General features: G+C 36.5%; 1 protein-coding gene across 1 annotated transcript; it reads right to left on the reverse strand.

The window, feature by feature from the left end:
• Positions 1-23609: 23609 nt before the first annotated feature.
• On the reverse strand, positions 23610-24530 carry LOC131857588 (uncharacterized). The gene is made up of 3 exons (XM_059210273.1): positions 24192-24530; positions 24039-24107; positions 23610-23927 (listed from the first exon to the last, which is right to left on the reverse strand). The coding sequence occupies exons 1-3, from the start codon at positions 24528-24530 to the stop codon at positions 23610-23612; spliced, it is 726 nt and encodes a 241-aa protein (XP_059066256.1).
• Positions 24531-72089: the final 47559 nt, after the last annotated feature.

The following is a 72089-nucleotide window of genomic DNA, read 5'->3' on the forward strand; positions in this document are numbered from 1 at the left end:
CATCGTTTGAGTAGCTCAAAATGTTGTTTTGTGTCTTTTGTGATGTGTATGTACAAGGAATAATATACTTCACAATGTTTTTGATTGATGTTGATGTTTTTGTCATGTTTTTGGATTTTTTGAATGTTGTAAATGTTTTTGGTATTATCTCAAGACATTTTTGTAAATGCTTTTGGGATTTTTGAAGATTTTATGAATGTTTTTGGTATTATTTCAAGACGTTTTTGAATGACGAACTCAATGGATCACAAGCAATGGAGAATCCACTCCCATCAGTAGGTTAAGAACATTGCCCCTAGTTAGATGTTTCTATGAAAGCGTGATGCGAGACACATGAAGTAATAATCCTAATTACAAATCAATAACAAGCCATGGTATAAATGATGGATGAATGGATGCGATGGATGTGATCGCAACAAGTCTAAAAGACAATGGAGCCATAGCTTTTACGAATGGCGCATGTTTGCCAGGTTTTCACCACCGTAGGTACCCAAGGCACCATCGGAGTGGTTTTCACCATTTGGATGAATGATTTTTCTTTACTATTTTCTTGATTTTTTAGAATTTTTGTATTTTGTTCAAGACTGTTTTTTGAATATTTTTGGCATTTTCTAATGTTGGATGAGCTTGATTATTTGCATAGCTTACGTGTGAAACCTTTTAAGATGCATGTTGTTGACTGAATTTGCTAATGGTTCTCCTTCTGAAGTTGCTAACTGATATGCCCCAGACTCAAAGACGACAATGATGACATATGGACCCAATCAATTGGATTCAAATTTGCCCCGGTGTTCTCTGTTCGGTTTGTTGTGAGGATTCTCTTTAAGAACAAGATCTCGTACTTCAAATGTGTGAGGTTTGACTCTATGATTGTAGCTTCTACTCATGTGCTGCTGATAGGCATTTAGGTGATTGTTGCCAGCTTGTCGCTTTTCATCAAGTAGTTCCAAGTCCTTAAGATGTTAGACTCGGTATTCTTCATCATCTATTGGATTGTGCAAGGAGACCCGTAGAGATGGTAATTCAACCTCAACAGTCAAGATGGCTTCTGCTCCATAAACCAGTGAGTAAGGGCTTGCGCCTGTAGGGGTTCGAATGCTAGTTCGATATGCCCATACTGTTGGAATCAAATGAATGTGCTAATCACAACCAGCATCATTGACTATCTTTTTGAGGATCCTCAATATATTCTTGTTGGATGCTTCTACTTGACCATTGCCTTGTGGGTAATATGGGGTGGAAAAATGGTGTTGGATATGAAACTTCTCACAGAGTTCACGGACATCTTGATTTTTGAAAGGGAGTCCATTATCTGTGATGATGGACATGGGTACACCATACAGACAGATGATGCAATTGAGGACAAATGAGGCGATTTGCTTGTCTGTGACTTGGGTGAGTGGAACGACTTCAATCCACTTGGTGAAGTACTATGTGGTAGTAATGATAAATTTATGATCGTTGGATGAAGATGGATGGATTTTACCCACAAGGTCAAGTCCCCATTGACAAAAGGGCCATGGTGTTGTGATAGGTTGTATTTTCTATGCTAGGGCATGCATCAGATCTCCATGAACTTGGCACTTCTTGCACTTTATGACAAAGTAGTAGTAGTCTTTTTCCATGGAGGGCCAATAGTATCCGACTCACATGATTTTCTTTGCCAATGAAGGACCGCTTGAGTGAGCCCCACAAATTCATTCATGTACCTCTTCCAAGGCTTTTGTTATCTCATCTTGTTCCAAACATTGAAGGAGAGTACTATCAAGACTTCGTTTGTATAGGGTTTCGACAATGATGATGTATTGAGCAGTTTGGCGGATAAAGGTTTTTTGTTGGTTGTTTGATTGGTTAGGGGGAAGTGTGTGGTCACGTAGGTAAGTGAAAAACTCACCATACCATGGGGAGTCGGAACCGATAAGGCGACATATCATTTCAGATTCAGGGATATCATAAGCGGGGATTTAAAGTTGTTCTACCAAGAACTCATAGCGTGTCGAATTTTTTGGAAGATCTAAGAGAGATGCAATTGTAGCCATTGCATCGGCAACTTGATTTTGATCTCTTGGTACTTGCTCAAATGTGATAGTTGTAAATGATTCTTTGAAACTATCCACCATCCTTTTGTACGACATGAGCTTATCATCCTTTGTTTGGTATTCATCAGTGATAGTTGTAAATGACTCTTTGAAACTATCCACCATCCTTTTGTATGACATGAACTTATCATCCTTTGTTTGGTATTCATCAGTGACTTGTCGGGTGAGTAACTGGGAATCTCCATGTACTTTTAGCTCTTTTAGATTCCATTGTACGACCAATCTGAGTCCTATGATCAAGGCCTTATATTCTGTTAATATTATTTGTTCATGGGAAAGTGAGTCTGTATGACTTCGGGATACTGTCACCTTGAGGTGTAATAAAAAGAATACCTGCCCTCGAGCCATGTTTGGTGTATGAGCCATCAAAATATAGCTTCTAGGGTTGTGTAGCTATGATCACAAAAATTTCTCCATCCGGAAAGTTGGAAATAAGAGGATGGTCGTATTTGAGTGGTGCATCAACCAACTAGTCTGCAATAACTTGTCCCTTGATAGCTTTGTGGTCCACATACTCAATATCAAATTCACTCAAGATCATAACCCATTTGGTCAAGTGGCCTATCAATGCTGCCTTGTTGAGTACTTACTTGAGTGGATCTATCTTGGCTATAAGTTGTACCTTGTGCGTTAACATGTAGTGCCTTAATTTGGTGGCTGCCAAGATAACTTCTAGGCAAGCTCGCTCAATAGGTGTGTAATTGAGTTCATAGCCTACCAGTGTTTGAGAGATGTAGTAGACAACACATTCTTTTCCTTCCACATTATGTTGTGCAAGCAATACTACTAATGTTGTGTTTGTAGCTAAAATGTATAACAATAGAGGTCTGCTTGGATCTGGTGGAATCAACAATGGTGTATTCATTAGGTAGTCTTTAAGCATTTGGAATGATTGCTGGCATTTTGCATCCCATTGAAAGCAGATATTTTTATGTAATAGATGGGTGAAGGGATGACATTTATTAGCCAATTGTGCAATGAACCACTGAATGGATTGTATCCACCCTTGTAATGTCCTCAATTGACTGATATTCTTTGGAGGTGGCATGTCCATGATTGCCTTGACTTTTGCAGGATCTACCTCAATGCCTTTACTTGACATAATGTATCCTAAGAGCTTCCCAGAAGTTACTCCAAGGAGGATGTCAAACCTTTCATCCTCAGGCACCTCAGAGAGGTTTTCACCTTTGGATACACTCTTTGTTTTTACTCTTTTGGGATCAAAAAGTGCCACCATGTGGTTTTCACTAGAAGATCCATGCTTTATTGTAATATTTTTGCAGCTGAAAGGTTTGACATCTACCCCAAAGTATGCTACGATGTTAAGTTCAATGGAAAAACCAACTTTATGATCCCCACTTGGTATGTTATCCCATAATTCTAGAAAGTCTACTAGTGCCTCATCATTTTGGAAATGGTGAAGGCATGGGGGATTTGGCTGGTTCCATTCAATGAGTTCAGGATGAATGATAGACATTACTTCATTGATTAAGTTGAGTTCGTAGGAGGCATCAGTGAGGGTTAATATGGAGGCGTGAAGTTCGTCGATGGTACTCTCCTTGTAAGATTCGGGTGCAGGATTTGATGTAGGGATAATGGAAGTTTCTTCTATATCAAGAACCCAAAAAGTTTTAATCCATGCTTCTCCATAAAATGATATATCCTTACGAGGTGGAGGAGGTGATGTTTCCTCCTCGTCTGAAGTATTTAAATGCACTAAATCCCATTCCCACTCATGTGAGTCTTTTTCAGAATCACTCTCTAGCATCCGATTACTGTACCAAACTGGGGTATCATTTGAATTGAATAGTTCATTAGTTACTGGCTTATGTAACTTTGGAGGTGGGATTACTAGTGCTGCTGGGGTTTCAGATATATTCAAGGATTGCATCCTTGGAGTAATTGACCGATACACGGGTTTGGTGGGTTTTCCTTTGAATCGAAGCTTAGGAACAGATTCTCTTTGAAAACCTCCTCCATTTTTATCTCTTGGTTTCAACTTAGGTTGTAAGGGATCTTGTCGTCCTTGCTTGCAAGGTCCCAAAGCACTATGGCCATCATAGCCCATTCTTTGAATTATAGTGAAGCCTTTGCCATATTTGTCAGTGGGGAGCTTAGGTTTTAGGCTTTCTTTGTTGAGAGGGTTTGTGTATATCCATTCTGCTAGGTCGTCATCCATGGTTTCCTCCTCTTGACTTTTACCAGGGGTGAATTGTGCCAAACTGCAAGTTCTTTTGACCGGCGGTGATTGAAGTAAACCTTGGGGTTTGCCACGAGTTCTAGGGGATGTGAGCAATTGTCCAACACAAAAGAGTTGGCTAAGATTATATTCACCAGGACCTTCCTCAGCCATTTTCATTTTTAATTTCTCCTGTTTTGGTGTAGGGGTTGTTAAGCTGGAAAGAGAGGTTGGATTAACATACGATGAGGAAGGGATAGCTTCCCTGTTGTTCAGTATGGTGATGTTTGGTTGATGGTGTATTATTACAATATGCAAATGGATTATCATCATCGAGGATTGTAATTTCTACCCCATTATGTGGAAACTTGATACATTGGTGATATGTGGATGGAATGACTTGTATGGCATGTATCCAAGGTCTCCCTAACAAGAGATTGTATGGAAAAGGAAGGTCTAGAACTTGGCAAACTATATGCTTCACCACTAGCCCAACCCTAATGGGTAATATAACAGCTCCTCTAGAAGAACGTTCTACATCATCATATGCCTTGATGGTTATCTTCTTGTTGGCATTCACTGTTTCTGTTGCATAACCCAATACTGTGACTAATTGCAAGGTGCATATGTTTAAGTTGGCTCCATTGTCAATCAAGACTTGCTTGATTCTATTTTGGTTTACGAACCCTTCAATTTGGAGGGAGGCATTATGGGGTTGTTGGAAGGATGTTTTGTCACTTTCGATAAAAGTGAGACATGGTGATGACTTTAGACTACCAACAATGACTTGAAACTGATCTGTGTTGATATTGGTAGGGATGGACACTTCTTAGAGAGCTTGGTCCAAGATTTTTTTATGTGAGAGGGATAAATGTAAAAGCTCTAATATGGAGATGAGGGTTGGCGTCTTATCCAATTGCTCTACAAGATTATATTGTTTGGGGAGGGGTGTCATTCTTGGTGGTGCCCCTTGAATAGTAATCTTGCTACAATGTGTAACAACATTGCATGTAGGATTTTGATCTTTTATGGTAAGAGTTGCAACTTGTTCATCCATGTCATAAAGGCAACTCACAGTATAATTGTATGCGGCTTGTGTGTAATTGGTTGTGGTATTTGTGTTTCTCCCTGAGGTGGAAGGACCCCTTTGATCATGTGAGGGAAGTAGATTCTTGAACATTAAGTGATCATCATTAGATATTTTTGGGTCATGTCCCTCAATTTTGATTTCTCCTTTATCGATAAGATCCTGAACAAGATCTTTTAGTCGATGACAATTGCTTGTTTTATGCCCTCTTCCTTGGTGAAATTCACAATGTTTGCGATCTTGCCACCATGGAGGCTTGACTTGAGGCTCATAATTGGATGTTTTTGGTAAGGTTACAAGATTGGAGGATATTAATTGGCGTAAGATCATTTCAATAGGTTCCCCTAAGGGTATATATGTGCATTTTGGCTTGTAGTTTTGTTGCTTTTGTTTTGGTTCCTCTTGTTGTGTATTGTGACCTTGATTTTGTTGATTATTGATAGTGTTGTTGTTAGGAGGGGGATTTTGCCACTATCCTATCATTGACAATGTTCTTATTTTTGTTCTAAAATTTTGGTTTGTCGCTATTATAGTGTGGGTAAGGACCATCTTTGTTTTCATTATAAATTTTGATAAGTCCCTTTTTAATGAGTTCTCTTTCACATTTGAGCCCTTGAGTTATCATTTCTTCAAAGGATTTTGTGCCCTTCATGTCCAAATGAAATTCCATTTCATCATTTGTTGGAAATGAAAATTTCCACTAATTTTTGCTCAGGTAGGTGAAGGGAGCATCTGCTAGATAGTTGTCTCCATCGTTGTAGGAAAGTTGAGAACAACTCCCCTGGTTTTTGTTTTGTGTTGCACAAATCTATCATGGTGATGTCATGTTCTATGTTGTGTGCGTAATGAGCAACAAATTTTTGGACCAGTTCTTCAAATGTTTTAATACCATCTCGTAGTAGTGAAAACCATTATGTGGTTGTGCCTCCCAAACTTTGAGGAAAGAGGCGCATCAGATATGTGTCCTCATAAGCCACCTCTAAGCGAGCTGAGTGAAATTATTGCACATGGTCCCTAGGATCTCCTTTGCCTCTATATTTTTCAAATTTGGGTGTTTCAAACCCTTGTGGAAAAGGTGGCATAAGCATGTTCCTATCAAATGGATAGGGACAAATGTCATTAAGTGAGAATCAATTGGTCTTCACACCACTGTTCAATTGTTGGATGAGATTTTCTACTTGTTGCCTCAACATGTCCATTTTTGAAGGAGGAGGAGGTGGAGGATTCCCTTGATGATTAGGGTCATAGAGGAAGTAGTCTCTACCTCCTCCACCATCATGATGGCTATGTTGCTCAGATGTTTGTCGTAATTGTGTTGTATCAAAATTGGAGGGAAGTTTGGCACCCTCTTGAACGAGTTTCAAGAAATGAGCATTGGCATTGTTTCTAAGAATTTCATCAAAGAGTCTGTTGAATTTTGGACTATGTTGTGCTCTTTCTATATCTTCTGGAGTGGGAGTGCTAGGATCTTCCTCATTAGTACCTCCTCCAAAGGCCTCATCAAAATCATTGAGGTTTCTTCCTTCTCTGCAATTTCTGGTTGTCGATTTCTCATTGATCCTGTTTGAGCCATGTTTTAAAAGTTGATGTTGTGAAAAATGACTATGAGGTGGTGATGAAATGGTTGATGGAAGACAAGTTTTTTTTTTTTTTTTTTAAATGTTTGGTGGAAGATAGATCTCTAATACTGAAGGTTGGATGTCAACAAAGTTCTTTGTGAATTGCTTTTGTGTTTTTCAAATTTTTTGATGTGATGAGGTATAGCAAGGTCTGAGATGTGTTACAATCCAAGCTACCTAGTAATGAGAGGATGCACTCATAAACTAGTTTTAACCTATCTAGATGTGTATAAATGCCTCTTAGGATGATTGACCCTAGATGTAGAAACACCCTAAAAATGATTTGTTGGTTTGTTTAAGCAATATCTAAAAGGACTAAGGACAATACCTCTTTGTGTTGAGAGTTGAGTGAATTTGTGATGTTTGGATGTGAAAGTGGATAGAATATGTGTCTCAATAAAATTCTTCCATTATGAAGGGGGTTTCTACTTCTTCCTCTCTTATAGGGGTTGGTGGTTCCTCTCTTACCATGGCCTCAATAGCTTCAACATTGTTGATTGCAACCACTAATTCTTTAACATATTTAGAAAGAGGCTTCTCGCCTATTGTAGCATTTTTTATAACATTGATATCATTCTTCAGGTTGCTGATATCTTTCACAATTTTGCTGATAGTATCACAAAATCCCTTAATACTATCATTATCCCCATGACAGTCACTAGGATTTCCCCTTTTATTCTCTTGGCCCTCATTTTTCAATCCTTGTGTACTCATATCCTCACCACAACCCACATTCGAAATCTCATCCTCCTCCTTACCCTTCATATTGTCATTTTTTCCTCCTCTACATCCTCATCAGAAGCTATCAAAATCTATTTTTTAGCCTTGTTAGCTCCCCTACTGGTATTCTTGTTCCTCTAGGTTTGTTTTCCCATTCCCTTTCCTTTCTTTCTTTTGATGAATTTCTCCTCAAAGGACTCATCCTCAGAGTTTGAGAGATCAGAATCAACCGCAATCCTCTTTCTTTTCCCCTTATTCCTCCCCTTTTTGCTAAGATCCTCTGACTCACCTTCAGTTTCTGAGTCAAAGTTGAAACCACTATACTCACTTTCCATGCCATAATACCTGGTATTTTTACCTCTAATTGGTTTCTCTATGGATTTCCCTTTCAAAAATTTGTAAACTAAAACCATAAGACCCTGATGAAGAGCATGGTCCCCTTGAGGGTCTTTCTACATTTCTTTAATGGTGTGATCCATGGAATGAGCTAGATAATAGGGCAGGCTTACCTTTTCACCAAGGCGGAAGTGGTTGAGAAGCACGAAGTAGTGCTCGTAAGCCCTCGTGAATCTTCCATCCAGAGTAATGTAGGTTATGGTAGCAAACAACATGAACCTCCAAGGCCTATAGATGCGCTTGGGGGAGTGGTAGGAGTTGTACACCTTCACCATTTTCTTCTTTTCACCATCCGTGATGTAGATTTGTTTCAATTGTTCATGTAGATTTGTTGGATGGATACTTTATTTCAATTGTTTTAAATCCTTTGACAAGAAAACATGGCAAGCACACAAGGACATAATCTTGCCCCTTTTCAAAAAAAAAGGCACAATAGGTGTGGGTCGAAATCAACCCAATCATGAAATTTTTGACCCATATAAATGTATGTATGTTCCCAAGGCCTAAGCAGCCTAAATATTTGCTGGTCTGAAACAAGACAAAGACAACTCAAACACTTTTTTATCCCTAAGGTCATGGCCAGTTGTGATATTTTTAGCCCACATTTTGATATTTATTTGACTTTGGTACTACATACCTTATGTATCTCGTCATGGCAGGTAATGATGTGATACACAAGTCTTGCATGAGCATAACAGATAGATGATCCCTATGATGGGGGAGTCACCACTTTCATCAAGCTACAAGTAGCTTTTAAAAAAGGCTTGTTTCTACTCAAGGAAATATGTATGGTGAGTATCTTGGGAGAAAAACCATCTATGCTCTTGCACTGAACTTTTCACAAATATCCTCAATCAATAGAATGGGTTGGATTCTAAAATAAGAGGTGTCTAGTAATGTTCAATGTCTTTGGACGTAAGTTCATTCTGTAGTGACTCACTTAAGAGCCTTGTAACTCACGGTGGGGCCCATATGTCCTTTTGGCAAGTTACACTGTAGGAATAGCTACACCCAAGACTACAACTTTCGCTCTCACCTGATTTCTATAGCAACTCAAAGGATTTACCACACAAGGTCATCCCAAGAGTGATGTGTCTCTTGACAGGCCTCTCTTAAAAATAGAAAATTTAGAGCGTTATTAACACTTTTGTCTTGCAACTAGGACCACAAGAGCCAAGGGAGAGGATATTGTGTTTTAGAATTGGGACCAATCTACATATTTGCACAACCATGCCAGACACAAAAGACACTTGTTCTTTTTAACCTTTTATTGCAATGGGATCTATTTTCTACTTGAATATGTTGCTCCAACAGACATGGTGTTCTTTTTATCCCACAAAGCAATTTGTTTTCTAACTAGGAAAGTGAAATCTTGGTCAACAAAATGAAAGCACATTTGCTTGAAAGTAAATCGCTTTTGTAAGTAAATGGACAAGTTGTTTGTTCTTTTTATAGCCCAAATTTGAAGTGTGAATTTGCAAAAAGAAATGTTAAAGTTGTAAATTTTGTTAGGTCCCAGAGACAACTGAGTGGGGGGGCGGGGGGGGTGGCGGGGGGGTGAATCAGTTGTCAAATAAATTCAAACCAAAAACAAATTAACCAACTTAATGCATAATACCAGTAAACCAGTTAAGTATGCTGGTAGACAGTTTTAACAGTTAATTGCTATACCGATAAAGATTAATGCATGAAACATAAACACAAAGTCATCCACAACACATAACACCAAAATTTGTATGTGGAAACCCTGTAAGGGGAAAAACCACGGTGGGAAACCTTACCCACAATCAGATGATACTACTATAGATAGTAAGTGTACATAAATGGGGTCTGCACATGCAGAAAGGCCAATAGCCTAGAGCTCAATGCTCAATCACAAAATGGGAGTCACACTGACAACAGCTGGATGGTTAAATCCAATAAGAATGTATTGCACAAAATAGCATCTTCATATGCTGAATTGATATGCTTCCACAAAAACCCTCCTTCAATCTTCAAATGATGTCTGCGTGTATAGCTCTGCTTATTTTTGCATATACCTTCACACAATCCTTTTTCGCATTGCACATTTGATCTTACAAATAAGATCTTACATTTATACCATAACCTAAGACCAATTTTAGTAGGTCGGCTCTACAAGATATTACAATTAAAATGTTTTACATACAATATAATATCCGATGCAATAACCAATTGAACATGTCGGCTTAATGCATTTACAATAATAATTAATCATCTCCATAGTGTGCCATGTTGATCTGGAAAAGATAAACCTGTCGGTGTAACCCTAGACCTATTTGCCGGTAACAACAAATATGCAACTGTGAATATACCAATGAACAAAACTCTAGGACAAGATGTCCAAATGATGTCTTCGACATTACCAAGTGTTTTCCATATCATTCCAAGTGCCGGTGAACCATATACCAGTAACTGTGCAATAGTTACCTGCTTGCCGGTGAATGTTGTTGGATCTCCAAAGTGCTAGTGTTTTAGTAGGTGTTGACATCGATGACAAAACCATATGAAAATACCAACAATCTCCCCCTTTGGCATTGATGGCTACACAAGATGGAAAAACCATCAAAGTGCCAAAACAGAAATGCCAAGTATCAAAAACCAACAATCTCCAAAAAGATCATAACCATAAAATAATTTCTTCTAAATAACAATCTCTCCCCCTGGGAGCAACATGTATTTTCCAAAGCTTTTCAATACCAATCTCTCCAAAAGATAATGTGCTTTCCATATATATCTCTCCCCCTTTGAGATCAAATGCCAAAGTTATAATAAAACCAAGTTCATATACAAAATACCAATCAATTCAATATACCAACTACTCCCCCTTAGAAGTAGCTTCCTCATCAAAGACCGGAATAAAAGATTTCTCTGTTAATTCTGCCGGTTGATGACAATCATCAACTGTCTAAGTCTCTACCGGCGATGGTATGACTCCAAGCTGATCTCTTAGATATTCAAAAGTCTCCTTAGGCAAAGGTTTTGTGAAAATATCTGCAATCTGCTCTTTAGTATTCACATAAACCAGTTTTATCTCCTTAGCTTCAACTTTTTCCCTTAGAAAATTTAGTTTGATGGAAACATGTTTGGTTTTAGAATGTAATACCAAATTCTTAGATATATCAATTGCTGTAGTGTTATCACAATAGATAGTAATAGGTTCCTTGCATTTTACCTTTATGTCTTTCAACATTTGCTTAAGCCATAGTACCTGTGTACAGTTAGTTGCTGCTGCAACATATTTTGATTCTGCTATTGATAAAGATGTACAACTTTTTTTCTTACTCAACCAAGAAACTAGTCTATTTCCAAGAAAGAATGCTCCACCAGTGGTGCTTTTCCTATCATCCACATCTCCTGCCCAATTTGCATCTGTGTATGCACATAGATCAAAATTTTCATCTCTAGGATACCATAATCCAAGATTTATAGTGCCTTGTAAGTACCGAAAAATCCTTTTTACTGCTGATTCATGATTTTCTCTAGGATTACTTTGAAATCTTGAAAAAATACATACTGCATTCATAATATCAGGTCTGGTTTGTGTCAAGTACAGTAAACCTCCTATCATAGATTTGTATCTAGTTGGATTAACAGGTGTAGATTCATCCCTTTGTGATAATTTGTCATTTGTTGTCATAGGCGTGCTTACCGGTTTAGAGTTCTTCATCCCAAATTTCTTTAGTAACTCTTTTAAGTATTTGGATTGACTCAAGAATATACCTTTATTAGTCTGTGAAATCTGCAATCCTAAAAAGAATTTTATTTCTCCAATCATAAACATTTCAAATTCTTGCTACATTTTAATAGAAAATTATTTACATAAACCTTCTTCTCCTCCAAAGGTTATATCATCAACAAATACTTCTATAATCAATATGTCATCATTAGTTATTTTGTAATATAAATTGTTGTCTTTATTTCCATTAGTGAAACCAATCTTTAAAAGATGCTTATCCAATCTTGCATACCAAGCTCTTGGAGCTTGTTTTAGTCCATACAGAGCTTTCCTTAACCTGCATACCATATCATTGTCATCTATCAAAGAAAATCCATCAGGTTGTTCAATGTATACTTCCTCTTCAAGATCTCCATTCAAAAATGCACATTTAATATCCATTTGATAAACTTTGTAGTTCTTGTGAGCTGCAAAAGCCAAGAATAATCTGACTGCCTCAACTCTAGCTACCGGTGGAAAGGTTTCATTGTAATCAACTCCTTCTTTCTGAGAATATCCCTTACACACTAGTCTTGCTTTATTTCTGACAACCTTACCATCTTCATTAAGTTTGTTTCTATATACCCATTTGGTTCCAATTACATTTTTATCTTTAGGCCAGGGAACTAATGTCCAAGTGTTGTTTTTCTCAATCTATTCTAATTCTTCTTCCATAGCTTTAATCCAAAATTTATCTTCACATGCCTCATTAACAAGTGATGGTTCAATTTGAGAAATAAGACATACCTCTTCATTTGCCAATCTTCCTCTTGTCATAACTCCTTTAAACTTGTTTCCAATTATCTGATCTTCAGAATGATTTAGTCTTACATACCGGGGTGTCTTGGTTTGCTGTTGTTCTTCAATTACTATGGAATCCTTAGATGGTACCAGGGTAATTGGATCTTCATTCTGTATCGGTGGATTTAGAGTAGGTTCATTTGTCAAAATTTCTGTTGCCAGTTCAAAGTTTATATACCTTGAAGTTCCTCTGAATTGTTCATCAATCTTTACATTTGTACTCTCAACAATTTTCTGCAGTCTCTTGTTAAAACATCTATATTCTTTGCTCTTAGATGAATAACCAAGAAATATTCCTTCATCACTTCTAGGATCAAATTTTCCAATATACTCATCTCTTTTGATATAACATTTACTTCCAAAAATTATGAAATACTTAAGAGTAGGAGTATTACCAAACCATAGTTCATGAGGGGTCTTACCGGTTTCACCTTTGATGTGAACTTTGTTAAATGTATAGACCATTGTGCTGACTGCTTCTCTCCAATACACATGTGGTAGGTTTGATTCTGATAACATACTTCTTGCTGCATCCAAGATAGTTCTGTTTTTCCTTTCAACAACTCCATTCTGCTGTGGTGTCCGAGGTGCTGATAGTTGTCTTCTGATTCCATTCACTTCATAGAATGTATTAAAGTCCCTAGATGTAAATTCACCTCCTTGATCTAATCTTAAACATTTGATTTTCATACCGGTTTCATTTTCTACCATTGCTTTGAATAGTTTAAACTTTCCAAGTGCTTCTAATTTTTCTCTGAGAAAAGTAACGCAACACATTCTAGAATAGTCATCAATAATTAGCATGAAATATCTATCACCTTGTAAGCTTTTAGTTCTAGTTGGACCGCATAAATTAGTGCGAATCAAATCAAGAGCATTATTTGATTTTTCTAGAATACTTTTGAAACTAGCTCTAACTTGTTTTCCAAATTGACATTCCTTACATACTGTATTCTGAGGTTTGACAATTTTAGGTAGATCTCTAACTGCCTTAGAAGTACTGATCTTTATCATGCAATCAAAGTTTACATGACAGAGTCTCTTATGCCATAGCCAACTTTCATCTATATGTGCAATTAAGCATGTCTTTTCATTGTTATTCAAATAAAAAATATTACCTCTAGTCTAATTACCGGTTGCAATTTCCAAACCAGTTCTATTCATGATTTTGCATTTTCCATTTTTAAATTGTAATTGAAATCCTTTCTCAACTAATTGACCAACACTCAAAAGATTATGCTTTAATCCTTCAACATAGTAAACATTGTTAGTGTTATGCTTACCATCAAGAGATATTGTACCCTTACCTTTGATTGAACAAGCTTTGTCATCTCCAAATCTTACTAAGCCTCCATTGTATTCTTGAAAGTTCAAGAATTTACCTTTGTCTCCTGTCATATGATGTGAGCATCCTAAATCAATGATCCATTCATCCTTTACTTCAACTTTAACTGCTAGAGCCTATACTACCGGTTGAGCAATAGGTGCTGGTTGATCTTGTGTTATAGCAACAAAAAACCATCCATTGTCTGCCGGATCCTCATCAGAATCATCAGTCACACCCTCATCAACAATGTAACAAGATTTGTCTTTATTTTTCTTAAATCTGTATCTCTGATATTTAGGGTTAGGCTTGTATGTTCTTCTAGCTTCTTCTCTTAGTCTAGCATGTCTATCAGGGCATCTTGAAGCCATATGACCAATCTTATTGCAGTTAAAACATTTAAAGGGTGCTTTACCTTCATACTTACTTCCAACTGGACCTTTAGGCATTTTCCTTGCAAATAGTGCTTCAAGTTCTTCAAGTTCTTCATTCTCCTTCCTACTTTCTTCAAGTTCTCTTGCATAAAAGGCTTTCCAATTAGATTTGTCAAATGATGGAGCAGATGATGTTGATGCTTTAAAGGCCAAATCTGTCTTTATAGTAGCAACAAGACCAAATTATTCAATTTCAAAATTTGAAAGTTTTCCAATCAATGTATCCCTAGTAACTAATGTATTAGGCATTGTTCTCAACTCATTTATAGCAGTAACCTTCATTTTGTATGCCGGTGGCAATCCTCTTAAAACTTTTGAAACAATTTCATCCTCACTTAAGGTTCCTCCACAATATTTAATACCCAAAACAATTTCATTTACTCTTTCCATAAAAGCAGAAATCCTTTCGTCTTCTTCCATTTTGAGATGTTCATACCTGACTCAGAAGCTTTCAAGTTTTGCAATTTTGACTATGGAATCTCCTTCATTCAATGTTTCCAAATGATCCCAAATAGCTTTAGCAGTAGACCTATCTGATAGTCCCATGATTTGTTGATTTGATAATGCGCTCAAAAGTGCTTCTCTTGCTTTGCAATCATTTTCCTCATCTTTTGTCAAGTTAGTTGGACTAGGCTGACCAGGTACAACAACAGTATAACCATTCTTTGTAACTTCCCAAATGTCTTTTCCAATGCAATTTAGATGTGTCTCCATTCTGATCTTCCATATGCCATAGTTGGTTCCATCAAGTTTAGGACTGTCCTTCTTGAAATAGTTAGTAGACATTGGATCTCCTCAAGCTGTTAAACTTCTGCAAAAGAGGACTAGGCTCTAATACTGATTGTTAGGTCCCAGAGACAACTAAGAGGAGGGGGGGGGGGGTGAATCAGTTGGCAAATAAATTCAAACCAAAAACAACTTAACCAAATTAATGCATAATACTGGTAAACCAGTTAAGTATGCCGGTAGACAGTTTTAACAGTTAATTGCTATATTGGTAAAGATTAATGCATGAAACATAAACACAAAGTCATCCACAACACTTAACACCAATATTTGTATGTGGAAGCCCTATAAGGGGAAAAACCATGGTGGGAAACCTTACCCACAATCAGATGATACTACTGTAGATAGTAAGTGTACATAAATGGGGTTTACACATGCAAAAAGGTCAACAGCCTAGAGCTCACTGCTCAATCACAAAATGGGAGTCACACTGACTACAGTTGGATGGTTAAATCCAATAAGAATGTACTGCACAAAATAGCATCTTCATATGCTGAATTCAGTACCGGTGTAATGCTGATATGCTTCCACAAAAACCCTCCTTCAATCTTCAAATGATGTTTGCGTGTATAGCTCTGCTTATTTTCGCATATACCTTCACACAATCCTTTTTTGCATTGCACATTTGATCTTCCATTTATACCATAACCTAAGACCAATTTTAGTAGGTCGGCTCTACAAGATATTACAATAAAAATATTTTACAAACAATATAATATCCGATGCAATAATCGATTGAACATGTCAGCTTAATGCATTTACAACAATAATTAATCATCTCCATAGCATGCCATGTTGATTTGGAAAAGATAAACCTGCCGGTGTAACCCTGGACCTATTTACCGGTAACAACAAATATGCAATTGTGAATATACCAATGAACAAAACTCTAGGATAAGATGTCCAGACGATGTCTTCGACATTACCAAGTGTTTTCCATATCATTCCAAGTGCCGGTGATCATTATATCTTGTCGGTGAACCATATACCAGTAACTGTGCAATAGTTACCTGCTTGCCGGTGAATGTTGCTGGATCTCCAAAGTGCTAGTGTTTTAGTAGGTGTTGACATCAATGACAAAACCATACCAAAATACCAACAAATTTTAGCTTTGCAAATGATGTTCTTTTTAAGCCCAAAAAGACAAGTTTTTATTTTTTTTAAAGCACCAAAAACTAAAATGTGAGGTTCTTTTTACCGAAAAAGAGGAAATGTGAATTCTTTTTAACCAATTTTTAAAAAGAAGCTAAAATGAAATCAAAATCCTAAATTAAACTCCTCCAACCTACAAATAAAGAATTTACTAAAATCTAAGATCTTATGTGGGCTTCCACAAGCCTAAATTCAACTTTTCGGTTACAATTTTGAACTCTCTGGAACAAAAGCGCTACTCTGTGAGAACCCCTAAGCGCTACTTCTGACAACAATGCCAAAGTACTAACAAAAGCGCAACACTATAAACAATAACGCTATACCAGTAACAAAAGTGCTATATTAAAATATTTGACAGAATTAAAAATTGACAGACAAAGAGATCAAAAGCGCTATATTATTACAAAAGTGTTGATTAATGTGCAAAAGCGCTAAAACACTAACTAAAGCACTAAAAATCTCTGACAAAGGCGCCAAAACACGGAACAAAGGGCTAAAGCACAACCTGTGCATGAACATTCAAGAAAATCACAAAACAAAAGTCAGAATCAGAATCAGAAGTGGTGCAGGTGCACTTAGAAGGCCACAGAACTCAATGAAGCCATTAAAGACTTTTGAAGGTCTTAGTAGTGAAGAGCCAATCAATTATAATGTTTTGAGGACCATTATGGCCTTTAATGATGAAAAATGTAATATGTTTGTAATTTGTCCTAAAGGGCCTGGTAAGGACCTTAGGACCAACAAAAAGATGTAATAGGAATTTAGGGATTAGAGAGTCTAGAAGGTTTAGACAATTTTAATAAAACATTTCATGACTTGGAGAGTCAATAGTTAAGAGTTTTAATCAGATTATGTCATTTTCCCAAAATTGACAAATTTGAATATTTGAAAGGCAACGGCTAGGTAGTTTTGGGGGGAAATTAGTTTTTAAGAGTTAAATGCTTTAAACATGAAATGTAACCAATAAAAGGTGGTTGATATAATTAGGGAGAAGTTATAAAAGGATCATGTAATTCTTTGTACGACAAAGAGAGTGCTGGTGTATGGACTGAGACAACAGCTTTGCAATAAAGATCAAATTCTTCCATTTTATTGTTATTTTTGCATGATCAACATAGCATATTGATAGGTTATTGTTTTCTAATGATTTGAGAGTGTTTGTAACCTCCCAATTATCTATTGGATGCATTGAAGTTTCAGTTCTATCTCAGTTTGCAATTCTTGGCTGACTGTTAACACATTTTGACTAGTTTTTTTAATCAAGAAAAGTGATTTTCTAACATGAAGTAGGAATTCCATGATTGAATCAGGTTTGTGAATCATGGGATGCCTCCATTTAACATGTAACATTATTTTCTAACCTAATAATGTGCAGATAAGTTGAGAGAAAGGGTGATCACCATTGGAAAGGAGTGAAATTGCATTGAAAATGCTTGCTAAGGAGCAGCAGTAGCAAATCCGCCTTAAGGAGGGATAAATTTTATGACTGAAAGTGTCAAGAAATTTAATATGGAAGGTGAATCCATCATTAGTTAGGTGGTATAGAGTTTGGAAGAGTGGTATGTGAGAAACCCTACTTTTAAGGGTTTGTGGGAGGCAAAAATTGAGATCTTGCATCTAAGAAGGTTAAACGTTGAAAATAATTGCATTTTCCTTGGTTTTGAACAATTTTGGATGACTTTTGAGAGTTTGGGAGTCAGGGAGTTAAAACATTTTATACTTCCTTTGCAAATTTATCATTTTTGGAGTCTAAAAATAGTGCATAGTTGCAGGACAACATATACTTTCCAAAACAACCATATGCAATCTTTTGATATATTAAAGGGAAGAAAAATGGGTGTCTTAATATATAATTTTTTTGTTTATTTGTTTGGAAAAGTTGGGTGAAAATAATTCATTTGCCTCGCTGGAGGGCTAATTGGCAAATAGGCCTAGAAGGCTAAAAAGAGGGCTTTGCACTTAAACAAGTTCTTATAACCATAAAACCAATAAAACACCTTATTTAGAGGTATAAAAAAAATTCCATACCTTTGGAATCATTTAGAGAAGTGTTGGTTTGCATTTGACCTATTTGAGCCATTTGGGTGCTTGTAGGCCTAGGGGTTTGAACCTTGTATATACCTTATAAATATTAAAGGTTCATTTATCACACCCTTCCTCTACATCAAGAAGGTTGCATGTTCGATTTATGTCAGGCTCACCAAATGATGCAATGCAAAAGGGGCACAAGGCACAAACACAAGTTCAAATGTTAGTAGATTAGTTACAACCAAAACGAAATACAAATAAACTTAAAAATCTTAAGATGCCTATCAAGAGAGATATAAAGAACACAATAAAGAGAATACATAAATGAAAAATGAAAAGAAAACCCCCCAAGATTCTCCCCAAAATGCTCATAGATGTTCCTCCCTTGTTTCTCTCCTCTCCAAGTCTCACATAAGTGTAGCTCTCAACTTTTAGCACTATCCATAGATGTCATATGAACATTCAAGAAGGTTGTAAAAATGAAAACAAATGCTTATGCAAGTGTAAATGACTTACTATGAGAAAGATCCTAATTAGTCTATGTAAAACTTAGTATAATAACAATGCAAATGCTTCTTAATGCTCTCTAAAATGACTATAAGTTTGATGCACAAAAGACTTCTGATCCTGAAAATGAAGAATAAGAGCTCTATTTATAGGCGAAATAGGGAAATGAATGGTCAAGATTGAGTGAGCTTGTGAAGGGCTAGGATTGATGGGTTTGTGATCCATGTGATGGCTTTCAAACCAATCCCATGATGACAAGTGTCAACATGAGATGGCTTGAGAGGAGAGGGAAGAAGCATTAAATGCTTGAGATGACATGAAGGTTACCCTAGGAGGCTTTGGTTAAGCTTGAGTTTAGTGAATAAAGCTTTTATCAAATGAATAATGTCTTTATCCAATGGATAAACTCTTTTGCAAGAGTTAATGAGGATAACCATGGTCAAAGCAATGAATGCTTGAAGAGACCCATGAGTTAAATGAGGGTTGAGTTAGAGAAAAATCCTCTAACCATGTGGGTGAGTTGAGTTAACCATTAATGGTCATGTAAGAGCCATAAATGGCTATGTAAGAGTCATAAATGGCTTGGAAGACTTTGGGGGTTAACTTGTTGAAGAATAAAAAGCCTTTAATGCATTTCAAAGACTTTGGAGGCTTTGAGAAGTGACTTCTCTTTGCTTAGGAATGTGACAATAATTAGGAGATGAATTAGGCTAAATTGGAATGGATTAGAAGAACCTAGAAGGGGTTTAAAAGGCAAGTGGGTTTGGTGGGTGAGAGAAAATAGGATTTTATTTAGAAATAAAATCTATTTATTGGTGTAACTTGCATTTGTATGAGAATGCAAGTGGGAGGGTTTTAGAGAATTAAATAAATATTTAAATGAGGAAAGGGGGTTAATTTAAACAAATATGCTTTATTCATTTAATTAATTATTAGAGTATGGTTTAATGAATTAATTTAAATAAATTGAACAATTTATTTAATTAATAGAAGAAGAGGGTTAAGATGAATTAATTAATTATTAATTTAATTAATTTTTTGATTGATGGTTTAAATAATCAAATAAATATTAAATATTCATTTAATTAAGTGGACAGATTTGTGTCTCTACAGAAACAATATGAGAGGTTACAACAATTGTTCATAATGTCTAGAGCAGTCAAACAACACAATAATGATAGTAAACCATGAATAAAGAACACATACAAAGTTCACTATCAAAATGGGGGTAGAATACAATCAAAGGTATGGAGATAGTGTTCACAAAAAGATGTAATGGTTCAAAGTCAAGGGAAACCTTTGAAAGTCTATTGTGATTGTCCTTATGCTTAGAGGGATTTTGATAGAGAATAGTAGAAGATGAATAAAGAACAAGGTTTTATTTTAAATCAAGGTTACGATAGAAGTAGTCTCCCAAAAATGTCTATAGTGACATAGATCTTACAAAGAAAGATAGTCATTACTGTCAAGATGAAAGAAGGTCTAAGAAAAGGTATACAATGTTGTATAAAATAATTTTGACTAACCCATTTGCAAGAGAAATTAGTAGTTAAAGGTATTGTTTTATAAAAATGCACAGAGAACATTCACAAGTAATGGGAAATCTTTGACAAAGTAGTGATGAAGCTAGTGAATGTAATTGAGATAGTGTTTTGACAGTCAATAAAAAGGCGATATGCACAGTATATTTGACATACTTAGTCATAGCAGAAGTTTAAGAGAAAATATCCGAATCTAAGAAATCAGTAATGACTTTGTTGTCAAAAGTTACAACTCAATCTTTTCTTTTGTATGGTTTTGACAAAAACTTCCATATACTATAATATAGAATTATGATCACTATAAAATGAGAAAATGTAGTCAAGGTTTCCCCTTTGACATGCACAGTGATAGTGGAAGAAGAATGATGGTCAAGTATATGAGAATGTTGTTTTCATAGAGTAGGGATTCGACTGACCAAAATAGTCAGAATCATAAATGATAACATAACTACTTGAAGACACCCTATGCCTTGAGGAGTCAATTAGATAGTTGAGTTACAAGCTCTTTTCATGCACATCATGCACATCAACCCAAAATATCATTATAAGGCAAGAGAAAGAGTTTGGAGAGTCATCCATCAGTTCACAATGAGTTTGAGGAAACAAAAGGTGAAACTCAAAGATCATGCATTCAGTTTGAGCCTTGAAAAGGTGGAGTATAAGTTTATCATCTGTTGAATCCTTAAAAGGGGGAGTTTTCAAGCATTTTAGAGCAGTTCTAGCTTAGTTTGGGTCCCGCAAAGATGACACATCAGTTGAGAGGGGCTTTCCAACAACCATCACTCAATTTCTAGCAGTTTTAAATGCCTTTATGCATGTTTTCACATCAAACTCGACCCCAAAAGACTCCTCATGCAAATTTGAATATAAAGCAAAGAAAAAGCTTCAGTTGGCAAGCATCTCCAAGAGGCACAACCAATTCATATTCACTTATTCTCAAGACTTCTTCTATAAGTATATTTCTCTCCTTCATTCTTAGTTAGCTCTTTCTTTCTTCTTGCATCTTTAGCAAGTTGGAAAGCTTTGTAACTTAGATTATTCATTTTAGCAGCATTGTAATAGCAACTTTTTTCATCTTTCAATAAAAGAAAACAAATTCCTCTTCAATATTTCTCGTGTTCTCATTGTCATATGAATGGTTTTGATAAAAATACTATGATTTATTATTAAATCCTTTGTTTTTGTTTCATTGATTCTTTTTGGAACAAGAAATTTCATAGAAAATTTAGGTTGTGTTGTGTTTATTGGATTTTCAATAAGTTGCATGTTGTGAAAAAACTCTTTTTTCCTTCAGACAAACATTAAAAACTTTGAACCTTCACATGAAACATTATTGAATTTCATGATCTTAATTGAAGTATGAAACAAGTTTAGTTATTTTTAAGTTGATTATAGGTTTAGGACAAAAATAAATATTATTATCTTAGGTGCATCACCTCCTGTTAGTAATAGATTTTAGTTTTAAATCAATATTTCTATCCCTTTTCTAGCCAAATCAATAGTTTTAGGAGGTGTTTTCATAGGGAACCAACCCTTCATCTGGAGGTTTAAATCTATTATAGGCAACCCACGGATCGAGAAATCATCCCATGTTTCACAGGATTGCTGAGTTTTACATTTAGCATTCAGGGTGCAATCCTCGTGACAACATCACTATCTTATGGCAACAAAAAGAATAGGAGAACTCAAATGAAAATAATCTCTTGATCATGAAAATATCCTTGAACCAATGTGTTAAGGATCTCCACAAACCATAATTATTCTCATAAAACTATTCTAACTCAACCTCTAATGCATATTTGGATCAAAACATATGAGTCCCATAATAATATTCATTTTTTAACCTACTTCAACACTACCATATCTAGGAGCTTCAAGAGCTCCAATTTGGACAAAACCTTCACAATCTCTTCTACAATATTAACTGCTTCTTTATTTGCTTTTGTAATATTCTATATCTATGCTTTATACAAGCTACCTTTTTTCATTTTTAAGAAACATACCTCTTTACCAACCATAAATATACTTTACCATTACTACGAATAATTGATATGTCATCTCATCAAAAACCTCAACAAGCATTCCAGAGTAATGAAAACATCCACTAAACATCAAAGCTAACTTCCTAACCTTTGCCATGTTGAAATAAATTCGGCATCTAAACCATAAGGGAGGTGCAAAAGATTTGCATTTAGTTCGCCCCCTTGAAACATGCATATCTGCTTAGTTTTCTAAAGAATCAACACCAATAGAGAGTGAAAACCCATTCTCACATTTTTCCTCCACCTTTTCTTCTGATTCCTTCACCCACATCTTTTGCATCTTCTCCTTTTTTATATAGATATCAATATTTTTTACTAGACCATTCTTCCCATTCCTTTCTCTACAAAATTTGGCAATGTGTCTAAGTTTGTTATACTTATAGCATACCAAACCTCTATGTGAATCATTTCCATTCATCTTGATGTTTCTACTTCCATTTCTTATGAAATTAGGACTACTCTCAATAGACTTATGCCCAAAATTATTGCAAGCATAACAACATCCATTGAAAAACTAAACATGTCCCTACTAAAAATTGAATTTCTATATCTATTGTAATTCATCCTACTTCTACATCCACTTGCTTTGTGTCTAAACTTATTGTAATAGTAACATTGGCCATTAAATGGTTGATTTCTAATCTAACTTCTACATTCACTAGATCTATGTCCAAATTTATTGCATGAAAAACAATTACCATTAAAAGATAAGGAATACCTAGATTGAACAAGAGGAGGTCTCTTGAAGTTATTCAAATTCTAGACTAAAAGGAAGTCTTTCTGGTCATTGTTAGATTCCCTCAATTTATCCATGAACTTTTATTTTCCACACTTTATTCCTGTCTCATTCTTGTCTATCGTTTTAGGTACTACTTTTCATGTTTTACTTTCCTCAACTTGGTTTTGTTCCTCTTCCATTTTCTTTAGCCAACTTTTATCTTCTAGAGACACACGGATAACCCAAGTCTCAGGTTTTGTTACAAACTTAGTCTATTTCCATCCTTCACATACTTGCACCAACAAGCAATTACTTTCATTGTTAATCTCCACATAGTAGACATTTCCCTCAATTATTATACCTTTTGCAACTAATCTCCTATAATTTCCTTATCTAATCACACATCTAGACTTACTTAATGTGACTTCATTACCTTTATTTCATATTTGACCACTCAATAAATTATGTCTCAGACCTTCAACACAATAAACATCATTACTTTTATGCTTACCATCAATTGTAATGCTTCCTATCCTACAAATAGGTGCAACTTCCTCTCCTACAAACTTAACTGATCCTCCATCGTACCTCTCATGATTAAGGAACTTCTCTTTATCATTGATCATATAATTTAGGCATCCAAAATCAATTATCCAAGATTCTGATTCCACTTTGGCATGCAATGTAGTCTTTTCACTTACTGAACTTCTTTTGTTCTTCATTCCTTCCAGTCTTTTGGACATTTCCTTATTCTTTTCCTGTATAGCCAAAAATAGAAATTATTCATTCAAGTCATCACCATCTTCATCCTCAGATGTACGTGTCTCCATTGAACATAGACTCCTTTTCCCTTTATCTCTATCATTTGCCTTTTTCTTTTTGTCATATCTTTTGTATCTATCCTTCTTCTCATCATCATAAAATCTCTTGTAGTCTTCCTTATACATACATTAAAAATCATAATGATCAATTCTTCCACAATTAAACCTTTATATTTAATATTCTTTTTTTACTCTTCTCACAAATTTTGCTTCGATCTCATCCATATTTTCACTTGTTTCAAGTTCATCTTCAATCATATTTGAAATATTGAATGCGACCTCTTTTCTTTCCCTTTTGATATCTTCCCTATCAGATAATTCATAGGTAGATGGTGATCCAAGAAGTTGGTCAATTGTATACTTATCTAAATCATGAATTTCTTCAATAGTGCATGTCTTTGGCTTATAGGGTTTAGGCAAAGTAAACAAAATATTTCTCACAACATTGCCTCCTTCTATCTTTCTACCAAAACCTCTTATAGCATTTACAATTTCATTTACCCTGTGTATGTAACTTTTGACACCCTCGTCATCAACCATCTTTGGACATTCATATTTCTATTTCAAATTCATTAACCTATCTTGCTTTGTCTTAGGATCTCCTTCATATACAAATCTTAACTTATCCCAGATGTCTTTGGCTTCTTTTAACTCTGTAACTCTAGATAATACTATACCACTTAGGCAATTGATAAGTGTAGCTCTACCCTTTGTATTATTATCACAATTCTTAATTTTATCTAGAATATAAGGTCGATTCATTGAAGGCTTATAGCCAGATTGAATAATTTCTCAGATTCCATTCAACAAAGTTTCCAAATAAGATTACATTCTTTCCTTCTGATAAGAGAAATTTGTTGCATCAAAATTTAGTGCCTTGCAATTGAGTTTATGCAACATTATGCATCTGTCTCAAGTGATTAAGATTTTTTAAGATGAACCTCACTCTAATACCAATTGTTGAACCTATGACAAGATTGAGAGGGGGGTGAATCAGTCTAAATCTTACAACTCTTATCTATAAAATGTTAAGAAATATTCAACTATTCTAAATCATTAGTAAAAATATCAACCATCAACACATGAACACCAAATTTACATGTGAAACCCAACAAGAAAAAACCATGGCGAGAATCACACTCACAATATAAATAAAATCAATTACAATATTTTAGGCTCACTGCCAAGGAGAAATATTCACTTGATGGATTTGCAAAGGTAAGGCACACAAACCTAGGGCAATATATAATGACTTGCACAACTAAAAATCACTGCTTCAGGGCAAGATATAGAGAGCTACCAAGAGACTCACTATCTTTTGACAATAGAAAGAATAGGAGAATTGAAATGAAAAGAATCTCTTGATCATGAAATTATCCTTAAACTACTGTGTCATGTGATCAATATAATGGAAAACACATTTGACATTTACCACTTTCTTATAGCACAGTCACACTGAATATATCATCATCAAAGCTCTTTACAAACTAACTTTCACACATTTGTAGTACCAAATTTTCTTGCACATTATTCACACACTTTGTTGGCATTGAGTTGTCATTGATGTCAACCAGTATTGCAGGTAGGATACCGGTAGAGGCATATCATCCGGTATGAAGAAGAGTGTACCGATATGGTGAAAGACAAATAAGGTATTGAGAAGATTAATATGAAGGCTCTTCAACTGATATGGTGGAAGACAAGTAGTTATTAAGACTAGCAGTGACTTCACCTATATGAGGTGAGATGCATGTGTGTGTTAGCATGTTGAGTGATAACCGGTAGAGCATAAACTAGTCTGGAGTTTGGCTACCTATTTATGATGAAGAGGTATAATTTTAAAGTAATAACAAACTACCGGATGTGAAGATGTGCTACTGGTGTAGTGTGCATTACCGGTTAGCAGGAGGAGAAGGTCTCACCGGTAAAGGCTTGTATAGGTATGAGTTTGTTGAATGTTCAAGTGTAAACTGACTTTGTGTCGATAAGATGAGTGTATGACCATTATGATGCCATGTGGAGCTGATGTGGCAAACATGTAGAGGTCAGTGAAGCCTCCATCGACATGGTAGTTGAAACAACTAGTCGACATTAATGAAACAGTAAAAAATCACAGGATGGTAACTAACTTATGCAACTCGAGGAAGAAAGAATGACAGAGAAAGATCAGGGAGTAGTTGACACCTGGATTGAAGCAAAGAAATTAGACTGCAAGATGACCTCGAGAAGGAAATAGCTGGACTATAAATGTGTCGACAAATTTCAAGGCAAAAAATCATGGACAAGATTGCTATCTTTAGAAAATATATATTGGATAATGGAAAACATGTACAAATGCATTCCTCAAGTACAAGTGATTGATCAAAGGCAGATTGGATTGGATCTCATGCAAATTTGGTCGGATGAAGGAAACCCTAACTGCCCCAAGTTTGAATTGATTCTTGGCGGGAAAGCTCAAGTTTAAATATGATGACTTGAGATTGTGATTGTTGCTGTTGTAGAGTGAAGACAAGTGTGAAATTGTTGTCTGAGAGCTGAAGAGATAAACACTTGAAGTGTTTATGAGCGAAGAATTGACCGATAAGGAGAAGTAGAGTAAACCGGTGTAAGGAATAACCAGTGAAGTGTGCATTGAACATGGAGGTGACAAACCAGCAGAAGTTGCGCTTGATTAAGAGTGATCAAGTGTGAGTTGAAAGAGGAAAGACATTATGAGAGGGGATTTAGAAAATTTATCATCAAAGTCAAGTTGCAGAGTGGGTGGAGTGAATACAGACCGATAAGGTTAAAACTGACAGAGGAGAATATTGTAAGGTTGCAAAAATTTATTTGCAATAGTGATTTCATTTGTACAACTGAGGTTTATATTGTTTTCACTAAGTTGAATCTTAGTGCAGGGGTTGTAGCTCCTTTAGGTTGTAGCCTATAAATTGTGCAGGGGTTGGTGCTCCTTTGAGTTGGTTCTCATAAATCAGGGGTTGGTGCTCCTTGGGTTGGTGCCCTAAATATTATAATCAAAGTTATTATGAGGTTGGATATGAGAAGAAGATCTCCAGCACCTATTCTTAATGAGGTTTTTCCCACATTGGGTTTTCCTCGTATATATCTGGTGTTGTGTGATGCATCCTTGTGCATGTGTTATATTAATGTTTTAGCAAGTCCATTCACACACCTTGTTTGCACTATTTGAGCTACCGGTTAGAACTCAGTTTGTTTTATATATTACCGGTATCTACTTGTTGAAGAAAAAGAGTTTAAATCATTGATTCACCCCCCTCTCAGTGCTCCATTGTGTCCAAAAATTGGTATCAGAGCATAGGTACCCTACTTTGTCAAAAGCGTTCTCTAGCTTGGGTAGATCATGTCAAGTGTTCACAATGGCAAGAAATAAATTCGCCTCCTCAAAAGCTCCTATGTTTGATGGGGTCAACTATGCCTTTTGGAGTAGAAGAATGGAAACCTATTTGTCCTCTCTAGGTTGTGATGTATGGATGTCGGTTGTGAATGGGTATACAGTCCCTAATAATCCCCCTACTGATCTAGATGCTAAGAGGAAATATGAGAACAATGATAAAGCTAAGAATGTCATTCTTAGTGGGATGTTTGATAATGAGTTTGTCAAAGTTATTGCACTACTCTTCTGCCAAGGAAACTTGGGATAAGTTGCAGAAGATATTTGAAGGTGATGCTAAAGTCAAGAAAGCCAAGTTGCAGATATTAAGAGCATAGCTTGAGGGTTTGAAGATGAGAGATGAAGAGAAGATTGTTGACTATCTCCAAAGGGCTAATGAAACAACAAACACTATTAGGGGGCTTGGAGAAGAAATAAAAGATGAGGCGGTCATGAAGAAAGTACTTCGATCTCTTACATCTAAGTATGATACAAAGGTCTCAACAATTAAAAAGCCAAAAGATATGAAATTATTTACAATGGGTGAGTTGTATGGATCCCTAATTTCTTATGAGATGAGGACTGTCGGTACTGATGTTGTGAAGAAAGAAGCTGCATTCAAGACATCAAGAAAAGGAAAAGAAGAATCTACTCATGATGCAACTGGTGAAGACTCTGATGACATCATGACAAACTTTGTCAAAAGACTCAAGACTGGTTCAGGGAAATACAAAGGCAAGCTGCCTTTGAAATGTTTCAACTGTGGGGAGATTGGACATTTTGCTACTAAATTTAGTTATGGTGATAAGAATGAAGATAATCAATCATGTGGTAGTGGATCATATAGTAAGGATAGGAAGAAGAATGTCTACCGACATGGTAGAAGAGGCTACTGGAAGCAGAGCAGTTTTTACACTCATGAAAATTATACCAGAGATGAGGAAAGTGCCTCAGATGACTACTATAATGGAGATGAAGTTAGATAACACCTTTTCATGGCTCAAGAGGTTCTGGTACTTGAAGAAGCAAAAGAGGAAGAGAAAGAAGGAGAAGTAGATCTTGAAGCAGAGCTCATTAGTGCCTTAGATGAGTTATAGAAAATAAGAAGAGACTTAAAGAAGGTAAAAAGGGTTGCAGCTGAAGAACAAGAATTGTTGGAGCAATCTCTTGAACAGTCTAAGAAAACTATTGCAAATCTAAAACTCCAATTGGAAGAGGCCAAGAGGATGTGTGAAGTCACTAGTACCAGTCTGAGTGAAAAGGAAAGGGAACAGCAGAATCTAGAAGTAGAAATAGTGAAACTCCGAAAGGACTCAGAGAAAAGTCAGAAAGAAATAAAAGTGAGAAGCAAATATGAAGGCAACACTGAAGCACTAGACAAGATGCTGAGCAAACAGAAGCAATCCAAAGATACCAGTGGCTTAGGTTTTCAAGAAGGTCAAAGTTCAAATAGAAAAGACACATCCAATAAGGAAATACAATTCACTTCTTCAAATGAAGGTGAAGAGAAGAAGACATTCATAGTAGGCAAGGATACCGACAAGAAGACATGCAAATGCTACTAGAAAGCGTCATACAAACCGATATACTCAATCAATAAACCGGAGACCATACTCAATGCACCAACATGCAAATCCAAGGAGAAATGGAAGTATTGATCATGAAGGATTCACAAGGGTTAGCAACATGAAAGGAAGACCCCCAGTGAGGCAACCGTTTGCAGGTTCAAGACAACCTAACTGATATGTTCTAAATTTTCATGGTTATTGTCACTGATGCAATAAGTTCGGTCATAGAATGGCAAATTGTAGGAAAATGAATTTCAACCCTAGTTTTGAGAGTAGAAACTCATTAGTTGCATTACAAAGTACAAATTTCATATGTTATAATTGTAATGAATTTTGTCACAAGAATTATGAGTGTAGGAGTAATATGGAAATGTCACAAGAATGCATTGAGTACATCTTATAGTGCTAATGTGAAATGCTATAAGTGTCAAAATTTTGGTCACATAGAAAGGTATTGTCAGTTGAGAATTGACAAGTAAAAGAGAATTGTACCGGATGAGAAGTTGGAAACAAAACCGGAACACAAAGTGACAGAAGAGGAAAAGAAAGAAGATAAACCGGTTTGGGTAGAGAAGGAGAAAAACAAGATAGAGTCTAGTTTGATTGTGCAGACTGTTCTACATGCTGAAAGGAGGAATTTATGGGTAGTTGATACTGGTTTCTCAAATCACATGACCAGAGATAAGAAAAAGTTCATCAAGCTTGATGATTGGAATAGTGGTTTAGTCCGGTTTGGTGACAACTCCTCCATCAAGATCAAAGGCTGGGGTACACTGAATATTGATGGAAAGCTCAAGGCTCATGATGTGTACTATGTGGAAGGTTTGGAGCATAACCTACTAAGTGTAAGTTAGATTGTGACAAAGGGTACAAGTTCTCATTTGACTCTACCAGTTGTCAGATAAGAAAACATAGTATAGGTCAGGTGGTAGCATAAGGAAAGAGAATAGAGGGTAACATCTACAATTTGAAGGAATGCTATGAGTACCAATGTATGATGGGACAGGTTGATGAAAGCTGATTGTGGTACCAAAGATTAGGCCATGTGAATTTTGATAATTTGGTTAAGATAAGAAAGATCTGGTATGTGAGAAACATACCTCAGATCATAAAAATGGCAAGCACATTCTATGATGAATGTGTTAGAGGTAAGAAAGCAAAGGTCATATTTAAAACAAAAGAATATAACACCTCAAGACCTTTGGAGTTGATACATACAAACTTATGTGGGCCAACAAGGACAAGAGCATTGGCCAGAGAAAGGTATTTCATGTTGTTCATAGATGATTACTCAAGAATGACTTGGGTAACCTTCCTGCAAGATAAGTCACAAGCATCTAAGAGATTCAAAATTTTTAGGAAGATGGTAGAAAATGAAAGTGGACACTGGTTAAAATGCTTAAGATCAAACTGGGGTGGAGAATTTTATTCCAATGAATTTGTTGACTACTGTGAGAAACATGGAATCCGAAGACAATATTTAGCTGCAAGGACACCTCAACAAAATGGGGTGGTAGAGAGGAAAAATAGGACAGCGAAGGAGATGGCTAGGACTATGTTGAATGAGGCCAACATATCGGATATATACTAGAAGGAAGCAGTTCATACTGCTGTCTACACTTTAAACTGGGTACAATTAAGAGTGAATAGTAGAATGACTCCTTATGAGTTATAGAATGAAAGGAAACCTTCACTCAAGCAATTCAGAGTGTTTGGAAGTAAGTGCTTCATCAAGAGAGATACTGATGGATTAGGAAGTTTTGATTCCCAAAGTGATGGAGGAATCTTCTTGGGATACTCAACCAATAGAAAAGCCTACAAATGCTACAACAAGAGATTGAGAAGGGTGGTTGAGAGTGTAAATATCAGAAGAGATGAAGACTCACATAGAGGAAAATCTGCACCAACACCTTACATTGATGATTCATATGTTGAAAATGAAGAACAATCTTACAATGGACCAATAGAAGATACACCAAACAAGATCCCCAACGGGTATGTGCAGAAAAATCATCTGGAAGAACAGATCATAGGATATAGGAATGAAGGTGTGCAGACCAGAAGGAGTTTAGCCCAGGAAGGTGAGTAGGTAAATTTCTATCTCATGACTGAAGTAGAGCCCAAAACTTTTGATGATGCTATAAAAAGTGAGAAGTGGGTAGATGCCATGGATGAAGAATTGAGACATATTGAGAAAAATCAGTCTTGGGAACTTGTTCCTAGACTAGCAGACAAGAATGTCATAGGTACCAAATGGGTCTACCAAAACAAGATGAATGAAGAAGGTAAGATAGTCTGACATAAAGAAATGTTAGTTTGCAAAGGGTATGCTCAAGTGGAAGGTATTGATTTTGAAGAAACCTTTGCACCAGTTGCTAGGTTAGAGGCAATAAGAATGTTTTTAGCTTTCTCAGCCTACAAGGGATATAAAATATATTAGATGGATGTGAAATCTGCTTTTCTCAATGGAAATATTGAAGAAGAGGTGTATATAGAACAACCAAAAGGGTAGTTGTTGCATGAAGATGAGAGTTTTGTATGTCTGTTGAAGAAAGACATGTATGGTTTGAAGCAGGCTCCTAGAGCATGGTATTCTCGGTTAGACAAATACTTGAAGGAGCAAGGATTTTGGAAAGGGAATGTAGACAACAACTTGTATGTCAAGGTAAATGGAGATCACATGATTATAGTTGTTGTATATGTGGATGATATTATCTTTGGTGGAGACAAGGACATCATGTGCAAAGAATATTCAGATCAGATGAAGACTGAGTTTGAGATGTCCATGCTGGGTGAGTTGTCCTATTTTCTTGGTTTGCAGATCTCATAGAAGGAGAAAGGAATTTTTATCTCCCAAACCAAGTATGCGAAAGACATGTTGAAGAAATTTCAAATGGAGGACAACAAATTGATAAGTACTCCCATGGTCATTGGTTGTAAGTTGAGCAAACTAGATGGATCACTAAAAGTTGAGCAAACATTGTATAGGTCTATGATCAGTAGTCTGTTGTATTTAACAACATCTAGACTAAATATTGTACAAGCTATTTGCATGATAGAAAGATTCCAAGCTACTCCTAAACAGTCTCACTTAAATGCAGTCAGAAGAATCTTCAGGTATCTGCAAGGAACTATCAGCTATGGTCTATGGTAGCCAAAGAAAGGAGACTTCTCTTTGTAAGCTTATACTAATGCACATTGAGCAGGAAGTATTGATGACCGAAAAAGTACAAGTGGAGGTGCTTTCTACTTAGGAGACCGGTTAGTATCATGGAGCAATATGAAGCAAGATTCAATGTCACTATCTACTGCTGAGGCAGAGTACATAGCAGCTGCTACATGTTGTTCACAGGTTTTATGGATGAAGCAGACACTGAAAGACACATAGGTGGAGATACCAGAACCTATTCCAATCTGGTGTGATAACTCAAGTGCAATCAACATATCCAAGAATCCAGTAATGCACTCAAGAATAAAACACAATGCAATCAAGTATCACTTCTTGAGGGAGAAGGTAGAAAACAAGAAGGTCATAGTAGAATATGTTCCCACTAGTGAGCAGATCACTGACATATTTACCCAGCCACTTCCATTGGGTCCATTTGAGTACTTGGGACAAAAAATGGGAGTTGTCCCACCATCTGGTAGCACTTAAATGCATAAGAAGATGCATGATTCAGGGGAGTCAACCATTGCTACTATCTTTTGACTCTTGAATCATGAAGCATGGACATAGGGGGAGAGTGTGTCTTAACCAGATGCCATCAAGGGAGAGACTATTCGTATTAGACTAAGGTTCCCTTTGCCATTTCTATCAAAGGGGGAGAGAAACTGGAAAAGAAAATATTGACATCAATGCCAAAGGGGGATATTGTTGGCATTGAGTTGTCATTGATGTCAACCGGTATTGTAGGCAGGCTACTTGTAGAGGTATGTCATCCAGTATGAAGAAGAGTGTACTAGTATGGTGAAAGACAAATAAGGTATTGAGAAGATTAACATGAAGGCTTGTCAGCCAATATGGTGGAAGACAAGTAGTTATTGAGACTATCATTGACTTCACCTATATGAGGTGAGATGCATGTGTGTGTTAGCATGTTGAGTGATAACCAGTATGGAGGTAGAATGTTACAGTAATCACAAACCATCGGAGGTGAAGATGTGCTACCGATGTAGTGTGCACTACCGGTTAGCAGGAGGAGAAGGTCTCACCGGTAAAGGCTATTGGCAATCGACACTCATTGGATTCATTTTGTTGTCATTGATGGCAACAAGATATGATGGAAGTCATAAACTGACACTAGGAAGCATATACCAATAGATATTGATTTTGGAGCATTCAGGGCTACACCGACACCGACACTGGCACCGACATCAACACTTCTTTGGAAGTCGACATCAAGGAGGATTTACTTAAATCATTTTGTAATTATTATTCTCAAGGTTGACATTTTTGTAAATGTATTGTAAGCCGACATAAGGCATATCATTTGCAATAGGTATATAGGTCAGTCTGCTAGGTTATTTTTGTAATAGAGCAAAATATATGATATGTGTGGATATAGGAGAATATAGAAGAACTATATGATGCAAAATATATGTATGGAGATCATTTTGTATGCAAATGCTATATCATACAATGATCTATAGATAGCTTGGAAAGCATTCTTGAAGGATAAGTGATACTGGTAACAGTTCAGAGTTTATGAACCGGTACAGAGTAGAACCAGAACCAGAACTCTATTTGGCATAGCAGATGCATTCTTGAGTTCATTTTCAGTAATTTACTTTGGTAGAAAGCTTGTAGTCAATGAGGCTCTTTAGTGATGAGCAATATGCTCTAGGCAGTGTGCCTTCCTGCAAGTGCAGGCCCCTATTATATGTAATATCTTTTCATATGGCTAGTGAACTGATATTGTGGGTCACAAATCCCACCATGGTTTTTTCTCATTGAGATTTTCCATGTATAAAATTTGTGTGTTATGGTGTACATTTATGTTGATGGTTTATTTTCTTCTTGTTATATGCTTATTTGTTTACCGGTATATATATGCATGGTCTAGAAAGTTAAAAACTGTTCATTCCAATAGAACATTGATTCACCTCCCCCCTTCTTAGTGTTCTTGGATCCCAACAATTGGTATCAGAGCTTGGTACCTCGGAAGAAGTTTAACAACTTGAGGAAGATCCTGAAACCAGAATCTTTGAACATGGCTATGGAGAAGCAACTTGAGATAGCTCTTGAGGATTATGATGCTGAAAGGATGAAGAACTTGAAATTGAAAGAAGAATTGAATTCTTGCAAATGAATTCATTCTTATCCTAAAAGAAAGGCTATCATCTGCTCAAGCCAAGAGAAAAGAACTATTGCAACAACCGGATGATGAGGAGAAAAATGCTCTTAAGGAACAATGTTAGAAACTAAGTCAAGCAAACATGCTCATGAAGAATGAAATGCAAGATCTGATTATGAGGTTATCAAAATATATTGAGGATAGAAAGAAGAAGGAAGATAATCTGATTATATCTCTAAAGAACAAATTTTATGAATGTGGTAGATTGACTCATGAGAGTAATCTATTGAGAACTGATTTGGCACACTCCCGAAACAATGAACAAGAACTTGAAAAACAAGTAACCACTCTGAGAGATGATTTGACTAATGCAAGTGAGTATAAAGAGAATTTTAGGATCAATACTACATAGTTGGATGACTTATTGAAAAGACAAAGACAGATTGATGTTTCTAGAGGACTTGGATTTGTATAAGGTGAAAGCTCTGGTACTGCAAATGAAGATCAGACAACCGATATGCAGAACTCATCAGAACAGATGAAACCGGTAAAACAATCTAATGCTTATAAATTCAATGGTAGATGTTTTGTTTGCAATAAGTTTGGACATATGGCTAAACAATGTAGAAATAAGGTAAATCAAAACTACAATTCTGTTCTCGATCAATGCACAAACTGCAAGAAATATGGTCATAGATCAGAAGATTGCAGAATGAATGTTAAATGTCATGCATGTGGAAACTTTGGACATTTTTCTAATCATTGTAGGTCAAGAAATAATACCAGATATGTCAAAGCAATTTAGAAGAACAATGTTACATGTTATGCATGCAACAAAATAGGTCATATTGCTAAGTATTGCAGAAGCAAGACTCAACCGGTTAATAATGAGAAATGAAAGTAGAAGGTAGATGAAATACAAAAAAATCACACCAAGAGATGGGCTAGAAAATTTGAAGAACCAAGTGGTGATGGATCTATACCGGTAACTCCACCAGTAGAACGGTGTATTCCTCCATCGACAGGAAATTCCACCAGTAACTGAGGCATAAGCCTTAGGGGTTGGCAAAGTCATTGCTAAATTTTGCATATTACCTCGAAAGAGATCTAAGGAGATCTGGAGAATTGTGTTCATCATCAATAAAGGTTCACTCAACACATAACTGTGAAATTGACATTCGAAGGGTTGTTGGTGAAGCATTTATTACAAAAAATCAGGGTTTTATTCATTGATAAAAGAGGGTAAGTGAATTCATTTTCACTCACTGAGCATTCAAGCATTCAGAGTGAAGTAAAGGCAAATCAAGAGTGAGTAGAAGAATTATGAAAAGCTTTTGAGTAGTTATCAATCTTCCACCGACATTCACTCTCAGGTATATCTTGACATGGCATTTGGATATTTAGCACCTACTTTTATTGCAAATCCCACCATTGTCGAAGTCAAGGATAGGTTGAGGACAACCTTTAAGGAGGTTCCCAAAATTGATAAAAAGGAAGACTTTGCAGGAGCATTTTCTAGGGTTCCTGACGATGGAATGTATGTTGAAGATATGAGGGAATACATTCACTACAACTTGAGGACTTGGGAACTGAAGACATCAAAAGCATGTATCAATCTGTGATACTGGGAGACTTCGGAACCATTAAACCAAAATTCAAAGCAATTGAGGATCTATGGTTAACTGGTATTCTGTACATACTAGAATTCAAGGATGAGGTGATCAAATACGTTCTGAGCAGGGTTCACAAGGAATTTATTTGGTTAGATAGGCCTTACATGATCATGAAGGAGGCAATTCAGGCTGTCACCAGCTTACCCAGGGTCAGACAAGAACCTGGCAAGAAAATTTCCAACACAAAGGTCGAAAAAGTCACTAGTGCTACACCTGACAGTAGATCAATGAGGATAAGCACAATCACCGACACAAATATAAAGTTTGCAAGCATGATCATAGGTTACAAGGTAACTCAATCCAACCGATTGAATTTTGTTGCTAGTTCATGTATTCATGCCACATATCAGATGCTGAGGAATAATGTGAAGTATGATTTATGTGATTGGATGAGGAGTGAGTTGATGTTAAACCTTGGAAAGATCAAAGGAATCAAGAAAGTCACCTTTAGATATGGAAACTTGATTGTTTGTTTAATGCTTTACTTCCTAAATGAGCTACCCGGTATAGGGAAGAAGAATTGGGCTCATGACATACCGGTAGGTATGCAGATCAAGGAAGCTATCATCGGTGTAGGTATCAACAATGATGAGAAACTTTGGGGGTATTTTAAGACTTTTCAAGAAAACACGAAGAAAAGGGAGAGAATTTCAAAGGACATTGTGGAGAAGTATTCCATTGATATCTGTTTCATGGTAAAAACTGATGAAAGTCTTATGGAAGCAGTTGAATTGAGGAAAATATGGATTACTGAGCTTGGATATGAGGTAGATGATAGCATTTTTGAACTCTATGCAAAGATGCTGTTAGATGCCCCATTAGATGATAAAACAAAACATTTTGGTATAGCAAGAGAGCCTTTCTCTTGAAGTGAAAACCAATTTTAATATGAAGAGAAGAGAAAATAAAATAGAAAAAATGTTTGCATATGTACAAGATGTGCTTTATAAGATAGACACTCAGTTGGGCTCTAAATCTAAACAAGCAGCTAAACCGACAGAGGTTGGCACTGCAAAAGTGAAGAAGCCACAAGTTCACACTTCCCCTATTGTTTCTGACTCTGATCCCAAGGATAATGAGCCTCTGGCTTTCAAAAGGGTACAAAGGAAGAATGTGGTAAAACCACCAGTAGAGAAGAAGAAGGTAGAGCCTAGGAGGAGACTTGTTATAAAGGTAACTAAGCCTACTGCACCTCCACCATCGGCAAGGAAGCCTATGCAAAAGAGGAAACTAGTCACACCGGCAACTGCAAGCAAAAAGCAGAAGGGTGATGATATTGGAACCGATAAAACCACAATGACCTATGTTGAACTTGTTGATGAAATTACAAAAGATTGAATGCTGAAAAATATATCTAAGTATTATGAATATTTGGAAGAGAACGAGAAAAGTGAATTAAAAGAGGCTATTTTGTTATATATGGACATCTATAAGAAAGCCTTAATTGAAATTTTGAAGGAGATACCTTTATCCTTGTATAATAAACTTGAAGCTAGGAGACTTGATGCTGTCAAGAGGGATAAGGAAATCAAAGAAGTTGCACTTTTGGAATTGTGTGGTATTGTAAATAATGAGGAAATGAAAAAGGTGTATTGACACTACAAATAAGACTATCTTCAGTAGTAAATCCTGGCAGATAAGTCTTATGATGGGAAGAGTAAATGAGGTGGTAAATGAGAAAAGTAAGGGATGGACAAAATTCATTTAGAATAACGCAGACTTTCTCACATCTCAAGAAGAATTTGCAAGGGAAACATCTTCCACCATTCTTGACAAATCAAAAGGGAAAGGTATTTTGGGCAGTTCAACTCTAGTTTTGACACCACCGACAGTAACTATAGATATTCAAACACAACCGACAACTAAGGAGAGTGTACAGTCTGTACCGACACATACCATTTTTGAGCAAGGTAATGTACAAGACACTAGAAATACTGTGGATAATACTCCACCGACAGTAACCGACACTACACCAAGTGGCAAAGCCACCGGTGCAATAGAGGTTGAGATGGACAAGGTAACCATTGAGTCCATACCGGCAGGTAAAATTGATTCCTCGACAAAGGTTTTGGCAATTGACTCTTCTCAGGTTGAGAAGAAATTAGTCTCTGAGTTGAGTCCAACATAATTAATGATGATGGCTACTCAGAAAATACTGAAGGAAGGTACTATGGATAAAGGATTAATTGATCAATCTGTCTTTGTATTGCATAGATTATTACTTGACTATCAGATTGAAGATGGAGCAAGCCCTTCTGGTAAGCTCAAGACTCTAACATAGCACATATCCAACAATTTTCAATCTTTGAGGTAGATAGTAGACCAACAGGCTTTGGACAATTTTACAACAAAAAGAACAACTTTTGATCAGCTCATAGAGACAGGGAGGAATAAAATTGAGGACAAACTTATCCCTATTGAGGTTTGTTTAAAACAATGTACAAATATCTACAAAGTGCATTGCAACATAGAAAGTCTTAAAACTAATGTAGATAGCAGATTGAAGGAGTTATATGATAAGATGGCTACAATTGCTAACTCTTTTGATGGATTGACTACACTAACCACATCTATTGATGGACAAATTTTGTCCTTGGAGAACCAAATTTTTGATTTTGAGAAGGAGAGGGACAAAATCATGAGAAGAGTAAGAAATCTTAGAGGATCGGTAAGTCCTAGACTAGATTCATTGGGTGTTCACAAGAAAGAATGCATGGATATGATAGCTAAACCCACACCGACAGATATCCAAGACAAGGAAACACTTGCTCACTTACTAAGTGGACTTGCATCTATTTTTGATACCTTCAAATCCGGCTGGGATACATATCTTTAGTTATTGCAAAAGGCATACCTGGAAATCCTGAAGATGGCAAAGCTCTAGTGAAATTAACAGTATTCTTTTATTATTTCAATTCTTTCATCGGTATTTTCCATTAATGTCAAAGGGGAGTATGTTCATATGTGAAAAATATCAAAAAAACACATTTAAGATGGAGTGTATTGCTTAGGGGGAGCATATCGACAGGGAATCCATTTTTCACATGAGTGTTGCCATCAATGCCAAAGGGGGAGATTGTAGGCAATTGACACTCATTGGATTCATTTTGTTGTTATTGATGGAAACAAGATATGATGTAAGTTATAAACTGGCACTAGGAAGCATATACCGACAGACACCGACACCGACACCGACACCGACACCGACACCGACACCGACACCAACACCGACACCGACATCAACACTTCTTTGGAAGCTGACATCAAGGAGGATTTACTTAAATCATTTTGTAATTATTATTGTCAAGGCCAACATTTTTGTAAATGTATTGTAAGAAGACATAACGCATATCATTTGTAATAGGTATAAAGGTCAATTTGCTAGGTTATTTTTGTAATAGAGCAAGATATATGATATGTGTGGATATAGGAGAATATAGCAAAATTGTAAGATGCATAATATATGTATGGAGATCATTTTGTATGCGAATGATATATCATACAATGATCTATAGATAGCTTGGAAAAAATTCTTGGAGGAGAAGTGATACCGGTAGCAGTTCAAAGTTTATGAACCGGTACAAAGGAGAACCAAAACTGGAAATCTATTCGGCATAGCAGATGCATTCTTGAGTTCATTTTCAGTAATTTACTTTGGAAGAAAGCTTGTAGTCAGTGAGGCTCTTTAGTGATGAGCAATATGCTCTAGGCAGTGTGCCTTCTTGCAAGTGCAGACCCCTATTATATGTAATATCTTTTCATATGGCCAGTGAACTGATATTGTGGGTCACAAATCCCACCATGGGTTTTTCCTCATTGAAGTTTTCCACGTATAAACTTTGTGTGTTATGGTGTACATTTATGTTGATGGTTTATTTTCTTCTTGTTATATGCTTATTTGTTTACTGGTATATATATGCATGGTCTAGAAAGTTAAAAATTGTTCATTCCAACATAACAATAATTCACCCCCCCACTCTAAGTGTTCTTGGATCCCAAAAAAGGCTTGTACCGGTATGAGTTTACTGAATGTTCAAGTGTAAAATGATTTTATGTCGGTGAGCTGAGTGTATGACCATTGTGATGCCATGTGGAGTTGAGGTGGCAAACATCCAAAGTCAGTGAAGCCTCCATCTGATGAATACTAAGAGGGGGGGGGGGGTGAATTAGTATACCAAAAAATACTGAACTCAAACACTTAAACAGTTTAGCAGTAAACCGATATAACACATTTACTAACAAACCGGTTAAAAAAAATGCAAACCAAACAACAAATAAGGCATTCACCCATAGGAGCACAATCACCATAACACAAGAGGTTTTGACGTGGAAACCCAAATGGGAAAAACCATGGTGAACTAAAACTCACAAGTAACTATCTGCAGAATAGAAACCAGATCGATTAAGGTCATACAATATTCTTCACCAGAACAGATCCTATTAGGAATCTCAATTTCTGTTAGGAGATAAGTTCGATTAAAGACTACCTTGTGAGAGGATTTTAGATCCACAGTTGTGAACCACCTTGTTAGAGGATTTACAAAGGCTTTGTCAGGCCTACCCAATTAAGGGTTTCAGACTTGTCGAAGATGTGAGTAATCAACAAGTGAGTGATCTAGATACTAGCACATTATGCTTGGTTAGATCCTTGATAGCTCATTGTTAATGCATTTCAGCATTACTTCAGTCTTCAATATCTCCACACTCTCCTTCTTCACACAGACCTAATCATCTCTTCTATGATCGCACATACAAAAGCCTCATCAACCACCTAAAACCCTAACTTCTTTTAAAACCCTAGACATGATGTCCTTATAAAGGAATTTGATTTCATGTCGGTCCAATAGGATTACATTGCAAGTTCCTAGGTTTAGTGCATCTCGACACATTTGGTAACATGACACAAAATCACCACCAAAGTGTTGGTGGATGATAACTCATCACAAAAATACCGGTTGGTAACTCATCACAGAGTAATACCAGTTCATACATTTAATTGATTATCGGTTGTCAAAAATGAAGACTGGGAAAATGATAACTGCCGCTTTAGTTCCTTCGTACCGCTTGAGATCCTTGAACCACTTGAGGTCTTCATACCGCTTTGGGTCTTCATACTGCTTGAGATCGGTAAATACTTTCTGCAAAACACCGATAGTCTAAAGACTATAATACATAATACCGGTTGGAATAAATACCAGTTGAGCATAACTCATACATACAAAAAGTGATCTCGAAGTAAGTGTGTGTCCATCAATGACAATCACAACATCATAATAAAAAATGCCAACAATCTCCCCCTTTGGCATTGGTGGCAACACTTAGGAAATTTTTTGACATCTAAGTGTTTTACAACAAAAATATGCCATAATCAAAATTACTCCCCCTAAGCATATACACTATCCCTTTTGCAAAAAATACAATGTATACTACTCCCTTAAAGAGATATCATGAAGGTATACATAACATTCATCAAAATTTTAAATACAAAATACTACTCCCCCTTTGCCAACAATGACAAAGTATTGCAGAATAACCCTTGTTTCTCATTATCATTAATATAATAAATATTTATGACAATAATGAGTGAAACTTATCAAAAATCGATTTAAAATCCTGCATAAAGGTCTTCATGGATAAAGACCATGACTCAAGTAATGAGGTAGCCAACTCACTTTCTATTTGCATTTGGGATACTCGTTCTTCCATGGCATCTAAGGTACTCATCTCTTGAGTGACCTTTAAGGCATCCAGATTGAGATAGCACTTCTGAAGTATTTTCAGTCTGGGTAGTAGAACCAATTGAAGTTCCTACAAATCTCAGGTCCAGTTGTTGATCTCTAACTCTATTCTGGCGGACTAGAGCTAAAACCGGTAAACAGTTTGCCCATATGTAGTGAAGGAATCATAGGGCATCTTAAAGGTGCTTATATATGCCTACAAATCAGATTGTAGTTTTTCCTTCTGTGCAAGCACATCATCATAAAATAGATAGGGTTGGCTTATCTTAGTAGTAGTTTTCTCTCATCCATAACATCTCTTATGTCTTTCTGCTCTTTCTGAAGTTCAGACCGGAGCTTGTTTAGTTTCTTCACTAAGGCAGTGTTTAGTGCCTTTTGATGCTTCTTCTGTGCGTTAGCTTCAGCGACCTCTTCCAGGCATTGTACCTAGTCTTCCACAGCTATGCATAGAAGTTTTAGTTGGGCCAAAGAGGAATCAACACTAGGGAGGTTAGTACCAGGAATCAAACTAGTTTTAACCGTAGTTTGAATAATGTCTTGCTCCTTTTTCCTCCTTAATGCTTCCAGTCGCTCTTGAGCAAGCTTAATGCTTTGGAGCAGCTCCGATTCATTTGCAGATTGGAGGTCAATAGGACTGGTAATGTTAGCCAGTTTGGCTTGACTAACGGTTGCCTTTGGTGTCTCCACATGTGTGCTCTTTGCCCCTTCCTTCTTCTCTTTGGCTCTTTGCTTTTCCTCTTCTGCCTTCTTTGGCTCCTCTGCTTCTTTCTTTTTCTTCTCTTCATCCTTCTTCCTTTCTTCTTCCTTCTGCTTCTCTTCTTCTTTCTTCTTCTCCTCTTCCTGTTTCCTTTTCTTCTCTTCCCGTTTCCTCTTTTGTTCTTTCTTCTTCTCCTCTTCCTGTTTCTTCTTCTCCTCTTCAGCTGGTTTCCTCTTCTCTTCCTCTTGATTCTTTTTCTCTTTCTTTGCTTGCACTTTGTCAGCCTTTTCTTTGTCCTATTTCTCCTTGTCCATTCTCTCTTTATCAACCTTTTCCTTTGCAACATCCAGAGTGACATTTTCCAAATCTAAGGCATCAATGTCAATACTGTCCCTCTGTTCAATAACCAGTTCTCCTTCACTGTCATACACCTCATCCAGTTTTCTGGTTTCCAATTCTTGTTCAGTCTTTTTGTTCGCTTCAGACACTTGGTGCAACCTCAGAGCGGCTTTGGCATGTAAGTGTGTATCTTTCACCACTTCAAGGACTTTGTCTTCCAGTAACAAGAGTCTTCTTCTTCTCATGAAGAAGAGGCCTTTGTATCTATCCATAACTTCATAGAGTTCTGAATTTGACACATCAAGAAAATATTGTGCAAAAATTTCCTCTCTTATTTCCTGTTCCTTTTCTATGTTAATGCACCATTTTTTATCTAAAGAATTGTATAAATAATCTGGTGTCACAAATCTAATTTCTGATGGCGACTGGTCATTAATACATAAATATTGAATAACTTCCTATTCAACTTCCTCCTTTTCATTGTCATTAAAATCATCAAAATGATCTATTAAATCACTTAGCACTTTTCTCCTAATATTCTTGATAGTTCTTTGACAATGTGTCAATGGTTTGTAAGAGGAAATGTCTATATTTACTGGTGCTGATGATGCCAGTTGATTGTTGGTTGTCTTTGCTTTCTTTATCGTTTGCCTAGTCTTTTTAGGCTGCACTTCAGGTTCTGTATCCTCAGAATCTGGTGAGTTGTTCTTAGTCTTCCGCTTTCTTTCAAAAACCTTGGTAGGTGCAACTTCTGGTTTCTTCTTGGCCAGTGATCGCTTGGTCACTTTAAGACTTGCTGAAGTAACTGGTGCCAATACCGATGGCACTTCCTTTCCCTTCTTCACTGAGGGCTCTTCAACCGGTGTTACCCTTTCCAAGTAGGTATCAGTTCTCTTCTTCTTTGGATCAAGAGGCGAGGTGAGTAGGGTAGAGGCATACCCATCGAGCATGTCATACATCACCTCATATCCCATGAGCTCCACTTCTTCCTTTTTGGGCTCAACTGCCTCCATTATGCACTCATCTACTCTAATGATAAAGTAGATGTCCTCTTCATACTTCTTGACAATATCGCCAGATATCCTCATCCTCTGGCTCATCTTCTGCTTGAATTCATGAAAGTATTTGTTCAAGACTTCAGGATAACCAGTTCCCACGGCTTGAAGACTTTCTCTGATTTATTTAGTAACCGGTTGGTTAGAAGACCATTGAATATCATCGACTCCCAGAAAATAGCCTTGAAAGTAGAAAAACAATCCTACCAACAGTTGTCCAAATTTAAATCTTAAGGCATTGTCCTGTTTGATAGACTTTAGGTTTACCAGAAGTTGCCTCTGCATATAGGTGCATAGATCAAATGAGGCATCTTCCATGATCATTCTGTAGATGGCATTCATCGCAGTAGCAGAGACAAAGTTAATTCTGTTAGCATAGAACATCTAGTATCTGATCACCATGCAGGCATACTTGACCAGATCATCCTTGATGGTGTTAATGGTCATTCCTCATTGGTCACTCATAGAATCGGTGAGCTTGGTCATTTTCATCTTAATGACTTTCCTTAGGGCTGGCACCTCGCCAGTATTGCAGAAACCAGTGACGACATGAATAGCTTCAGGCATAATGTCATGTATTCTCTCAAGATACATTTTGTCTCCATGTACTCTGCTTAGGATAATGCAGATGTGATCTTCCGCGAACTCTTCAAGAAAATACACTGCATTGTGAAGTTTCTTCCTTTCCAGGATGCTGTATTTAGGTTTGATTTTCTTGTCATCCCCGCAAAATAAACCTAACTGAGAATGGATCACTAGGGATCTTAGGTCTTCTATTTTGCAATCAATATAATCTGAAATACCTTCCTCAACTATAACACCAGTGGTTATCTGGGATAGGGCATTGTATTTCATCTTCCTTTGTATGAAATCCATTGAATCAATAGGTGCACTTGAACTAGAGTGCGAAGCAGAAGCCATGATAAACAAAGAAACTTGAAAACTACCTTCGCAAATCAAGATTTAGGGCTTTGACACTGTAGCTAGCAATGCACCACTTCAGTCACTTGGGACACCACTTAGTGTTCTTCACTTAATTGATTGATACTGTCTCTGGATTCTACTTCAAAATTTTTGAAAAATCTCTGAATCGCAAAACAAATCGCCTTTGGTTGCTCTGCACTTAAGAATTTCTTCGCTCACAAATCGATAAGTGAAAATGACTTGAAAATCTCTTTTAAACAAATTCTTCACCTACCATAATAAATGCTCCACCATTAGGTTAGAAACCCTAATTTTTCCTATTATCATTTCCGATCTTCTGCTGATTGACAGGTAATGTATACCGGTTAAGGTCTTTTACCGGTGTAAACCGGGGGTTCGAAATATTTCACCGATTCACTCCCCCTAAGCTTTTTTGTAGCTTAGTTTGTCGGTTTAGAGATTTCCACACTAGATGCAGAAACCGGTTCTTCTTTTGATACTTCTTCTGGTTTCTTTTTCTAGGTTTTCTTCATGTCCGTTTGAATAGTTTCAACATCAATATTTCCTTCTGGAGTGATTGGTATATCATCCGATATGTTCTTTCTCATCCTGCAGAATTTTGCTGTGTGACCCAGTTTGTTGTAATGATAGCAAACCATTCCAGGTGCTCTCCATGGTCCATTATTCATGTTTCCATTTTTCCTTCTGCATGTTGCAGTAGTGTGACCGCTACCATGACAAATCATACAGGTTGCTCTCCAACCGGTTGTGGTTTGATAGCCACCACCACCTGACTGATGGTCAAAGGCATTATACCGATTTGGATTCAGTTCATAGAGGATTCAAGAAAAGCTCGTTGATTCCTTTGAGGATATCTTCCAGTGTTGTGCACAACAGACCTACATTCAAATGCTCTATGCCCAAACTTTTTGCATGCATAACAGTTACCATTGAACCTATTGGATCTAGGCTTATTGTTTAGAAAGTAAGGAAAATTATTGTAAGCCTTACTTCTACATACATTGGCAGTATGTCCTTCCTTGAGACAATTAAAGCAAACATGTTTGAACTTTTGCTTATCTTTATCCTTTGGTGCCAGTTGCTTCTTTGATGCTCTATCTTTTGTTCCAGAGGTCTCACTTTCCTCATAACCAGAGAAACCAAGTCCATTAGTATTCTTTACCGGTTTGGCTGATTCAAGCTTTTGCTCTAACTTAGCAGCACTATGATTGAATTTGGTAGGTATTTCTTTTGACTCAGTGAGTTCCTTGGAAATAGCAGCATTGGATTCCTTCAAGGTTGCATTCTTAGAAATAGCCATGCTTAGTTCACCTTGCATTTCTTCTTTTTCCACTTTACTCTCTTGGAGATGAGCGGTAAGGGCACTGATTTCTTGCTTCAGTTTGGAGATCTCATGATCTTTGTCTTTTTCCAGATCTTCAGCTTTCCTCCGGTTCTCAAGCTCTTGACACATTCTGATAGTCAGTCCTTCCAGTTCCCTTCTCAGATTGGCATTAGACTCATTCAGTTTTTCAACTTCTTCAACTAGGGCTTCCATGTCTGCTTCATCAGAAGAATTATTTTCAGTAAGCTCCATCAGTTTCTCAGCATGCTCTCTTCTTTTTTCCAGAGAGGCTTTATATTTGACTTTGAGTTCATCATAGGCTTTCTCAATCTGAGTGAGCCGATGAGTAAGTTCCCTCATAGTGTATTCCCCCATATCTCCTTCCAAGTGGTTAGACTTATAGAAGGTTGGCTTTGATACCAATTGATGAATACTAAGAGGGGGGGTGAATTAGTATACCAAAAAATACTGAACTCAAACACTTAAACAATTTAGTAGTAAACCTGTATAACACATTTACTAACAAACCAGTTAAAAAAAATGCAAACCAAACAACAAATAAGGAATTCACCCACAAGAGCACAATCACCATAACATAAGAGGTTTTGACGTGGAAACCCAAATGGGAAAAACCACGGTGAGCTGAAACTCACAAGTAACTATTTGCAGAATAGAAACCAGAACGGTTAAGGTCATACAATGTTCTTCACCATAACAGATCCTGTTAGGAATCTTAATCTGTGTTAGGAGATAAGTCCGATTAAAGACTACCTTGTGAGAGGATTTCAGATCCACAGTTGTGAACCACCTTGTTAGAGGATTTACAAAGGCTTTGTCAAGCCTACCCAGTTAAGGGTTTCAGACTTGTCGAAGATGTGAGTAATCAACAAGTGAGTGATCTATATACTAGCACATTATGCTTGGTTAGATCCTTGATAGCTCATTCTTAATGCATTTCAGCATTACTTCAGTCTTCAATATCTCCACACTCTCCTTCTTCACATAGACCTAATCTTCTCTTCTATGATCGCACATACAAAAGCCTCATCAACCACCTAAAACCCTAAATTCTTTTAAAACCCTAGACATGATGTCCTTATAAAGGAATTTGATTTCATGTCGGTCCAATAGGATTACATTGCAAGTTCCTAAGTTTAGTGCATCTAGACACATTTGTTAACACGACACAAAATCACCGCCAAAGTGTCGGTGGATGATAACTCATCACAGAGTAATACCAGTTCATACATTTAATTGATTATCGGTTGTCAAAAATGAAGACTAGGAAAATGATAACTACCGCTTTAGTTCCTTTGTACCGCTTGAGATCCTTGAACCGCTTGAGGTCTTCATACCGCTTTGGGTCTTCATACCGCTTGAGATCAGTAAATACTCTCTGCAAAACACCGATAGTCTAAAGACTATAATACATAATATTGGTTGAAACAAATACCGGTTGAGTATAACTCATACATACAAAAAGTGATCTCAAAGCAAGTGTGTGTCCATCAATGACAATCACAACATCATCATCAAAAATGCCAACACCATGAACATGGTTGTTGAAACAGCTAGTCGACATTAATGAAAAAAAAAAATCACGGGATGGTAATTGACTGATGCGGCTCGAGGAAGAAAGAATGACAGAGAAAGATCAGGGAGTAGTTGGCACCCAGATCAAAGCAAAGAAATTAGACTACAAGATGACCTCGAGAAGGAAATGACTGGATTGTAAATGAGTCAACAGATTTCAAGGCAAAAAATCATGGACAAGATTGCTACCTTTAGAAAATATGCATTGGATAATGGAAAACACGTACAAATGCATTCCTTGAGTACAAGTGATCGATCCAAGGCAGATTGGATCGGATCTCATGCAGATTTTGTTGTATGAAGGAAACCCTAACTATCCCAAGTTTGAATTGATTCTTGGCGGGAAAGCTAAGTTTAAATATGATGACTTGAGACTGTGATTGCTGATGTTGCAGAGTGAAGACAAGTGTGAAATTTCTATCTGAGAGCCGAAGAGATAAACACTTGAAATGTTTACGAGTGAAGAATTGACTGATAAGGACAAGTAGAGTAAACTAGTGTAAGGAACAACCGGTGGAGTGTGCATTGAACATAAATGTGACAAAGTGACAAAAGTTGCACCTGATTAAGAGTGATCAAGTGTGAGTTGAAAAAGGAAAGACATTGTGAGAGGGGATCTAGAAAAGTTATTAGCAAAGTCAAGTTGCAGAGTGGGTGGAGTGAATACAGACTGGTAAGGTTGAAACTAGTAGAGGAGAATATTGTAAGGTTGCAAAACTTCATTTGCAACAGTGATTTCATTTGTATAAATGAGTTTTCTATTGTTTTCACTAAGTTGAAGCTTAGTGCAGGGGTTGTAGCTCCTTTAGGTTGTAGCCTATAAATTGTGCAAGGGTTGGTGTTCCTTTGAGTTGGTGCTCATAAATCAGGGATTGGTGCCCTAAATATTGTAATCAAAGAGTTATTGTGAGGCTGGATTGGAGCAGAAGATCTCCAGCAGCTATTCTTACCGAGGTTTTTCCAATGTTGGGTTTTCCTCGTATATATCTGACGTTGTGTGATGCATCCTTGTGCATGTGTTATATTAATGGTTTAGCAAGTCCATTCACACACCTTGTTTGTACTGTTTGAGCTACCAGTTAGTACTTAGTTTGTTTTATATATTACTGGTATCTCCTTGTTGAAGGAAAATAGTTTAAATCACTGATTCACCCCCCTCTCAGTGATCCATTGTGTCCAATACACATCACATCAATTAACTTCTTTCATTACTCAACTCATACATTTGCACACCTTAAATAAAAGTTAGATCATGAAAAATCTAGTTGAGGGTTGGCCACTAACAAAGTATACAATATTACATAAAATAGGCCATCGGGACCAAAAGAACTTAATGGGGTCCACTCTAGGAGATAGAGGGGACCCAAATCTATCACAACACATCCTTCTAATTCAAATCCAATAAACTGTACATGCTAACACATCCTCCAAAGTTGGCACAAAAAATAATGTGTAGATAAATAGTAAAACTCAGCAGCTAGTTAGCCCAAGCATATCCCAATACAAATTACTTAATGTGGATCTCCACACACCATGACGAGTCCCATAACAATATTCTATCTTAACCTCCAATGCATATCCAAACCAAAAAGTATGATCCAAACAATATAATCCAACTGGGCACATTGAAAACATAACACAACTGAACGTACCAAGCACAAACCAATATAACTCAATTGTGGAGCAAAAATACCACAAGAGAATTGAATTGCAATACTACACAAACCAAATGAACATGTCCTCAAAACTGCAACACTTGAATTCACATATCTGAAAGCCATCAAGCATATTCTAGATCAATCTAACATACATTCTTACTATCTGAAAGCAACATGAACAAATCACCTCATCTGAGCAATCAAAAGACCTATAAACTTGATAGTACACCACTCATATAACATTAACAATATATCTAAATCCACACACCATAATCTTTCCAATGCAGAGGAATAAAAAATATTCTTCTATTTGGACATTAAATATTCTTTCCTGCATATTGAACCTACCGCAACTGTAACTTTTTGGAGACACTTCGTACATATTCACCAAGAACTATATAAGCATCTAAATGTATACACTATTGAACACCAATTCTTGCATCAAAATTAATGACAACACCAAACAAAGAAACCTGCATGAAATTCAACAACAACGCCAAATAGAGAAACTTGTATTAGTATACGACCATGTGTGGACTAGACTCCATTCAGAACAACAAGTTTGACATCAATGTCAACATTACTGATCACTAACAATATTCTCCAATTTTCCAATATGATTTAAACAAGATAATCCATCCAAGCACATTGAAACCCAACATAACTGACCATACGAAGCATAGACCAACATGACTCACATGCAGAACAAAAACAACACTAGATATTTGAACTAAAACATTACACAAACCAAATAAGCATGTCCTCCAAACTTCAACACTTAAATTCACATATGTGGAAGCTGCCAAGCAAATTCTGGACCAGTCTAACATACATTCTCACTGTTAGAGAACTGCAACAACTAATCTCATCATCTAAGCAACTAGATGAACTTCAAACTTGATAGTACACCTTTCAAATAATATTACCGTTATATCCAAGTCTGCACAACATACTCTTCACAATTTAGAATAGGAAATTCCACTTGGGAATTAAATACTCTTTCCTACATATTGACACTTTTGCTACACTGATCTTCCATAAACTCCTCATGTAAGCATACCATCTTCACTAGGCAATACATAAACATCTGAACACTCAATACCAAACAAAATTTGCCACTAAACATCTACTATAATTTTATATAACTTATTGTAACATCAATGATAGCACAACCTCAACTACAATACCAAGAAAACTCAACAACACCAAGCAACACATATTAACATCATACATCTCTAATAATATTCCATGACAAACTTCAATAGAGGTACCAATAAAACTCAACAACAAAACCAATTTCTGACAACCTTAGTCAATAGTAATAAATAGAGAAACCTTTATATACTTGTATGACAACATAATAATAGTTCACCTGTCACCAACTATCACCAACAATAGTTTGCACAACACAAGACTATATCTGAACTAGATCATATCTAGACCAACAAGTTTGACATTAATGATAAGTACAAGTGTTGACATCAATGGAAACTCAACTAAGTTTTCTAACAATCTATCCCTTTGTCATTAATGGTAGTAATTGTACCATCTTCTATTGAAATCTCTCCCCCTTTAACATCAAAGACAAAGGGTGGAAATAGTAACGTTCCTTCGGATCTCTCTCCTCCTTTGTAATATTCCTTTGAACTCTTTTATCTTGACACATTCTCTTTCTTGGATACATACAATACTCCCCCTGACAAGGATAAATTTAATTTGCAACCACTTTCTTGAAATTGAAGATACATATACTACATTTCTCTCCCTGAGAACACCCACCACACGAATCTAGGAGAAAGAATATAAGCTCTTATCCTTAATTATTTTTAGAGTTAACTTCATCTAATGATTAGAGTACCACAAGGAAATGACATAAAGTATTTTTCTTCTACAGTAGATAATGACACTAAATTCTCCTCCAAGAAATCAATCTACCACCATCTTAAATTCTTCTATTATTTGCATTTTATATTGATTCCATATTTGAATCAACTTTTTTACATCTTCATCTAAAACTCACATTGGGAGCACAAGCTTCCTAAGCATTCTTTATCAGTCAACATCACCCAAATCTTTAAGGGGGTTCATAATATTTTCAAGCAAATCTCCCCCCAGACACAACATTGTGCTTAGTTCCTAGAAGAATTAACACTAATCGAGGTTGTAAATCCATTCATAAATGTATCTTCATCTAATTTATTCATCCTTAATATATTCCAATTCTCTTTAGGATCAACATTATTTTCTAAATTAGTATATTTCTAATTCCTTTCTCTGCAATACCTAGCAATATGCCCAAACTTGTTACAATCATAACATATCAAACCTTTCTGCAATCCACTTCTATTCATTCCACCATCACTAGTCCTTATAAATCTTCCAATAGACCTACACTTAGCGTCCTTGTGCCCATATGTACTACAAGTATAGAAATATCCATTGAAAGACATAAAATTCCTACCATACCTTGCATTCATATTTTTATTCCATATTATTCTACTTTTGCACACATTAGGTTTATGACCGAATTTATTACAAGCATAATAATGTTTATTTAATGTGTGTGATCCCTTTTGACTTTTGCACTCACTTATTTTATCTCTAAATTTATTTCATGTAAAATAGTTACCATTGAAAGATAATGAGTACTTGGTTTGAGTAGTAAGAACAAAAGACTTCCTATAATTCCTTTTGTTCTGGATCATAGTAAGTTAATCTTGATTTAATTCATTTTTTTATCTTTCCTTTTACTTTACCATATTTATTAAACCCACTCGTGAAATTCCTCTTGGTTTCTGTCTCACTCTTGTTTACTGCTCCAGGTGTGTGTTCTAACGTCCAACTTTCCTCTATATGATTCAGGTCCTCTTCAACCATCTTTATCCAACTTTTAAATTCTGGAGATTTCTTTTCTTCCATAGCAACAAGAATAACCTTTGCATTCTTAGTTTGATTCCATTCTCCACAAACTTGCACCAACAAACATTTGCTTCCACTATTATCTTTCACATAGTGGACATTTCCATTAGTCCTCATAGCTTCTGCAACCAACCTCTCGGTACCTCATTTTCTTGTTTCATATTCAAACTCTTTAAACATGACCTCATAACCTTTTTTGCACATCTAAATTACACTCAAAAAATCATGTCTTAGACCTTTGACATAGTAAACATCATCATTCTTATGCTTATCATCATTTGTAATGCTTCATTTTCCACAAATAGGTGCAACTTTCTCTCCTATAAAATTAACCAATCCTCCATGATACTTCCCAAGGTTAATGAACTCCCTTTATCAGTTTTCATGTGATTTTAGGAATTCAAGTCAATGATCCAAGCCTTTGGTTAAAATTTAACATGCAAATCAACCTTTCCTTTTACAAGGTTTTCACCGTTCTTCATATTTTCTAGTCTTTCAGACCTTCCTTTATCCTTCTCCTTTATAGTTAAAAACAAGAATACTTGATTTGAATCAAAACCATCTTCATCCTCAGATAAGTGTGTCTCTATTGAACAAAAATCTCTTTTTTCTTTATCTTTGTCATTTGTCTTCTTATTTCTATCACTAATTTTGTATCTATATTTTCTTTCACCATCATCAAATATTTTGTAATCTTTCTTATACTGTAATGGGGAAAATTAGGGTTAGGGTTAAATTAAGATAATAAAACCATTAAATGACCTAATTCACCATTTCATTAAGGAGAAATTAAATCTAATAGATCCATCCTTGAAGGATTGAGATTTTGATTAGATTCATGGTTCCTTTGATAGGGTTTTCTCCTTCTTAATTTGAATTGAATTGAATTATTGAAGATTATGGAAAAATGGTGAACTATTAAAGCAATATGATAGAAACACTAAGCTACATATGTCATATGGAGCAACCAACCTAGATCTGAGCATAAGAATATGTTTCAGATCTGTTTGCAGAAGATCTGACTGATTTTTTGGGACCAAGTAGTATCATTTTGCTATGGTCCTCTGAATTTTTCATTGTTGAAAGTTGAACTTGTTCATCTCTATGAATTTTTGTTTGTTTCTACAAAGGAATTAGGGTTTCATGTAGTTTGTCTTAATAAAATATAGAACATGAATTTCATCTCCAATGCTTGAATCTCGACTTCAATTCTGCTCTAGTGCTTCATGAAAGACTGTTTGCTTTCTCATTTGAATTCACTAGAGTGTAATTGAGATCTTGAATTTGTCTATTATGATTGATTAGGATTAAAATGAGAGGCATAGACCTCCTTTTATACTTTCTTGTCAAAAATCTAATTGAATTTCCGCAACAAGCCGACACGGGGCTATATTTCTTGCTCATCAAAGGTGACCATTAGAGATGGCCAATTTAAGAGGCCCAAGATGTATATGACTTGGTATTGATTTAGGACTAGGGTGTGGTATGTCTTGGTCCTAAAAATCAGGCCATCAAAGTCGGAGTCAAGCTGAAAAATTCATGACAATGTGAGGAAGATGAGTGGTGTGAGTAGAATTAGTATTGCAATCAGGCCTTAGAGGATGAAATGCCAAAGTGAGACCTAGGTGAGGAAATAATTAAAGGCGAGTAAAATTTAGAATTCTACATTTAGCCCCCACTTTAGCAGGAGTATGAGACTAAGCATAATCACGGTAAATTACAAAGGTCTGCATTGAAAAATTTCATCAAGATATGAAAGAGACAAGATACACTAAGCCTCGAGGGAATTTAGGATATTAATATTCCAATATCAAGACAAAAGGGACATCAACATAAAGAGGAAAGAGAGAGAGCACATGACAACTATCCTAGTAAGGTTTTCTTATTGTGTCATGAAAAAGAAAAATACCAAATTACAAGGCAAAAAGCTCAGTTTGCAAAGTAACTTGAGTATCAAAACATGTCATGGTGTGTGCAGAAAGTATAATTTATTGAGTGGAGTGCATACAAAAGGATCCACTTCAAGCATGTTAGATGGAGATACTACAAGTTCCAAACAAGGACCATGCACTAATGATGAGTCACTTTGTTTGTCACAAGGAACTAAGGTTAATGCTTTTGAAAAAATTAAAGATAAATCATGATTAACATCAAAAAGCTCATACATATCATCAGAATCATTAGAATCAATATTGTTAGTGTATGTGGGAAAAGTGGGCGAATAAAACTTAATATGTGAAAATTTGGTTAAATACTAGTCCACACACACACAGGACTTCTTGGTGCAAGCTATGGAGTAACATGAAAAATATCGTCATCCATTTTATCATCTAGATTAATAAAAATAGGATCTCTATGTAGTGTCCTAAATTGTGCCTAGTACATTTATGACACTTATGCATGGTTCCTAGTGCATCAATGACAAAATCCCATTGTTTTGACATCATGGGGCCCAAAGACAAAATGCCCCTGTTTGCCCCGAAACCCCATTTGGGCCTATCTTTGGAAGGATGACATCACCCTGTGCAGGCTTTTGCGCACTGCACTAATGTCTTGATAGATTTGCAAAATCTCGCATCTTGCAGTTAGTCAGACACCTTTGAATGCATGTCCCTTGGCTTGATTTTGGCTATAAAGGCTCTTCGTGCCTCTTCCTAGCCGTAAAAGTTCTTCTTTCCTCATTTTGGAGGGTTCTACTCTGGGTTACTTCTTGACTCCATCTTATCTCTGTCTCTCTAGACGTTGTCGTGAATACTCTACAAGCCCTCTCAAGCCATTTCTATCCATAGAACTCTTGCAATCATCTTGCAGCAACAAGCACACATCTTGAGCTTCATCACACTCATATCTCAAAAAGGAGGGGTTTGGCTACATGCCTTATGTAAAGCTTTGATGTTAATAGTAAACAAGATGAGAGGGGGGGCTGAATCATACAAACTTAATCTTCAATATATTCAACAGATTCAACCTTGGTAGCTTATACTTTAGAATACATAACCAAAACTGTAAAACATTCAGACTCATGAACAGATAACATCACAACACATATAACACCAGATTTAATGTGGAAACCCAAATAGGGAAAAACCATCGTGGGATTTCGGACCCACTAAGAAATATACCCTTCTAGAGTATGCTCGGTTAAAAGCAAATCCTGTTAAAGATTACAAACACATTGCTAGATGTGACCCGGTTAAGGGATTTCCCTCAGACTTGTTAGAGTCTTGCACTTTGTTAGAAGTGACCTTGTCAAAGGATTTCAAACACTCATTTAGAATGTTACCTTGCTAGAGGGTTTACAAATAAGACTGTTAGGTCCACTCGGTTAAGAGATTTCCTGTCACTTACAAAATAAACAATAGTAATAAAATATATCTGCAACTTCACATCTGAAATGCTAAAGCAGATTCTTATTTGCTCAAAACAATCTTATCATAAGACTTATCTAATCCCTTGATGGGCTTGCTGGGCTTCTCAATCTGTTCTTCAATAAGATCTTCAAGCTTCTAAGCTCGATAAACATTCCTGTAGCATCACTGTGCATACATTTGCCCGCATGTAGTGTTTATCAACAATTCCTTATTTATAAACAATTTTTGACCACTTAATCTCCTTGATCACATTTCCCATGATCAATCTTAGCCATCAGATCATCAAACTTGACTAGGTTCAATGTATCCTTCAATCTAAAAACATTTTACCTCACCTTGGAACTTGCATTCCTTCCTAGGAACTTGTGCTAGGTTATTGCAGTTCAATCTGTGCTGTAGATCTTCCTCCTGTATTTTCCTTGCCGTAGATTCTTAACAAACTTCTTGCATGACAAACCAATCATTTATTCATCTCCAGCTCATCAACATCCTTCATTAAATAATGTTTTTATCCATCCAATGCGATCTATTATAACTCGGTTGTTACTCGGTTAATACTGAACTTCGCTCGGTAGACATTCTGCCTTCGTTAACCGATATCGATAACCTTAAGGTTTACCGACTAGGTACCTTAGGGTTTACCGACTAGCTTCCTTGCTCAATGACACAATATAGTATTAAACTTATAATCAACAACATGTGTAGGATATCAAAACAATCAAAATAACATGATCTCATCATTGTCTAACTCGGTAATAGTTGCCCATTGAATAACTTATATCTCCCCTTTATTATCACATTCTTTCTGTGTCACTTACCGACCTCCTAATACTCATCAACATATACTTCTCAAGATATGACAACATCATACTGAATCAGGAAATCAATTTCTTGACATCAATGACAAAATAATATTATTAAGACAATAATCATCCTTCTTTAGTTATATCAACAATCTCGAACAACCTTCTCAATATCCTTATTGAAATGCCAACAATCTCCTTTCTATTGTAATGCCAACAATCTCCCCCTTTGGCATTGATGGCAAAACCAACAATTAAATGGTAATACCAACTTGATTTGTTCCAACTGATTCAGATTCAGATTGCTGTTTAGTCTTCTCTTGTTATCCTTGAGCTGATCGAACCTTCTCCAGAAGTCTTCTCCCCCTGGCATTGGTTTTCTATTATCTTCTCTATTTATTCTAAGTTCTCCATTTAGTCTTCTCCCCCTTTGACAACAATTCCAAAAAGAAAAAGAGCTAATTCGTGGTTTCTTCCCCTGTGAAGTGATTTGCCTTGCTATGTTACACATGTATTATCTCAGTCTCGGTCATAGCAACTTGTCTACAATCACTATTTCCTGCATACCTTTAGAAAACCTCCTAAAGTGCATAAATTAGCATCAATCCACAAATAATATTTGATAGTGTCATCAAATTGATGCTTTCACCGAACTTTGTCAGTGAGTAGAAGATAGGGGTAGGACCCCTAACTTGCTTCTGAGATACTCAAAAGTGTCCCTTGGCAGTGGCTTTGTGAAGATGTCTGCTAATTGCTCCTTTGAACTGATATATTCTAGCACAACTTTCTTCTCTTGAACTTTTTCTTTGAGATAATGATACTTTATAGAGATATGTTTTGTCTTAGAGTGCATTACCGGGTTATTTGAAATGTTAATGGCACTAGTATTATCACAGAATATAGTTACTAGCTCAGTAAATTTCTCATCTTTACCTTCCAATAGTTGCTTGATCCATGCTATATTTGTACAATTCAATGCTGTAGTGACATATTCAGCTTCAACTGTTGATTGTGAAATGCATCCTTGTTTCTTGCTAAGCCAACTTACTAGTCTATCTCCCAAGAAGAAAGCTCCACCACTTGTGCTTTTCCTGTCATCAATGTTTCCTACCCAATCAACATCAATATAAAATTTTAAATCAAAATCATTCCTCTTTTCATATACTAAGCCATAGTCTTCAGTGCCTCTCAGGTATCTGAAAATTCTCTTGATTGCTGTCATATGGGTTTCTTTGGGATCTGCAGAAAATCTTGCAACTATTCCTATTGCATGTGCTATATCTGGCCTGCTATGAACAACATATTGCAGCTTTCCAATCATAGATCGGTAAAGTGTCTCATCAACAGATGCAGATTCATCATTCTTTAATAGTTTATAGTTAGTAGTCATAGGAGTACTTACAGGTTTAGAATCCTCCATTCCAAATTTCTTCAAGATTTCCTTTATGTACTTGGATTGAGTAATGAAAATCTCATCTTTCATTTGTCGTATTTGTAATCCTATAAAATACTTTATCTCACCGATTAATGACATCTCAAATTCTTTGCACATTTCATTTCCAAAGTTCTTGCATAGAGAATCATTTCCACAAAAAATAATATCATCAACAAATATGGCTGAGATCAATATTCCATTGTCCTCATCATTCTTCATGTACATATTGTTGTTTTCACTTGTCCTTATAAATCCAATCTTGATCAAGTAAGAGTGCAGTCACTCATACCATGCTCTAGGTGCTTGTTTTAGACCATATAAAGCTTTGTTTAATTTACATACCTGATCTTTACTCTTGTCTTCAACAAATCCTTCAGGCTATTCAACATAAACTTCTTCTTCTAGTATACCATTCAAAAATGCAGATTTAACATCCATTTGATATACCTTGAAATTTTTGAAAGTAGCATATGCCAACAATGTTCTTACTCCCTCAAATCTAGCCACAATGGCAAAAGTCTCACCATAATCTATTCCTTCTTCTTGAGCATAACTTTTGCAAACTAGTCTTGCTTTGTTCCGAATGACCTCAACTTTTTCATTTAGCTTGTTTATGAAAATCTACTTTGTACTGATTACATTTTTGTCCTTCGGTCTTGGGATCAATGTCCAAGTCTCATTCTTCTTGATTTGATCAATCTCTTCTGTCATAGCATTTACCCAATCTTCATTGTTAAATGCCTCTTTTACTATTCTTGGTTCAAATTCAGATATCAGACATGTGTTCTGTCTTAGTTTGTTCCTTATCATCACTGGATCATCCTTATCTCCTATAATTTGACTTGATGCATGATTTCTTCTGACATATTTGGCTAATACAGGCTCGGTAGGCTCTGTATGATCTTCTTCATCACTTGGTAACTGGATATTATCTTCATTTTGTTCAGCAACTTTCTCGATAGGACTTCTCGGTTGAACATAAACAAATTCTTCATAATTTTCCTGGTTCTTTGGAATTTCCTTCATCATTTCTTTCTGCAAATTCATCAATTTTCACAATTGCACTTTCTACTATTTTGTTAGATGATTTGATCAGACATTTAAATGCTTTACTTCTAGAAGAATAACCAAGAAATGTTCCTTCCTCGCTTTTCTAATCAAACTTTCCATTCCTGTCATCTTTGTGAACATAACATCTACTTCCAAAGATTTTAAAATAACTTACATTAGGTTTCTTGTCATACTAGATTTCATATGGTGTCTTCATAGTTCCTTTCTTCAGTTGTACTTGGTTCAGGGTGTAAACAACAGTGCTGATTGCTTCTCTCCAAAATGTTTGAGGTACCCTCTTTTCTATCATCAGGGTTCTGGCACAATCTACAATTGATCTATTTCTTCTCTCAGCTATTCCATTTTGCTGAGGTGTTCTCGGTGCAGACACTTGCCTTTTTATACCATGATCATTACAGAATAAGTTAAATTCATCAGAGTTGAATTCTCCTCCTCTATCAGATCTAAGACATTTCAGATGTCTTCCTGTTTCATTTTCAACTCTTGCCTTGTACCATTTAAACATTTGAAAAGCATCTGATTTTTCTTTTAAAAATATAACTGACATCATCCTTGAGTAATCATCCACAAATAATATGAAGTATTTGTCACCATAATAACTATGAACTTTCATGAGACCACAAAGATCAGTGTGTACTAGATCTAAAATTCCTTTAGAAGTGTAGGACTTACTTATAAAGCTTGATCTTGTCATCTTACCCATCTGACATCCTCGACACATAGCATTCTCAGGTTTTTCCAGGCTCGGTAGACCTCTTACTCGGTGCTTCTTACTTATTTTGATCAGATTATCAAAATTTACATGACAAAACCTTTTATGCCATAACCAGGTATCTTCTATTTTTGCATATAGACATTTGTTCTGAGTTGAGTCAAGATGAAATGTATTACCTTTTGTTTGTGTCCCGGTAGCAGCTAGCTTTCCATGTTTGTCATGAACTTTGACACATCCCTTCTGGAATTCTATTCGGTATCCTGTATTGTTTAGCTGTGCTACACTCAACAAATTGTATTTCAAACCTTCAACCCAGTATACATCATCACATTTAGCATTGTCAAGAAGTGTTATAGATCCTTTACCTTTCACCGGAAATGGTGCATCATTACCAAATCTTACATATCCTCCATCATAGTCTTCTAATTTAACAAACTTGTATTTATCACCTGTCATTTGATGTGGGCATCCACTGTCTATGATCCAAGAATCATTATTATTTATGTGAGATATTAGGGCTTTTTCTTCATACCTTTCTTCATCTGATCCATCTTTAATAGCCACATAAACAACTTCCTTTGTATCAGTTTCATCAGATTTATCATTGTTGGATTCCTCATCAGCTACTAGGCATGTCTTTCCGTCTCTCATTCTGAAGTCTCAGTGTCCTCTGTAGTGATTATCTTTATGTCTGTCTTCTCGGTATTCTCTCTTCTCACTAGATTCTTTGTCAGGGCAGTTAGAAGCCATATGTCCTATTTTATCATAATTGAAACATTTTAAAGGTAGCTTTCCTTTATACTTACCTTTGCCTCTTGGTAACCTTCTGGCCAATAGTGCTTCAAACTCTTCTTGCTTTCTGATCTCCTCATATAGTTTGTGTACTTCTTCCATGTTTTTATGAAATCTCTCACTTGCTCCACTATGATTTCCTTCAGAATACTTATTCATTCTATCATTATAGTCATCAGATTCACCAATATGAAAAGAACTGAATGCAGATTCTACTTTATTTACTGAAGACCCACTGTTATCAAAATTACTTAACTCAAATGCATGTAGCTTACCGATAGTGGCATCCAAAGAGACTGGCATGTTTGGTACAGACCTTAATTCATTGATTGCAGAGACTCGAGTGGCATAAGCAGGTAGAAGGGTTCTCAACAACTTACTTGTTACATCCTTTTCTTCAATAGTTCCTCCTGCTCCTTTAATTTGATTGACAATTTCCTTTAACCTTGTACTATATTAGGTTATGTTCTCATCTTCATTCATTCTCATGGATTCAATTTGTCCTCTTAGACTATCTAATTTTGCTCTTTAGACATGTTCATCACTGCCATACACATATATGAGCTTGGTCCACATTGCTTTTGCATCATTACAGCCTTCTAGATCATTAAACTCTGAGTCGGTCAATGCTGATGTTATTTCAATCATAGCTTGAATATGTTCTTTCTTTGCCTTTATCTCTTCCAAGGTCATCGGGTTGGTGCTAGGTGCTATGTAATCATTCTCCAAATAATATGCTGCATATTCTCCAATTCCTAATAAGTGCAACTTCATCCTTTTCTACCATGTGGAGAAACTTGACTTGTTCAGCTTTGGTGCATCCCTTTTATACATCTTCGGATCTTTGCCTCAAGTACCTTTAAACTTTTCTTCTGGAGTCCGCAGCTCTGATACCAATTGTAAAGCTCTGATGCTAATAGTAAACAAGATGAGAGGGGGGGTGAATCATACAAACTTAATCTTCAATATATTCAACAGATTCAACCTTGGTAGCTTATACTTTAGAATACATAACCAAAACTGTAAAACATTCAAACTCATGAACAGATAACATCACAACACATATAACACCAGATTTAACGTGGAAACCCAAATAGGGAAAAACCATTGTGGGATTTTGGATCCACTAAGAAATATACCCTTCTAGAGTATGCTCGGTTAAAAGCAAATCCTGTTAAAGATTACAAACACATTGCTAGATGTGACCCGGTTAAGGGATTTCCCTCAGACTTGTTAGAGTCTTGCACTTTGTTAGAAGTGACCTTGTCAAAGGATTTCAAATACTTATTTAGAATGTTACCTTGCTAGAGGGTTTACAAATAAGACTGTTAGGTCAACTCGGTTAAGAGATTTCCTGTCACTAACAAAATAAACAACAGTAATAAAATATATCTGCAATTTCACATCTGAAATGCTAAAGTAGATTCTTATTTGCTCAAAACAATCTTGTCATAAGACTTATCTAATCCCTTGATGGGCTTGATGGGCTTCTCAATCTATTCTTCAATCAGATCTTCAAGCTTTTAAGCTCGGTAAACATTCTTGTAGCATCACTGTGCATACATTTTCCCGCATGTAGTGTTTATCAATAATTCCTTATTTATAAACAATTTATGATCGCTTAATCTCCTTGATCACATTTCCCATGATCAATCTTAGCCATCAGATCATCAAACTTGACTAGGTTCAATGTATCCTTCGATCTGAAAACATTTTACCTCACCTTGGAACTTGCATTCCTTCCTAGGAACTTGTGCTAGGTTATTGCAGTTCAATCTGTGCTGTAGATCTTCCTCCTGTATTTTCATTGCCGTAGGTTCTTAAAAAACTTCTTGCACGACAAACCAATCATTTATTCATCTCCAGCTCATCAACATCCTTCATTAAATAATGTTTTTATCCATCCAATGCGATCTATTATAACTCGGTTGTTACTCGGTTAATACTGAACTTCGCTCGGTAGACATTCTACCTTCGTTAACCAATATCGATAACCTTAGGGTTTACCGACTAAGTACCTTAGGGTTTACCGACTAGGTTCCTTGCTCAGTGACATAATACAGTATTACACTTATAATCAACAACATGTGTAGGATATCAAAACAATCAAAACAACATGATCTCATCATTGTCTAACTCGGTAATAGTTGCCCATTGAATAACTTATATCTCCCCTTTATTATCAAATTCTTTCTATGTCACTTACCGACCTCCTAATACTCACCAACACATACTTCTCAAGATATGGCAACATCATACTGAATTAGAAATTCAATTTCTTGACATCAATGACAAAATAATATTATTAAGACAGTAATCATCCTTCTTTAGTTATATCAACAATCTCCAACAACCTTCTCAATATCCTTATTGAAATGCCAACAATCTCCTTTCTATTGTAATGCCAACACCTTATCCCCCCTTTATCATTTATATCTATCTTTTATCTTTCCACACAACCTATCTATCATATCTCTATGTGTATCTATCATCTAGATGTATTTTGCTTATCAATATATCATTTTTATCTATTTGCAATAGGGGTTTGATTCCATTAAGCAGAGTATAGTTTCTATTTGCATTTTATCTTTTATCTTTTATCCAATCTATCTATCTGGTTGTTCGTAGAGGTGGAAACACGAAAGTGGGGGTCTGAGTGAGGTAGGCCCCTATATAGCCCCAACATTTTCCCCTGTCTCTATGTGCGCAGGTGATGAATAGGTTATGCATAGTCAAGGAGTGTTGCTATTAGCTTTTTATGGAATTCTATGCGTTCTAATTGTATAGATGACAACGTGTCACGCTGATGTCCGTGCACTGTGCTAGCTTCCAAAACCTGAGACCTGCTTAGTCTTCTGGTATAATCTACTTTTAATTCTATACCATGCTTTTAACTTAGATTTTTTATATTTCATCAATTTTGTGCTTTAATCATTCAGGTATCTCTTTATTAGTGTATTTTTATCTTTTTATCCCCTTGCTCACCCTTAGCGCCAATATAAGTGAGGTAGTGGCAGATAGATTTGTTCTCTAAGATTTGTCATCTTAGAGGCAACAATTCACCTCCTCTACATATTGGTGAACCCAATGTGAATTCCTAATGTCACATCTCTCCCTTTTCGAGTTTGATTCTTTTGACTAGACATTCTCTATGGATGACTTTGATATGTTGGATGAAGTTTTAGATGACTTATTAGAAGCACCTCTCTCCAAAAGAGATGTAAAAGAAGTGTCATAGTCCACAACATCCTCATTCAAAAATGAGAGGTTTGTGAATGTTATTGTTTTCTCCGTGGCTCCTCAAAGGCCTAAGATACCTTACATTCATGTGACTATAGCAAGTCCCCCAAAGAAAGTTAAAACCATTAATGGAAAACCTTTTAAAGGAGAAACTTCTGATTTATATAATAAGTTTATGCAATCTAAATATTTGTCTTACAACACCATTGCTCACACGTATAATACTCACAGGAATAAGCAAACTTTTGATTAACCACAAGTTTCTTTACCACCCTCTTAGCCTAGTCTTCCTCAAGCACCTTTACTGACAGATAAATGAACTAGTGACTATGATCTTATAAAGCAACTTAAGGTTACTCATGCAAAGATCTTACTAGGGGATTTACTTCAAACTGCTTCGGTGTATCAAGGTATACTAAAGGAAGCTTTGCAAAAGATCTTACTGCCTTCTTCTATGAGACCAGTGGATGTGAATGCATTGATGGATCATATTCAAGTGGACTAATTGAATATTACTTTTTATCCTCATGAGCTTCCCCCTCCAGAAGTGAGAAATTTCATAGATCCTCTAATGATAATTGTTCATGTGAATGATTTTGGTATTAGATGAACACTTGTTGATACACGCTCTGCATTTAATGTTTGTAGTCTGAATCTGTTACCAAAAATGAAGGTGGATCCAAACACCTTGGCAATGGATTCGATAATAGTGGTAAAACCAATGTAGGAACGGTTATACTATCCTTGAAGGTTGGGTCTGTTACTATTCCAACCCTTGTACATGTGATGCCAGGTCCTTTTTCTTATAATCTCCTTTTGGGTAGACCATGGCTTCACACTTTAGGAGCTGTATCTTCTACACTTCATGGATATGTAAAAATTGTATCTAATAACCAAGTTGTCACAATCAAGGTTGGCCCTGAAGCTATGTGCCTTTATAAAATAGTAGTAGTTGGTCGAGCCTCGGTTGCACCTTCTTTTCAAAATTGTGTACCTACCTTATCCTCTTCAGTGATGACTTCTACTTCTATCTTGTCCCCTAAAAAGGAAGAGAAGAAAAGTGGAGAAGTCATGAAGGAGGAAGTTCCTAAAAAGAAAGATCCCATGGAGGAGAAACTACCTAGGAGAAGGATTCTCTAAAATAAGACTCCCCAAAAGTAGTGTCTACTCCTAACAAACCATCTTCAATTAAACCACCTTCTCTATCCAAGGTAAATGCATGCTTGGGTGATTATTGGGGTTCCTTAGATTCCACTAAGTCTCATGTTGGTGAATACAAGGTGGATCTTATCCACCTGAAGTTTCCTAAGATTCCATTCACTTCGGCTACAAAAGACGACTATACATCTATAAAGCTAGGTGATAAGTTTATCATGTTGATCAACTTTTCTATACAAAACCTCCTTCATTTAAGGAATTGCATAATATTTATGGTCCTACATATAAGATTTTTTCACAACTTGGTTATGATGGAAAAGGTTGTTGACCTAATGAACAAGGTATTTGTATTCCTTTGGAAGTTGAACCTCATCACCACAACACTGGAATAGGATATTGCCATACAGGTCACAGAACAAAACCATGGTTAACAATTAACATGATTTATATCAATCCTCTTCCTCTTAATCTTATTCATCTATAACTTATTGATGATGCAACATCACCTAGTGAAGTTCCCTTGGATATTTTTCCTTTGGAAGAATCCTTGAAGAAATTTCTAGGTGTGTATGCTAAATTTCCCTCATTTCACCATAAAGGTTGATTCTCCTATTGTTTAAATACCCAAGCATATTTTGGATAATCCATTGAATAGGGGGCATCTTTATTTTATAATGAGGAGCATATACCCATATCTCATCCAGGAGACTGTAGTGCATTCCTTAGCGGAGAGTCTACTGATGTCATTATGAGTGACAAAACTCCTAATAAGGTCATCAAGGTCGGGAAGTGTTTATCCTCCAAAGAGTCCAAAGAATATTCTAATCTTTTACATTAGTTCCTCGACATCTTTGCTTGGTCTTATGTAGAAATGTCAGGCATTGATGTCGATTATGGCACATAACATCATACTAAGTCCCGATGCTAAACTTGTGAAACAAAATGTTTGAAAGATGAATCCTAAGGTGGCTTTATTAGTCAAGACAAAGATATAAAAGCTTTTAAAGGCTGGTTTTATCCATCCCATTGACTATTCACCTTGGTTCTAGAATATTGTTCCAGTTTGCAAACCTGATGGTTGAATTCATTTTTGCATTGATTTTCGCAATGTGAATAAAGGTTCTCTCAAAGATGATTTTCCATTCTTGAACATTGAAATGATTGTAGATTCTACTATAGGTTATGCTTTGCTCTCTTTTCTGGATGGTTTTTCAGGGTATAATCAAATTCCTATTAATCCAGAAGATCAATATAAAATTGCCTTCACAACTCCTCGGGGAACCTTTTTCTATGTTGTTATATCATTTGGGTTGAAGAATGCAGGAGAAACCTATCAACGAGCTATGACATTGATATTCCATGATTTCATCCATAAAATCTTATAATATTATGTCGATGATATCTTGGTAAAATCCCTTGCTTATCAAGAGCATATTGAAAATATTTGATTAGTCTTTGAGAGGATTTGATTATACAAGATGAGACTGAATCCCCTTAAATGTATCTTTGGTGTAGATGTCAGGAAAATTTTGGGATTCATTGTTTCTCATTGAGGAATTGAGATACATATTAATAAAATCAACACAATTTTAAACATGCCTCTGCGTAAATACATCTCTCAGCTTTGTATTTTGCAAGGGAAGATTCAGGCCATTCACACGTTTGTAGCACAATTAGCTAATTGTACCCTTCATTTCACATGGTTGTTGAAGAAGAATGTTCATTTCAAATGGAATGAGGAATGCTAGGAAGCTTTTGACTCTATTAAGAATTATTTGGCTAGCCCTCCTATCCTGATGTTGGCTATATCTGCTAGACCTTTCTTTTTGTACATTTGTTCCTTGTCTCACACTCTAGCAGGTTTGCTAGCTCGAAATGATGATGACGGTCAAGAGTGAGCAGTCTATTACATTAGTCACACCTTGATAGAGTATGAAACTTGATATTCTTCTATAGAAAAAACAATGTCTAGCTCTTGTCTTCGTAACATAGAAGTAAGACATTAAATCCTTCATGTAGAAACATGGGTTATCACTAAGAATGACATCCTTAAGCATCTCTTTTCAAAATCTGATCTTTCGGGTAGATTGGCTAAATGGGTGATGCTGCTTTTTGAGTTTGACTTGAGATTCAAAACTCAGAAGTTGATCAAAGAGAAAATCATTATTGATCATTTGGCTGATGCCCCATTTGAAAAATCTTTTCCCACCTTAGATCTTTTCCCCGATGAAGATGTATTAACTACTAGTCCAGAGCCCATATGGGATATGTATTTTGATGGATCGAGATGTCAGACTGGTTCAAGAGCGGGTGTGGTCTTGGTCTCGCCTAAAGGAAAACCAATCCCTTTTTCATTCCATTTAGTATTTGATTGCACTAACGATATTGCAGAGTATGAGGCATTAATTGCTAGGTTACGTGTCACGATTGCCATGGATGTGAAACACATATACATCCATGGGGACTCCAAGATTATTGTAAATCAAGTTACAAGCACGTATCACATTAAGCAGCTGAAGCTATCTCAGTATAAGGATTTAATCACAATGATACTGAAATATTTGACTACTTATACGATCGATAGTATTTCACGGAGATAAAACTATCATGCAGATGTAATGGAAAACGTTTCTTGCCTTGTAGGCCCAAACTTTGGTCAAGACAAATATCATTTTCTAGTACAAGTCCCTCACTCTCTAGCCATAACCAATCAAATCCAATTTGAAAATTTCATGTGTGCTCACATCAATTTAGGAGAATGGTTCACACACATTTATAATTATCTCAAAATTGGAAGTTTTCCTAACGATGCTAGCAAGAGCTCACATGTGCAGATTCAAAAACTTGTGATTCTTTATATCCTCTTATCAAATGTCCTTTATCAAAGAAAACATAATGGCCTTCTTTTATGTTGTTTGACAAAAGCTGAGATTCCCCTGGCCCTCCATGAAGCCCATTTAGGCTCTAGAGGTGAGAATTTTAGGAGCAATTCTTCAATCCACAAGATGATTCACATGGGGTATTACTAGCAAATGATGGAACAAGATCCCTTTTCTTTAGTCAAGAAATACCCCCAATGTCAACAACATAGTACCTTGATTCAAGCTCCCGCATAGGGGATCCAAACTCAAGCTTCTCCATGGCCTTTTTAGATATGGGGGTTGGATATCATTGGCAAGATATCTCCCCCTTCCTCTAAGGGTAATACCTTTATCATTACCACTACAAATTATTTCATAAAGTGGGTCAAGGCTATACCATTGAGATCCACCACTACTGATAAGATTTGTGGATTCATTATGGATAACACCATTTCTCTTTTTGGTTTGCCTACTACCTTTGTATCTAATAATGGTACACCGTTTAAGAACAAAGAGGTTAAGCAATTCCTTGAGAAGTTCCACATCCAACATCATTTTTCTACACCTAATTATTCTTAGTCTAACGGTCAAGCTGAAGCATCTAACAAGACTATTGAATAGATTCTATGTAAGACCATTATTAAACACAGTAAATATTGGCCTACTCAACTAGTATATGCATTATGAGCCTATCACATGAGTGTATGTATGGATTTGTGGATAATACCTTACAACCTCGTGTATGGCACCGATGCTATTATGCCTCTTGAGTTGGAAATTCCATCATTACACATATCCTTGAAATGGCTTATTGATGATTATTCTTATCGTACCCTTCATCTCAATCAACTGGATTTGTTAGATGAGCTCCATTTGAAGGTCCTCAACATCTTCAAGATTATCAAAAGTCTATCTAAAAAATAACCAAAGTGTGCTACCCTAAAACTTTAAGATAGGTGACTTGGTTCTTTGTGAGAATTAGAGAAATGTCAATGCACTACTTGATCAAAGAGGGAAGTTTAGTCCAAATTGGTTGGGTCCATACATATTCAGCTCTGTCTATGGTTTTGGTGCTTATGGTTTATCTCATATGGATGGTACACCTCTCAAGGAACCTATCAATGGTCTACACCTGCGTAGATACTATGCATAGAAGGAAAGTTGTGTGTATCATGCGTGTGACACTTAGATCTCTATGGTAGTCACATCATGATATATCTTCATCAACATGAAATCTAATCATCTCTATGTTATGAAGTGACTATGCATATATATATATGTGTGTGTGTGTGTGTGCGTGCATGTGTATACATGTTCTATCTTTGTCTCAAAACCATCTATACAATGATCATCATGGAATTTAATCATGCATATATACAATAATATGTAAATTAAATCATGATGTACATCTAATAAAATCCATCCATCACATGAGAATACATAATTAACATATAGAGCTAAAAGAACATCCACCAATAATGACACAAGATAAGATCGAAATGATGAATCTCATATATATATGTATAATGTCAATGTAAAGTATCAATATACATGTATCACATCACTACAAAAATACATGATGTTAGCATATGTGTACATCTGTGTATAAATGAAAAGAATTCTATACATATGATGAATAAAAATGGATCAATCTATACAAGTCAAAATGTCTCATGATCCCCCAGGAGGATGGGTTGCAGGTGTTGGGGGATCTTGATCCTGGTGTGATGGTTGTCTAATTGAGGTAGACCATGATCTCGTAGCTGTAATACTTCATGATTGGAGGCCCCTCAACTCTCCTCACAACTCTTCCATGATCTCTCACCATGTCATGAGGTCCTCTCATAACATGGCCTCTCTCTAGCGAGCCTCCTCCAAGTCTGCTAGAAATTGGCACACTTGGGGGTGGTCAAGGTGACTAGTTGTGCCCTGCTGTGTGACATCCACTTGCCATCAGAGGTCATGGAACTGGCTCTACAGAGTGTCACATGCCCTCTCAACACTCTTAGCTCATGTCACTATTTGGTCTATCTCTTTGAGGACAACGAAAACCTCTAGCAAGGCCTAGTCCCTATGTCCCATCATAATGGCCAATTGTGTTGCTCCCTACACCAGCTCCACCTGGCTCTCCTTGTACCCTATTTGAAGTCATGCTATAGGATCTAATAGGTGGGCGTGTCTCCCTACTATTTAAAGGGGTTGGTAAGAATCTAGTACTGGGCCCTAGGTCTGCACATCGGGGATGATCTCTGTGAGTGCCTAATGGATAAAGCTCAACCACTCAACAATGCTCTTTGCAAACACAAAAACCATCTATCAGTATCTATAACATTAAATATATCTACATGTATATATATAAAAGCATGTATGAGAAAGACTAAAATGTACAAATAAAAATCACAATGCATACTAGGATCGCTCCTCTGCTAGTTTGGATCCCGCAGAGGCACCCTATTGGCAGATGCCCCCGCAACTTCTATTGGTGCTAGTGCCCATGCCGATGGTGGTGGTGGTGGAGAAACAGGTGATGGTGGGAGCCCCCTAGCTATTGGCATTAGTCTCTTTGGGCTTGGGCTCCCTACCCACTATCTCTGCATCGACCTATCACCCTCATCACTCACGGAGGACTAGTCATCATTGTCTCCTCCTAGAGCTCCAAAATCTCCTTCTGATGTGTTTGGCACGAAGATTGTTGTAGGCCCTACTATGCCCCATCAGTCTGTGAATTCCTGGGTGACTCCAACATCGTTGATATCAAGATATGGTGTAATGTCATCATCATCATTGCCTTCAAAAGTATCATGAACATCTCTGAGGGTGGGGTGGGGCAGATCCTATGGTCGCGCAATGATCCTGACAAAAAAAACATATGTGGGGGTGAAGGGTGGAATGGTTTATACCTACCCAAACTATGGCTAGTAGTAGAGCATGACGATCCTGGTGATCGAGAAATAATTGATTGCGTTGCATTCGCGGGAGTTGGATGCGGTTCGTGGTCCATACCCCCATGTCACGGAATGACTACCATATGACATCACTAATCTCGAGATGGTTGATGGTGATCCTCCAATGTGTGAGGTCCCTTGTACACCACTCTTCATACCATAATGGATAGCTATGTGTCCTCAACATGTCTAGGGGCATTGGAACATGAAACCTAGCTAGACATGTACATGTAATATGCTAAAACTCCTAGACCTGCAACAAGGTGCATGCTATCAGGCTTTGGTGCTCGTGGTGCATGTAGAAGGAGAGATCGTAGTAGAGGTTTGCAAGCATGCTCTTCCTCCACCCATAAACTATCACATGCTCCTCCATCTCCTAGATCAATGCTATGAATCCGATTGTCAGCTCCGAACCGCGACCATCAGTCAACACCTGATACGCCACGATTGTTGGTATTTTGGTATGGTTTTGTCATTGATGTCAACATCTACTAAATACACCTACTTTGGAGATCCAGCAACATTCACCGGCAAACAGTAAATTGTGCAACAGTTACCAGTATATGGTTCACTGACAGGATATAATGTTCACCGGTATCTGAAATGACATGGAAGACACTTGGTAATGTCGAAGACATCATGTGGACACTTTATTTTGAAGTAATAATCATTGGTATACTCTTATTTGCATATTTGCTTTTACTAGCAAATAGGTCCAGGTTATCTAGGGTTTCACTAGCAGGCTTATCTTTTCCAAATCAACATGGCACGCTATGGAGATGATTTATTATTATTGTAAATGCATTAAGCCGACATGTTCAATCGGTTATTGCATCGGCTATTGTATTATTTGTAAAATATTTTTATTGTAATATCTTGTAGAGCTGACCTACTAAAATTGGTCTTAGGGTATGGTATAAATGTAAGATCTTATTTGTAAGATCAAGTGTGGAATGCGAAAAAGTTTTAAGGAAGGGTATATGCAAGATCAAGCAGGGATATACACGAAGACATCATTTGAAGGTGAAGTTAGGTTTTTGTAGAAGCATATCAGCATTACACCGGTACTGAATCAAGCATATGAAGATGCTATTTTGTGCAGTACATTCTCATTGGATTTAACCATCCAACTGTAGTCAGTGTGACTCCCATTTGTGATTGAGAAGTGAGCTCTAGGCTGTTGGCCTTTCTGCATGTGCAGACCCCTTTTGTACACTTACTATCTGCAGTAGTATCAACTGATTGTGGGTAAGGTTTCCCACCATGGTTTTCCCCCTTACAGGGTTTCCATGTACAAATATTGGTGTGATGTGTTGTGGATGACTTTGTGCTTATGTTTCATGCATTAATTCTTACCGGTATAGCAATTTTCTGTTAACACTGTTTATCGGCATACTTAACTGTCTTACCGGTATTAAGCATTAAGTTGGTTAATAAGTTTTGGTTTAAATTTAGTTGACAACTGATTCACCCCCCCCCCCCCTCTCAGTTGTCTTCAAGACCTACAATTGGTA

Source organism: Cryptomeria japonica, chromosome 8, assembly GCF_030272615.1.
Source record: "Cryptomeria japonica chromosome 8, Sugi_1.0, whole genome shotgun sequence".
Lineage (NCBI taxonomy): Eukaryota > Viridiplantae > Streptophyta > Pinopsida > Cupressales > Cupressaceae > Cryptomeria > Cryptomeria japonica.

Coding starts and splice junctions, on each gene's coding strand:
- LOC131857588 (XM_059210273.1), bottom strand. CDS start 24,530: ATGGTTGATGACGAGGGTGTCAAAAGTTACATACACAGGGTAAATGAA. Junction 24,108..24,191: donor ATGAGATCGAAGCAAAATTT/GTGAGAAGAGTA, acceptor TGTATGTATAAG/GAAGACTACAAGAGATTTTA. Junction 23,928..24,038: donor GATATGACAAAAAGAAAAAG/GCAAATGATAGA, acceptor TTGGCTATACAG/GAAAAGAATAAGGAAATGTC.